The sequence below is a fragment of the Mus musculus genome, chromosome 17 (genome assembly GCF_000001635.26).
Source record: "Mus musculus strain C57BL/6J chromosome 17, GRCm38.p6 C57BL/6J".
NCBI classification, from domain to species: Eukaryota; Metazoa; Chordata; class Mammalia; order Rodentia; family Muridae; genus Mus; species Mus musculus.
In genome coordinates this window covers 20,983,969-21,056,057 of record NC_000083.6, presented here as the reverse complement: position 1 = coordinate 21,056,057, position 72,089 = coordinate 20,983,969, and the positions used below count along the sequence as shown (strand labels likewise).

At 41.7% G+C, this 72,089-nt stretch overlaps 2 protein-coding genes and 1 pseudogene across 2 annotated transcripts; 1 reads left to right on the top strand and 2 right to left on the bottom strand.

Annotated features, from left to right (window-relative positions):
* Window positions 13,648-24,210, bottom strand: Gm6809 (predicted gene 6809; annotated as a pseudogene).
* Zfp160 (zinc finger protein 160) lies at window positions 27,201-47,117 on the bottom strand. The gene is made up of 5 exons (NM_145483.2): window positions 47,072-47,117; window positions 44,286-44,382; window positions 35,860-35,986; window positions 35,224-35,352; window positions 27,201-30,597 (listed from the first exon to the last, which is right to left on the bottom strand). Exons 2-5 carry the CDS (start codon window positions 44,298-44,300, stop codon window positions 28,916-28,918), a joined length of 1,953 nt encoding a protein of 650 aa, NP_663458.2. The 5' UTR covers window positions 44,301-44,382; window positions 47,072-47,117; the 3' UTR covers window positions 27,201-28,915.
* A 14,254-nt stretch (window positions 47,118-61,371) lies between these two features.
* Window positions 61,372-62,331, top strand: Vmn1r233 (vomeronasal 1 receptor 233). Its single transcript, NM_134202.1, has one exon. It carries the CDS (start codon window positions 61,372-61,374, stop codon window positions 62,329-62,331), a length of 960 nt encoding a protein of 319 aa, NP_598963.1.
* Window positions 62,332-72,089: the final 9,758 nt, after the last annotated feature.

The following is a 72,089-nucleotide window of genomic DNA, read 5'->3' as shown; positions in this document are numbered from 1 at the left end:
TGCTGTATGCACCTATGCTCCGATGTATCTCAAGTATGGCAGGACACTGATCACCACTGGCTCCCGGAACACAGTGGTACTTCATGTTCCTCCAACACTAGCTCTTGTGCTGCTTTTCACACAGAGAAGAAGAGCTATCAGGAATCCTATATCAGTGACCTGCTGGAGCTAAACCTGGACCTGGAAGCAAGCAGCAGGAACTCCCTGGGTAATGAGGACAATAAGAGGAGCACACAGCTTCTCCTCTACTGCCTCTCATTGTGCTCCAAAAGCCATGGCAGCTCCCACATGGCAGGCATCAAGCCTAACTCCCAGCAGGGAGAATGTAAGATGTTTGTGGATGAGCCCACAGGGACCTCGAGGTTCTGTGGGAGGACATCTAGTGGTTCCTGGAGCAGCAGCAGCAGCCAGGACACATGGAACTACAGTGGAGGTGAGCTATAGGACTAGGTAGCAAGTAGCCTGACCTGTCCAAAGCTAATCTGAATCCCTAGGCTCAGGCTGGAATGACCACTCAGGGCTACACTGAAGGCCACTCAGGGGCAAGTAATGTGTCACTAACACTGTGGGTGGCCTCCTTCTCAGAGTCTTGTCCAGACAAAATCAGCTGGCCTTGGCCACTGAAGTTGAATCCAGACTCTATGGGTGACAGTATAGAATATCGGCCAGAGTATGAAATCACATGAGTGTGGCCACTGGATGCTTCCTGGACTCACTATAGATGGGCACAGAGAAGGCACCATTTCTGGGTCTGCAGGGGTAGGGAGAGCTCAGCTTTCAAGAGAATGCAAACTATGCCTCTCCTTACCTTGTCTCTGGGGAGGAAATGACCTCACTCTTGAGACAGGCTCATCTGGGACCCTGCACACTGGTGCATGTCACAGACAGCTCCTGTCTTTCTTGCTGACAGTTCAGATCCCCAGCTGGCCTCATCTCAGACAGTCCTATGAGGAGGGGTATTTGGTTCCTACTTCAGAGTTATGGCAGGAAAGGGACCAGGACAGGATGGGCCCAAAGCACTATGTATGGGCAGTGATCCTGTCTTGGCCCTGCTTACTTGTCTCCTCTTCATCCTCTATATTCCCCTCCCTTTATTTAGCAGCCACCCAGAGACCTTCGCAGAACTGTGGGTCATGCTAATCAGAATGAGGGTCCAGAGGTCACATCCCAGGTAAGGATTCCATTCAGTCCTTTTGGCTCCCACCCTGCACACCTAAGATTTCCAAATTGGGTCCTCAGGGTCCTGGAGAATCCTTTACAGGCAGTCCTGGAGGGACAGCCAGGTTCTTGGGAACACTGGGTTTAGCAATGCTTCTCTGCTTCAAGCTCAGAGCCTTAGTGAGTGGACTTGTTGAGTGGCTTACCAGGTACATAGCAGTGTTGCACTCTCCAGTGGTGGACATGCAAAACGGCAGGATATTATTTCCACCTTTCTTTACCTCTTACTATAAAGGGCTGCTACCAGACACCTCAGTACCTATGAAACTTGAGTTCCCACCACCATAGGTCACCAGAGAGACTACACTAGAGGCCCTGTGAAACATAGGGAGAGTACAGTGTGTGTGATTCTCCTACCTGTGGTATGTGTAGGGTCTTCAGAGCAGAACCTAAAGTCTTTCATGGGTAAGTCTGTCATGGCTGAAAAGCATAAGTTTGCCCATCAATGTGGAACAACTGTCACCTGATGGAACCCAGACTATCAGTGGAGAAGTTTGTTTAAGTGAAAGGTGGCCCTCCTTAAATTCTCATGATTATCAGGGACTCTAATGTAGGGTGGGATATGGAGTTGATGAATGGTGGGATGGTTGAAGGAAAAAGCATGAAGTAACCTTCAGGGAAGTGTGTTGTGAGAGCTAAGACGGGGCATACCAACAGGATGGCCTATCAGGCCCAGGATAGATAGCCTATGCCAGAATTAGAACTGTCTGGGTAGAGCTGGCTTCTGTGGCTGTAGGAGCATTGAAAGCACATATGCAGGAGGACTACCAGCACACTCTTATATCTCTCTGCAGGTTGGGGAGGCAGAGGACAACCACATAGGTGACTGGTTTGTCTGCCTAGTCATCTAGAAAGCTCATGACTAGGTCACACAGTGACACCTGAGGCTGCACACTTGTGGAGCTGCTGGTTTTCAAGAAGTTAACTCCTCTCAATGGAATGAAGTTCCTAAGCTTCCTCTCCCGGTATTGGCCAGGTGAAGTGAAGATCCACTCCTGCAGGACATTGTGGTATAGGCAAGAGCTGTACAGCAGCCCCATCTGTGCCAGCCAGCCTTGAAGGTGGCTTGCTAGCATTCCAGCACCACCAGCCTTTGTCCATGTCTGGGCAAGCAGTTGTTGGCCCTCAACCCTTCTTCCCACCATATCATTCTGTTTTGTCTACCCACTGGTAGGAGATGGGGAACCAGCTTTGACACTAGTCTGGGGCAAGGGGCAGGTCCTATTCTTCCTGTCCCAGGCTCTCAGTTCCTGGGATTCTCAGGAGCAAAAGTGTGAGAGAAACAAGAGTCAATGTTAGCCGTGAAGCTGCTTGGACTCCTGTCTTATTTCTAGAGAATGTGTCATGGTGGAACTTGGACATTGGAGGGAGCCCTATGACTGCAAAGCCAGCCTAGGCTCCACAGACCCAGAGCAGTCTACTGCAGGATCTCCAAATCACAAGTCTCTAGTTCCTCTTCCCATGTCTAGCTTAAAAGTACTGTAAACAACACAGAGGTCTCCCTAGCAGTACGGCTCAGTTCCACAGGAGATACTGCCACTGGCTATGCAAACAAGACCCCATTGGATGCAATGGGAAAGAACACTTAGCCCACTCCTCAGGCTGTGAAGGCTGCCTCCACCTGGCAGGACAGTGTTGCTGGTGCAGAGGATAGGGCTGTTTGGGGTCTCCTCTCCTCATTTAGTCAAGAAGGTCCTGGGTCCATTAAGCAGGTACACTTCATGAGCTCTGGGAAGTTATAGGATGGGTTATCTTTCCACGGAGCCCTCAGGATTCCTTACTGCCTAAGTTCCAAAGAAGTACTTTATGTCAGTTTACTTGGACAAGAGCGGGTTTGTATGCCACTGCTTGTCACAGATTCTTGGTAGTTGTGCCAAACTTGCACCTATTGGTATCTGGGCCACATCTAGACACCCATTAACATTTGTCAGAGTGGTGCTCAAGACTGGCTGGGTGGGTGTGGACGCACCTTCTCATCTAGGCCCTCTGTGTTATACTCATCTCAGTCAGAACAGGTGGACTTGGGATAGTCAGCTAGGATTTCAGCTAGTGTAAGGACTCACAAAAGGGGCGCTGGTTGAGTTGAGGGTTCTGTTCCCTGGACAGTGTAATACAGAACAGACTGTGAAATGTAGGAAGATGAAGGCCCCAACCCCCCATAACTGGCTCAAGCTGCAATCCCAAAAGATCAGTGTTCCTCATTGGTACAAAATGACGTGAACCTGCCCTGACTGAGAGGCATAATATATTCCATTAGAAAACATTTGACAAAAAAAAAAAAAAAAAAAAACCCTGGTGTTACGTCTGTACCAATTGTGGGGGCCCTGCATGTGACGGGAATGGTGTCAGGAAATTCCCCACCCACACAAGCACACATCCAGTTGCATATACAGACACCAAGCACACACACACACACACACAAACACAAACACACACCACATTCATACACAAATGTAGACATACACTGATTAATGATTAATATGTTAGAAGGCTACCATGGGCATGTGTCCAGCATGCCTACCCTCACCATAAATGTTCCTGAAGAGTGTGAGCCAGGGCTAGTCCCTCCCCTCGCTAGGGCCCCTATCCCACAAGCTCATGTAAGGTCACTCTGCTCCTCCTTATCCTTGCCTGGCCTCAAGCATGTCACCTGGCACTCGGGTGCACAAGTGATCGCAAGGAAGAAAGTCATCCATGTCCCCAGCTTTCCATGGCTGTACATAGTGCTGACACCCAGCAGGAGTCAAGTGTGGACAGGTACTTGGCAAGAGTCTAGGTCCTTGGCATTGTCAGTGTCTTCACCACCACAGAGCTCCTGTGGGACCAAAGCACTCCAAACAGGGCTGGGTAAGTGCTGGGTAGCATAGCTAAGTATGCCTGTGAGGAACAGATAGGCCCAACATGCCACAGTGCACCCTTCTCTGGGCCTGGATATGCCTGTCTGCCCTTGCCACCAGAGCATGGCTTGCTGTTACAGCTGCTCTTCATTTTCTTTGGGAATAGAGCACTAAGAACCCAGCTGGGGCTTCTGGTCCTCAGAGAGCAGGCAGGCTCAGTTGTCTACCTCTAGTCACTTTGGCCCAGTGATTGTGGTTTTCAATGTTTCCAAAGCAGCAGAGGCCAGCTCAGCTCATCTTTAGTGTGTGCGGCAGCTATGGGTACATGGAGGTCAAGACCTCTGCCCTGTGTCTGCACAGACAAGAGGGAGCCAAGACCATTGGCCGACCCTGAGAAACCACTTGGGTCCCATAATGATTCTATTTCTGTCCTTCCTCTGGGCCTGTGCAGACTTATAGGGAACGATGCCAAGTTTCTCTGGCTGCCAGGCTGTGCAGAGCTGCAGACTGTGGTCATAAACCTTAGAGAATGGAGAGGACAATTAAAGGCCAGGCTCTCCTCAGGCCTCTGCCCAAGATGGTGCAATTTGATCAAGGTGTGGCCCATAAGGAAGGGCACAGGGAGAATCCAAGAGTCTCCTTACTATATTTGTCTATGAGACTGGTGAGAGAAAGCCACCACTCACAGGCCCTCTGTTTCCTGAACAGAGGTTGGAACTCTGTTAATAGGTCTCTCATACTGACTGGCCTGCTGGTCCTATGATAGAATCAGACTGAAGGTACAGCTAGGTGTCCAGCAAAGAGACACACCCTGGGAGCACACTTAGCCATCTACAGCCATGGAGTATTTCTGCAAGGTTCACTGGGACTGAAGCCCAAAAGCCTGCTGTTAGGCCCTGGTATCCACTGAATAAAGGGGATGGGGATCGCTGGATGGGGTGTGCAGGCAATGGTGGCTGTTTGTTTGACAGGGCTATCAGAGAAGAGTGACTATACAGAATCTTGGACTCCCATCCTTATACAGTAGAAGCCAGAATACTGCTCCACATTCCACTTCTGATAGGAGTCCCTTTGCTTTATGAATATCATTTACTGAAGGTCTCATAGAGGTAGCCACCCTAAGAGGAGATGAAACTTCGGGGCTCCCATAATATATTGACATTGGTTGCAGTTTTGGAAACTTCCTGAGAAGGACATTAGCCATGTGTTCCTGTGATCTTCTCCCTTTTGACTTGGCACCATCACTAGTCTGGAGATCAGTGGCTCTACTGGGTAAAGGCAGATGAGAAGCACCCCAGGGCCTGTGATGGAGATGTCTTAGCTCTGGGATGTGAGAGATGGTTTCCAGTTGAATGTATTATTGCTCATTGTAGGTCAGCGCATTGAAACTTGGTAGCCCTGGCTCATTCCTTTCCAAAATGGATAACAAAGTATAGACATCTTGTTATGATGGCAGTGTGTCAACCCCCTCAGTCAGAGCATATGGTATTGGGGCCACACAGGGTCAAGACATAAAAGAACCAGTCTCCAAAACATACAGCTCCAGTTTCAAAAAAAAATTTTTTTTCGAGACAGGGTTTCTCTGTATAGCCCTGGCAGTCCTGGAACTCACTTTGTAGACCAGTCTGGCCTCGAACTCAGAAATCTGCCTGCCTCTGCCTCTCAAGTGCTGGGATTAAAGGCGTGTGCCACCATGCCCAGCTACCAGTTTCAAAATCTTCAAGGTCATTTGTGCCCTATTAACAATCTGTGGAGGAAAGGCACCTTTGAAGCATTCTAGAAACAAACCACATTGGACACACCAGGAAGATGCTGGGTATTCCAGTCACATGAGGGGGTGATGAACTAGAGCCAGCAGGCAACACAGAAAGGGACCATAAATTAAGACATTGCTTATGAGCTGCTGCCCATCTTAAGGGTTCTGTCAGGCTTGGAAAGTAGCTCAGTAGCACTACTTGCTCAGCACATGTATGGTCCTGCATTTGATCCCCAGCACCATGAAAGAGAAGACACTGGCACTTTGAGTCTGTTGCCGATTTGCCCACTTTTTAAGGCAGGACCTTGGTGGTGTATATATAATCTTGACTTCATTTATCCTCAGAAAGATATACGTACAGATCCTTGACCTCACTGTGTCTCCTGCAGTAACAAGCTTAACCTGGTGTCTCTCTGTCCTTGTGAGTGACAATCCAGCTCCTTTCCCAGCAGTGGAGCCAGCAAACCTTGGGACTCAGGAGGAGTCTCCCCACCATCCACCTTCCTCCCCTATCACTCTAGGTTCAGGGGATCTGGGTTAAGGCTGTGCTTGCACCCCATCAAGACTCATGACCAGCCTCAGGGAGCAAATAGTCTCCTCACAGGCAAGAGAAACCTGTTTAGTTCTGAAGTGTGCAAGAGCACTGTGCACATGCATACACACACACACACACACACACACACACACACACACACACACACACACACACATCCTAAAGCAATGACAAGAAGCACATCTCAAGGAAGAGCCAGTTCCCCCACCAGGCTTCTCTCTGGCTTCCCCATCAGAAAGCTGGGAGGCCTCTTTCTAGATGGCCTTTGCTCAACTTTCTGAGCTCAAACCCTGAATTTTAGGCCTCATAGAGTCTCAGCCATGTGTTTCAGCCTAGGGGATACACATAGAGTCATCAGTAACTTTGCATCACCTCCTTTTAAAAGAAAAAATTTAAATGGCATATGTAAAGCATGAAAATGGCATTTGTGAGTGCCAGACAGTTGTTGGCATGGGGAGAGTCTTTCCACACTCCAGCAGGGACTTCAGTCATGGAGAGTGTTTGCTTACATGTTGAGCAGAGATTACATGCTACCAAACAAGTGGTAAAAGCTATCATGCACAGGCCCTGGGTCCATAAGCCACTAAAAACCACTCACCTTGCAGTGGAGTCCTAACTCCAATAGCTTAGAGACTCATCCACAGACCAAGCCTGCCAGAATGAAGACAGCCATTATAGTCTCCCCCCCAAAAAAAAATTTTTACAAGCTGTCTGGAGAAGCAAGAGGAAAGTCTACCATCTGTACCAGTCTACAGCACAGTTAATACATAGTGTAAGCTCTATAGACTCACAAAGACACTGAGGACAGAACATGGCAGGGGCCTGACCAAGCTGTAACTTTGCCAGAGGTTGTATGGCTTAGGCAAAAGAACAAGCATGGCTGTAGTTGTTCCTGAAAGCCTGGCTCTCTGTCACCTCTATTTTGGGGTTTCTTAGGAAGACAAATTGATGGAATCCTGGAGCAGGTGAGTGAGCTAGGTGTTCCTATATGGGATGTGGTCACAGTGCTCTGACAAGGCCCCAAGGACATCTGGTAGGACATCCAGACTCCTGTTCATGATAGAGGTCTCCTTCACTGCCAATCCAGTGACCCTAGACACAGCTTGAAAGTATGGAGACCAACCATATGTGAGCATGCCATTGGGACAGGAGCCAGGCAGGCAGAGATGCCTCTTAGAAGGGACCATGTGACCCACACAGTTTCTGGAAAGGCACCATGGCCTGATAGTTAAGTCCCCTGGTTGGTTAATACATTCCTTTTAACTGTGGGTAGACACTCTGCTAGGCACAGACCACAAGCATGAAGGCCCATCAGAGGGTAACAGAAATCTAACATGGCCTTCCGTGCCAGTTCGCAATTTGCCTCTACTGTGTTGCCCTTTGCTGATGCTGGCATTCATGGGAGAGCAGATCTAGTCCAATCTCAGCTACCCACTCACTGCTGGCCAAGTCCATGAGTCCAAGGCCAGGAGCTGTCCAGCATTGTGAGTGCCCGACTCGCCAGCAAAGCAGACGCCACACAGGATCCTTCTGCAACACGTTTATTGGGAGAGCATTGACTGCGTAGGCAAAAAGACCCCGAGCCCAGAACTGGTGCTGCTTATATAGGCCTAGGAGAGGCGTGTCTCACACCTGGATTGGTTATGCATTCTACCTTATTTGCATGTCTCACATCTGATTGGTTATACTCTCTCAGTACCTCACAGAACCTCATTATCATACCTCATTTGCATGTCTCTCATCTGATTGGTTATACTCTCAGTATCTCACAGAACCTCATTATCATGCCCGGGCCAGACAGTGACTTGGCAAAAAACTTTACTGCATATGTACACATTGGTTGTTTACCCAAACTTATGCGTGGTAGCCAGCGGTAGCCAGCGCCACCTTGTAATGGCATATGTGGCTTCCCACACAGCATGGACTGCAGAGTCCACAGAATGGTTTGCAGACATGAAGCACAGGGTGGCATGATCCACTAATTACCAGACCCTGCTTTCTCATGTAGGGAAGCTTGGCTCCACTTTAGGCCTGGGGTCAGGAGAGTAGAAAACAGAGGGTCACAAAGGTCTCCCAAGACTCACACATAGCTGAAAATCTATATACTCTTGGGACCCCACCTCTCATTTTACTCAAAAATACAGAGAGATTAGGAGTAGAGTAACAGTCCTTGCCCCTCTGGGGGAAAACAAAATATGTTACATGGAAGAGGGTTGAGGCAGTGTCTGATCAGTACCCGCTAAGCAAAATGGTGCTGTTGGAAAGTACTTGTGCTGGTGTAAACTAAAACCTCACACAACAGTTGTCTGCCCTGATGCAAGCAAACCTGATGCCCTTGTTCAATAAGCTCTCCGAAACTCTGTATGGGCTCTTCTGCTCCAGGTAGCAATTTGTCCACCTTGCTGTGTGCTTTCCTCAAGTGAACCTCTTAGAAACACTTTTCAAAACTTAACCAATGTCCCCTCATTGTGCAAACAAAGCAAAACTCCCATGTCAAAGAAAGAAAGAAAGAAAGAAAGAAAGAAAGAAAGAAAGAAAGGAAGGAAGGAAGGAAGGAAGGAAGGAAGGAAGGAAGGAAGGAAAGGAAGGAAGGAAGGAAGGAAGGAAGGAAGGAAGGAAGGAAGAAAGAAAGAAAGAACCAGAACAGACAGGCAGTTTCACTACACAAAGGACAGGCTTCTGCACATAGTCTGGGAATCCCTTAGCATACAACTGGGGCTCCCTATGCACCATGAAGCAGTAGTTCCCCAAGCCCTGACTACAGTGAGCACATCCTGGAACAGGCTGTTGCTAGTTAATAAACTATGGTGCCTTTACCAGTCTCTTCCCTTGCAGAAGTGTCACTGTGGCAAGGCAGATCATACCCATCTATACTGCCTTTTCATGAGCATTAGAACAAGCTTGCATTGGGACCAGCTGTGTCCAGGATTCTGCACTCCTGCAGTAGGATATGGAGGCCCAGGGTAGTAGCTGTCCAGCATAGCATGTGAGGCCATGTAATGCCTGTGTTTAAGTCCTGGAGTGAGTCTCATATGGTCAAGTTCTGCATGACGTGGCTAACATCTAACCTCCTTCCCTGGATGTCACTGGCATTTCCAATGTGGGTGTTGGCTTCATGGATGTGTTATATACTGGACAACTGGCAACTAGAGCTTGTATTTCATTTAGGATGCATCTGTGTCCTATCAAAGTGTAAGTCCACCATCCTTTCTGGCTTCCTTCCCTCACTCTCCCCATCCAAAGCTGGGAGTCCTTTGTTCTCAGGAACTCTTACCAGGTTCTCAGGAAGTGACATTTTTTTTTTTCCTTAAGAACCAGCTGTTCTGTGAAGATCAAAATGTTTTCCTGATGGTTTTATTTTGTTTTATCTTTTCAAGACAGGTTTTCTCTGTGCAGCCCTGACTATACCTCTGCCTCCCAAGTGCTGGGATTAAAGGCATGCACCACCATTGATCAGCTGAAAACACTGAGAGACAGACAGAGAGGGAGGGAGGGGGAGGCCCATGGGGAGGGGGAGGGGAGAGAGAGGGAGAGGGAGGGAGAGGGGGAGGGGGGAGGGGGAGGCCCATGGGGAAGCAGGGGGAGAGGGAGGGAGAGGCGAGAGGGGAGGGGGGAGAGAGGAGGAGAGCGGGAGGGGGGGGAGGGGGAGGGGGGAGAGGGGGGAATAGGGAGAGGGAGAGGGAGAGAGGGAGAGGGAGGAGAAATTCCCTGAAATGCTTTAGTCAGTACTTATGCTTCGAGTACCCAGAAACTATCCCATCAGGTCAGTGTTCTGAGTATTGAAACAGGCGATGGATGAGGTGAAAAGCAGATGGTTCTCAGATGTGACTCAAGACCAGATGCAGACAAATTTCTGGGAAATTTGCTAGTAGGGTTCAGAGAAACTAGAAAAAGCACACCTATGGAAGCCATGTCTTTGAGAAGTGGGCTGGCCAAATGAACCCTAGACCTTAGGGTGACTGGAGACCTGAATTTGACCTTCTAGTCCTCCAAGGACCTTAGGTCTTATGCCTCTTGGGAGGGCAAGAGATCTTTGGAGCCTGCTCTGTGGTGGAGAAGCAACACAAGGATTTCAGGGAGGAAGCAAATCAAAAGGCCTCAGGGACCCTGAGCTTCTGCATGTATGAAACTTCTGGAGTTCTCATATCCTGAAAAAAATCACCCCTACTATCAGTCTTAGATGTCTTGATGTGATCACATTAACTATAGTGAACACAGCTATTGGTGCCTCTTAACCCCAGTACTGTGGCAACTCTCTTCCTCCCGATTGTGCATGCTGGTAGCGCAGAGTGGCCAGTGGCTTCCAGTGGTGAGTATGCTTGATCCTGACAGTTCATGGCTCAGCTCTGACATTCTCTGCCCTACTCAGACTGTGACTCCTGCCCCCAAGCATTCCTACAGGATTCTAACACTTTCACTCTCACACAGCTGTGGGCTCCCAATCATCCTTGGGTATATACTGAGCTGAGGGAGCACTGGGTTGAGGGAGCACTGAGCTGAGGGAGCACTGTAATGGCAATGCAGGGACTCACCACCAGGCTGTTATGGAGGGCTCTTCTCTTCTGCTGCTTGAGGTGTAGCATGAATCCAGGTCCTGCAAGCACTGATGTGAATATATAGCCTCTGACTGGCAAACTGCAGGGACAGTTCGCCGAGGTCATAGTCCAACCCTTGTGAGGAGACCCTGTAGTCCCCTATGCAAGTGAGACTTAAACCACAAGGAGTGTGATGGGGTAGGCTGTGGGCCACAGTGCATTCTCCAAGATTCCAGGTACTCCATGCTCATGGTAACTAATGACCCACAAGGAATCCTGGCTCTGTGACCACTCACTGTGGACTGAAATGTACCCATCCCTGAGCTGGCTTAAGTATCATATATTTCCATGTATTTCCATGATACCCCTCCTGTGTAGAATGAGACTGCATGGCAGAAGTTGGGGCTAACTTCCTGTAAATCTGGGACCCAACACTTTCTCTATCCCACCGGGAAGGGAAGATCCCCATCTTTTACAGGAAGAGTCACAATTCTTCAGATAGACTCCTGGTGCCTATTTCCAGACATAGTACTGGTGAAAGATCCTACTCAGGAATCTACACAGAGTCCCTCTAGTGTGGTGAACAGCTGACCTCACATCCTCTTGGCCTATAAAATGAACTGCTGCTGCCTGCTTTTCCATCAAGAGTTATCACATAGGCTGCTTGAGCAAAGCATGTTGGTTGATAACTGTCTCTTTGGAAGAACTGAAGTGGGACATGCTGTCTTAGGTGATTAGGACCTACTGAGAGTCACCCACCCCCCTCCGACACACACACACACACACACACAAAACCTAGGATCCAGAATGCCTTCCTGGCTTCTTTCCCTAGGTACATCATGTGTAGCACTGCTGTGGGTAGTGATTCACGGCTGCAAGCTTATCAGGCACATCAGCATTTTCCCAGAGAAATTCCACAGATCCTCTTCTCTCCATTCTCCCTTTTAGGTTGTTATCATTTTCCCTGATCCTCCTGGGAAAGATGACTTTTCTTATGGGGCATTCAAGTGAAGATCATACATTCGAATGAAGGCCATACACACACTTCACAAACAAGCGAAGACCATTCACAAGTGAAGACCATACATGCAAATGAAGACCATTCCTGCAAGTGAAACTGTACATATACCACACATACTCCCCATGCACACACCACAGATCCTCTACATAACTCATGCACAGCAGACACACGCACCACACAAACAAGCTTATATACACATGTAACTATATCACATATAACCATATCAAACATGTAAACACATTCATATGAATATACTATAAAACACACATATACACACACATTCACCACACACACACACACACATACACACACACACACATACACACACACACACACACACACACACACACACACACACACACATACACACCCACACTCACACTTGCATACGTATACCATACAAACATAACCATACTTGCTCACACCCACAAAAACTCAGGAACCACCAGGAACTTAATGAACTCCATCTTACTATGGAGATTACAGTCCTGGTCAACCATTATCTAAAATAAAATGTTAACCTAACCTCAAAACAGCTGCACTGGCTGGTTTTGTGTGTCAATTTGACCCAAGCTGGAATTATCACAGAGAAAGGAGCTTCATTCAGGTGAGGAAATGTCTCCATGAGATCCAGCTTTGGGGCATTTTCTCAGTTGGTGATCAAGGAGGGAGTGGTGGTGCTATCCCTGGGTTCTATGCAAAAAGCAAGCTGAGCAACCCAGTGGAAGCAAGCCAGTAAGTAACATCCCTCCGTGGCCTCTGCATCAGCTCCTGCTTCCTGACCTGCTTGAGTTCCAGTCCTGACTTCCTTGGTGATCAACAGCAGTATGGAAGTATAAGTTAAATAAACCCTTTCCTCCCCAACTTGCTTCTTGGTCATGTTTGTGCAGGAATAGAAACCCTGACTAAGACAATTATGTTGATAAAAAGTATCATTAAAACTCACTAACATGACAGACAGCAGCACAATCAGAAAGCTAATATCAGGTACCCATGTTGGTAACAATAAATGCCTCTGAACAATTATGCCTGATAAGTAGCAAGAATCCAATTTTAACCCCAAATTTGCTATTTTAAGAACTTATGTGCATTAGGCTAATTTAAATTTTTATTTGAAACAAAGATAATAAAAGTTATTTTTTAACATGGAGAGATTAAATTCTATCAAAATTTGTCAGAATCCTTATGCTACAACTACAATTAATAACTAATAAATATTTAAAGTAATAACAGTAAAATAGATACACAAGTCCTACTACTGGTAATGACCCTGCACTTTAAAATTGATGTCCTAAAGTCCTCTGCTCATCATGAGAATCAGGACCCAAAGCTTTCTGTGTGATGTCCTTGGTGAGTTATCCAGGGTTTGTAAACAACTCTGACTGTTCTGCTCACAGCAGAGCCATGTGACCATTACACTTGACATAGCCCACCAAATCTCAGGGATTTACCATCTGGCCCTGTGCCAACTGTTAGTGGTCATTACTAAGTACCTGTTTTTGCAACTTAAGTGTAGCAAGGATAACTATATGGCTGCTAATTAAAACACTGAAGCCCAAAGGGCCTGGCTCATTCCTGCAAGTTGTCAGCCAAGAGTGAGCAGAAGAAATCAGGGAGGGGTCTTTAAACTCCTCTTTGTGATTGTGAATATAGCTGTCTGCATAGAAACACCCAGAAGATAGCATAGGGAACACAGATACGCACAACCGAGGCCTTTCCCCTTTCCCCTGGCTCTCCGCTCGGCCTCCAGACGCTGCATGATCAGCATGGTATCCACATCATCATCTTCCTCTTCGTCATCATCCTCATCCTTCTGTTTGGACTCCTGTAGTCTCTTCTGGAACTGCCACTCCAGCATAAGCTTCCGCAAGCGGTCACTCTCCTCCGCAGTACGGTCCACCTTGTTTTGCAGCTCGTGGATCTCCTTGCTTAGCATGTCCACAATGTGCATTTGCTGTTGCTTCTCCAGCTTCTCCCTGGCATCTCGTTTCCAGGGGTCTGGAGACTATCACCAGAGGACAGCTCCTCTTTACTGATGGTTATATACTGCAGATCCCTGCGCTCAATCATGCGGGGCTGCTGCTGGGGCTGAAGCTCCCGAATGACTGTTTCTTGGGGCCTCTGCAGTGTGGAAGGCTTTTCTGGCTTGGCCTATGTGGCCAAAGGTGAGAAGGAAGCAGGGTTCAGGGTCTGAGTGTGCATCTGCTCCAACTCCCTCTCCTGCTCCCTGCGCTTCCTCTCTTGTACTTCCTCCAGGCCCTTCTCTTTCTCATACCACCTCTGGTGCTCCTCTCTCTTTTTCTGCTCTGCAGCAGCCACCTGAACAGACTGGGGTCCTGCCTGGTTGGCACGAGGAGGTGGGAGGGGCAAATCCACTGGAATACCATCAAACTCACTGGTGTAGTGGACTGATGGTGGAGGTGGTGGTGGAGGGCGGTCTGTTCAAATGGGCTGAGAGACAGCCACAGGGGTGGGTAGTACCTCTGCTGGTGTTTTCCAACGGCCACGGCCACTCTTGGTCAGAGTGGAAGCTGAGGTAACTGACTTGGAAGAATGGTTCAGGTGTTCCTGGCTGGATGTGCTGGATTCCACTGAGGAGCTCTGATTGATCCACATATCACTGTCACACTTTCGATCCATGCCTGCCTCTACTCGATACCGCTCAAGTTGGTAAACCTTTTCTTCCCGAAGCTCTTCCTGGGAATGGGTAACACGCTGAGAAAAGAAAAGAAGTTCTCATACTTCAGAGACTCACCAGACACATTACCTGAATATTACACATGCTTCATCCTCAAAGAGGAGACAACAAAACCTGTGGAATGGGTGTATAACCAGAAGCTGAAACTGCGTTACTGCTCACTGGCCAAGTAGTCAGCTGTAAATCTATCCACAAAAGAATAAAAAAGGTTTTCTATATACTGATGCATGCTATTTCTGGCACTGTCACTCCTGCCTAGCAGGTGAAGGTACATGCTCAGGCTCCAGGCACACATGACTCCCATAGGTAAGTGAGAACAGTGTGATCCAAGAAGAGCAACAAAACTTTCTGTTAAGTTAGTCTATTACAGAATACTCATTGCATGCATCTATGGCTTGATTCTGAGTGAGTTACAAAGATCAGGACTACCTTTGTTTTCTCTCAATAAGACAAGGCTATAAGGACAAGTTCCATTCATCAAAGATGTTTTAGCTCCACTGTTACCAGAGAAAGAAGGCAATAGCATACTTTAATGGAAATAAAGCCTTTTGCCTTTATGGGGAAGGAGATTCAAACAAGTATTCTTTTCCCCTGCAAGGCTGACAAACGGCATTTATAGAAACAGTTTGTCCTGATGAAGATGATGACTATAACATGTGAATCAATTATCCTTTTTTTTCCCATTTTTTATTAGGTATTTAGCTCATTTACATTTCCAATGCTATCCCAAAAGTCCCCCATACCCACCCACCCCCACTCCCCTGCCCACCCACTACCCCTTTTTGGCCCTGGCGTTCCCCTGTACTGGGGCATATAAAGATTGCAAGTCCAATGGGCCTCTCTTTCCAGTGATGGCCGACTAGGCCATCTTTTGATATATATGCAGCTAGAGTCAAGAGCTCCGGGGTACTGGTTAGTTCATAATGTTGTTTCACCTATAGGGTTGCAGATCCCTTTAGCTCCTTGGATACTTTCTCTAGCTCCTCCATTGGGAGCACTGTGATCCATCCATTAGCTGACTGTGAGCATCCACTTCTGTGTTTGCTAGGCCCCGGTATAGTCTCACAAGAGACAGCTACATCTGGGTCCTTTCAATAAAATCTTGCTAGTGTATGCAATGGTGTCAGCGTTTGGATGCTGATTAAGGGGTGGTTCCCTGGATATGGCAGTCTCTACATAGTCCATCCTTTCATCTCAGCTCCAAACTTTGTCTCTGTAACTCCTTCCAAGGGTGTTTTGTTCCCACTTCTAAGGAGGGGCATAGTGTCCACACTTCAGTCTTCATTCTTCTTGAGTTTCATGTGTTTAGCAAATTGTATCTTATATCTTGGGTATCCTAGGTTTGGGGCTAATATCCACTTATCAGTGAGTACATATTGTGTGAGTTTCTTTGTGAATGTGTTACCTCACTCAGGATGATGCCCTCCAGGTCCATCCATTTGGCTAGGAATTTCATAAATTCATTCTTTTTAATAGCTGAGTAGTACTCCATTGTGTAGATGTACCACATTTTCTGTATCCATTCCTCTGTTGAGGGGCATCTGGGTTCTTTCGAGCTTCTATTATAAATAAGGCTGCTATGAACATAGTGGAGCATGTGTCCTTCTTACCCATTGGGGCATCTTCTGGATATATGCCCAAGAGAGGTATTGCTGGATCCTCCGGTAGTACTATGTCCAATTTTCTGAGGAACCGCCAGACTGATTTCCAGAGTGGTTGTACAAGCCTGCAATCCCACCAACAATGGAGGAGTGTTCCTCTTTCTCCACATCCACGCCAGCATCTGCTGTCACCTGAATTTTTGATCTTAGCCATTCTGACTGGTGTGAGATGGAATCTCAGGGTTGTTTTGATTTGCATTTCCCTGATGATTAAGTATGTTGAACATTTTTTCAGGTGTTTCTCTGCCATTCGGTATTCCTCGGGTGAGAATTCTTTGTTCAGTTCTGAGCCCCATTTTTTAATGGGGTTATTTGATTTTCTGAAGTCCACCTTCTTGAGTTCTTTATATATGTTGGATATTAGTCCCCTATCTGATTTAGGATAGGTAATGATCCTTTCCCAATCTGTTGGTGGTCTTTTTGTCTTACTGATGGTGTCTTTTGCCTTGCAGAAACTTTGTAGTTTCATTACGTCCCATTTGTCAATTCTCGATCTTACAGTACAAGCCATTACTTTTCTGTTCAGGAATTTTTCCCCTGTGTCAATATCTTCAAGGCTTTTCCCCACTTTCTCCTCTATAAGTTTCAGTGTCCCTGGTTTTATGTGAAGTTCCTTGATCCACTTAGATTTGACCTTAGTACAAGGAGATAAGTATGGATCGATTCGCATTCTTCTACATGATAACAACCAGTTGTGCCAGCACCAATTGTTGAAAATGCTGTCTTTCTTCCACTGGATGGTTTTATCTCCCTTGTCGAAGATCAAGTGACCATAGGTGTGTGGGTTCATTTCTGGGTCTTCAATTCTATTCCATTGGTCTACTTGTCTGTCTCTATACCAGTACCATGCAGTTTTTATCACAATTGCTCTGTAGTAAAGCTTTAGGTCAGGCATGGTGATTCCACCAGAGGTTCTTTTATCCTTGAGAAGACTTTTTGCTATCCTAGGTTTTTTGTTATTCCAGATGAATTTGCAAATTGCTCCTTCTAATTCGTTGAAGAATTGAGTTGGAATTTTGATGGGGATTGCATTGAATCTGTAGATTGCTTTTGGCAAGATAGCCATTTTTACAATGTTGATCCTGCCAATCCATGAGCATGGGAGATCTTTCCATCTTCTGAGATCTTCTTTAATTTCTTTCTTCAGAGATTTGAAGTTTTTATCATACAGATCTTTCACTTCCTTAGTTAGAGTCACGCCAAGGTATTTTATATTATTTGTGACTATTGAGAAGGGTGTTGTTTCCCTAATTTATTTCTCAGCCTGTTTATTCTTTGTATAGAGAAAGGCCATTGACTTGTTTGAGTTTATTTTATATCCAGCTACTTCACCGAAGCTGTTTATCAGGTTTAGGAGTTCTCTGGTAGAATTTTTAGGGTCACTTATATATACTATCATATCATCTGCAAAAAGTGATATTTTGACTTCCTCTTTTCCAATTTGTATCCCCTTGATCTCCTTTTGTTGTCGAATTGCTCTGGCTAATACTTCAAGTACTATGTTGAAAAGGTAGGGAGAAAGTTGGCAGCCTTGTCTAGTCCCTGATTTTAGTGGGATTGCTTCCAGCTTCTCTCCATTTACTTTGATGTTGGCTCCTGGTTTGCTGTAGATTGCTTTTATCATGTTTAGGTATGGGCCTTGAATTCCTGATCTTTCCAAAACTTTTATCATGAATGGATGTTGGATCTTGTCAAATGCTTTTTCTGCATCTAACGATATGATCATGTGGTTTTTGTCTTTGAGTTTGTTTATATAATGGATTACATTGATGGATTTTCGTATATTAAACCATCCCTGCATCCCTGGAATAAAACCTACTTGGTCAGGATGGATGATTGCTTTAATATGTTCTTGGATTCGGTTAGTGAGAATTTTATTGAGGATTTTTGCATCGATATTCATAAGAGAAATTGGTCTGAAGTTCTCTATCTGTTGGGTCTTTCTGTGGTTTAGGTATCAGAGTAATAGTGGCTTCATAAAATGAGTTGGGTAGAGTACCTTCTACTTCTATTTTGTGAAATAGTTTGTGCAGAACTGGAATTAGATCTTCTTTGAAGGTCTGATAGAACTCTGCAGTAAACCCATCTGGTCCTGGGCTTTTTTTGGCTGGGAGACTATTAATAACTACTTCTATTTCTTTAGGTGATATGGGACTGTTTAGATGGTCAACTTGATCCTGATTTAACTTTGGTACCTGGTATCTGTCCAGAAATTTGTCCATTTCGTCCAGGTTTTCCAGTTTTGTTGAGTATAGCCTTTTGTAGAAGGATCTGATGGTGTTTTGGATTTCTTCAGGATCTGTTGTTATGTCTCCCTTTTCATTTCTGATTTTGTTAATTAGGATTTTGTCCCTGTGCCCTTTAGTGAGTCTAGCTAAGGGTTTATCTATCTTGTTGATTTTCTCAAAGAACCAACTCCTCGTTTGGTTAATTCTTTGAATATTTCTTCTTGATTCCACTTGGTTGATTTCACCCCTGAGTTTGATTATTTCCTGCCGTCTACTCCTCTTGGGTGAATTTGCTTCCTTTTTTTCTAGGGCTTTTAGATGTGTTGTCAAGCTGCTAGTATGTGCTCTCTCCCGTTTCTTCTTGGAGGCACTCAGAGCTATGAGTTTCCCTCTTAGAAATGCTTTCATTGTGTCCCATAGGTTTGGGTACGTTGTGGCTTCATTTTCATTAAACTCTAAAAAGTCTTTAATTTCTTTCTTTATTCCTTCCTTGACCAAGGTATCATTGAGAAGAGTGTTATTCAGTTTCCACGTGAATGTTGGCTTTCCATTATTTATGTTGTTATTGAAGATCAGTCTTAGGCCATGGTGGTCTGATAGGATACATGGGACAATTTCAATATTTTTGTATCTATTGAGGCCTGTTTTGTGACCAATTATATGGTCAATTTTGGAGAAGGTCCCGTGTGGTGCTGAGAAGAAGGTATATCCTTTTGTTTTAGGATAAAATGTTCTGTAGATATCTGTCAGGTCCATTTGTTTCATAACTTCTGTTAGTTTCACTGTGTCTCTGTTTAGTTTCTGTTTCCACGATCTGTCCATTGATGAAAGTGGTGTGTTGAAGTCTCCCACTATTATTGTGTGAGGTGCAACGTGTGCTTTGAGCTTTACTAAGGTGTCTTTAATGAATGTGGCTGCCCTTGCATTTGGAGCGTAGATATTCAGAATTGTGAGTTTCTCTTGGAGGATTTTACCTTTGATGAGTATGAAGTGTCCCTCCTTGTCTTTTTTGATAACTTTGGGTTGGAAGTCGATTTTATCCGATATTAAAATGGCTACTCCAGCTTGTTTCTTCAGACCATTTGCTTGGAAGGCAGATCCCTGTGCGCTCACCAGGAAGGTGGCCGGTTTTCTGGAGCCGAAGATGGCGCCGCCTCAGAAGCTCTGTGGCTCTCGCCAGGAAGGTGGCCGGTTGTCTGGAGCCGAAGATGGCGCCGCCTCAGAAGCTCTGTGGCTCTCGCCAGGAAGGTGGCCGGTTGTCTGGAGCCGAAGATGGCGCCGCCTCAGAAGCTCTCTGGTTCTCGCCTTTCCCAGAAACGGCTGGCCTCTGTATTCCACACCGTCACCCGTGCAGCCTGCCCTCCGCAGAGTCCTGGAGCCAAGGAGACTCCCGCCGCCAGGGCCTGAGGCACAAACCTCTCAGGCTGGCGGATCCCTGTGCACTCACCAGGAAGGTGGCCGGTTGTCTGGAGCCGAAGATGGCGCCGCCTCAGAAGCTCCCTGGCTCTCGCCTTTCCCAGAAACGGCTGGCCTCTGTATTCCACACCGTCACCCGTGCAGCCTGCCCTCCGCGGAGTCCTGGAGCCAAGGAGACTCCCGCCGCCAGGGCCTGAGGCACAAACCTCTCGGGCAGGCAGATCCCTGTGCGCTCACCAGGAAGGTGGCCGGTTTTCTGGAGCCGAAGATGGCGCCGCCTCAGAAGCTCTGTGGCTCTCGCCAGGAAGGTGGCCGGTTGTCTGGAGCCGAAGATGGCGCCGCCTCAGAAGCTCTGTGGCTCTCGCCAGGAAGGTGGCCGGTTGTCTGGAGCTGAAGATGGCGCCGCCTCAGGATCTCTGTGGCTCTCGCCAGAAAGGTGGCCGGTTGTCTGGAGCCGAAGATGGCGCCGCCTCAGAAGCTCCCTGGCTCTCGCCTTTCCCAGAAACGGCTGGCCTCTGTATTCCACACCGTCACCCGTGCAGCCTGCCCTCCGCAGAGTCCTGGAGCCAAGGAGACTCCCGCCACCAGGGCCTGAGGCACAAACCTCTCGGGCAGGCAGATCCCTGTGCGCTCATCAGGAAGGTGGCCGGTTTTCTGGAGCCGAAGATGGCGCCGCCTCAGAAGCTCTGTGGCTCTCGCCAGGAAGGTGGCCGGCTGTCTGGAGCCGAAGATGGCGCCACCTCAGAAGCTCTGTGGCTCTCGCCAGGAAGGTGGCCGGTTGTCTGGAGCCGAAGATGGCGCCACCTCAGAAGCTCCCTGGCTCTCGCCTTTCCCAGAAACAGCTGGCCTCTGTATTCCACACCATCACCCGTGCAGCCTGCCCTCCGCGGAGCCCTCGAATCAATTATCCTTATGGCACTTTGATAGTGAACATCAATTGAAGATGGAAACCTAAAAATAAACTATTTTTTCCTTTAAAAAGCAAAAACAAGAATTGCCACTTTAAAAAACTGACCATAAAAGAAAGTTTAACATTAACTCTCAATATTTAGTTATAGCTTAACTTTGAGCAGGTTCCTCATCATGGTGGCAAACAATCTACAAACCACACAAGAACATCATGAATTTATGTGGAACAGAGACCTGGCCCTGCTCTAAACCCAATTCTGCAACTTCTGTCTAGTGTGTTACTGGTTATTCCTAGAAAAGACATGGTATGGGCAGAGGAGGAAAACATCTAAGGCTTAGAAAACTCAGCTGATACTGGTCATGAAGTCCACTCACAAGAAGGGAGTAAGGCAGGGCACACAGCAGAGGATTATTTTTTGCCTAAACAAAGTTTCCTCTTACCTTGGTGCACAGTCTCCTGTTGAGAACACCCCCTTCTGCTATTTGCATGTCTATTTTTCTCATCCTCAATTCCCATGTCTTTGGTGACCACTATAGTGATCTAGTCCCATGTCTTCTGTGACTGCTCTAAGGAGGAATGACTGTTCAGGACCCCATATCACTTTCTTTCCAGGACATGTATCTGTTTTATGTGTCCTAGATGGGTTTTCTCTTTAAAGCACACTGCTGGTTTCTTCTTCCAGTCACATCTGATAGTGCTTTCTAGTTTAAAGCCCTAGACTGACATCTCTATCTTTAGTGATTTGGACAGAAGTCCAAACTCCTTAGCTAGCAACCACAACTCTTCTAATGAACCTGCTTGTCTTCAGACTCCAGTCTTGCCCTTTGAAGTCCAGATCTTTTCTTTCAGCCAGAAAGCCAAAGCCAGAGGGAGACACTACACAAGCACCAGGGATGGAATCCAAAGAGGCTAGATTCTTTCCCAGTTGATATGTCTGGTAATATCCACCTTTTCAGCAACTCTAAGTACACTGTATGTTTTCTGTATGTCTCACATGTCAGCCCTACCTCAAGATCCACGGGCAGAGACAGACTCAGTGCAAGCTATGCCAGTCACAAACTTCATCTTTCATGCCTATAATCAGTATGCTTTTCTTCAATGCTATAACTATGCCTTACATTACCAACATTTCATTACACAAATATTGCCCACAACTTGTTTAAGGTGTTCTGTATTTTAGCATAGTTCTTTTTACCTCAGACTTTAAAACACGCATACAAAAATAAGGTGATAACCTAGCAATCTGATGTTTAAAATTGTGTCTCAAAACTCAAACACTCTTGGACTACCAAGAGGATGGATGCTGTCAAAGCCTGATGATCTAGTCTGATCCCAGGAACCCATATCATTGAAAGTGACAGTCGATTATTGCAAACTGTCCTCTGACCTCTGTTAGTGTGCCACATACACTCACACACTAAATAAATACAAGTAAATATTTTTAAAGAAAAAGACAACCACCAATCTTTATCCTGCCAAACTATTTTACCACACTCCTCTGAGGCATGAGAAATATTTGTGAGTTCCTTATTCCTAACCTGGATTGCAAAACTGGAATGGTTACTTTCTGTGTGCACATGTGGCTTTTCCTCATGTTTTGGATACTGGTTCTGAGATGGAGCCAATCTGATCCTGTGACTCTGAACTGGAAAGGTAAAATCTCTGTGGTATGTGTCTGAGTAGTGATAGGTTAGGCTTCAGGTCTAGGTGGACAGGTCTGGTCTTGTCAAATGCAAAGAAAGAGATGCTTAAAATTGCATAACTTAATTCTCAGTGATCTGTTTTACAATCCTTTTTAAAAGCATATATGGGAAGGTGACACCAAAAGGGAATCTTCCCTGTCTCAAGAAGGGGGTGGTGGGAGGGACTTGCATGAGGAGGTACTGGGAGGAGAGGATGGCCTAACATTGGATTATAAAGGGAATAAATAAGTAAGTGTTGTTTTTAAGAAGCATATCAAATAAATGCTATGCTAAAAATTGAAAAATTGACACTATGCTTTGAATAATGAGAAACAATTTAATTTTACAGGTTTGCTCATTTAAAGTAATTTGCATTTCCCTAGCCTAACATTGGATTATAAAGGGAATATATAAGTAAGTATTGTTTTTAAGAAGCATATCAAATAAATGCTATGCTAAAAATTGAAAATCTGACACTATCCTTTGAATGATGAGAAACAATTTAATTTTACAGGTTTGCTTATTTAAAGTAATTTGCATTTCCCTAGATTTATTAATTTAATGTTAATTTATTTGAATAATATGATAAAAATTTAAAAAGTAAAAGAACAAAATTCAGGAATAAGGTAAGTTAAGGTAATTTGTTGAGAAGTGTATCAGACAACTCAGATATTTCACAAGTAAGAAAGTGTTCCAGCTTATCTCACACCTCAGTCCAGAGGTTTCCAGTGGAGACAGATGTTATCTTAGCTGCTGTTTCAGATGTATATAGACCCTTCCCTCCAAGGCTAGGAGGCTGATCTGCTGAAAACTGTAAAAAAAAAAAAACAAAAACAAAACAAACAAACAAAAAAAAACCCAAACCAAACCAAAAACAAAACAACAAACAAGTTTCCCATTAAATAACAAGTAAAATACACTTAACAACATCCCTTTATAGGCAGGAGCCACACCATATGCATCATTACACTGCTGGCAGTATGTCTACCACAGAGCCAGAGACAAAGATGGACAAGAAGCCAGCTTCCCGCACTGGGAACTCTAAGCTGTCAGATACTGTTATGGTTGTGGATAATGTAGCTACAAAGGTCAGGTGCTAGGGTGTACATGATTCAAAGCTGACTCAGGGGAGAAGAGGGCTCACAAGACTACACTTAACAGACTTTTAATATATCTAGCAAGCTGCCCCATTAGGGATGATCTGAATAGAAACCGAGTAGTATTTCTCAGCATTCTTCACTCATTCTCAACTAACTTTTCACTGGTAGAGCTGGAAAACAGCTGTAGTAGCAACTTCTACATGGGATTTTGATGACCCTCTTTTTAAAAATAATTTATTTTGTGTGTATGAGTGTTTTTACAGTGTGTGTACAAGTGCATGCCTTACTGGTGCTCAAAGAAGTTAGAAGAGAGTATTGAATCCCCTGAAATGGGAATTACAGACAGTTGTCAGCTAACATAAGTGCTGTGAAGTACTGAACCATCTTTCCAGCCCCAGCTTTTGATAACTTCCAAGAGGAGTCACATCCCAGTATAGAATCAGTATAGGATAGCTATCCTGGCCTGAGTCTCTAGTTCTTACTTCTCTGCATCACGGGGACAGTTGGTTAAGGAGGTTGGCCAGGCTGTGATAGATGGTGCCTTGCTTAGCAACTTCCAGTGTAACCCTGAAACTGGTTCTTGTCATGAGTTCTCCCCCACTTCGAAGAAAATATAGTGCACAAAAAAGCTGAGCACTCGGTGTCACAGAACTGTCTGTGTTCAGCACTCTTGTGCTTATGTTCCTCAATCTGATAATAAACCTGGCTTTCAGAAAGATTATGTCATGTTCACTTCACTTTTGAAAATTAATTATAAAAACATGTTAATATATCCTATGCTATGACATTAATATTAGGATATATTTAATTTTATTTTTACTCTTTCACAACAGATTTTATTGGTCCAGGAGCAGAGTACAGACATTCCAATTCTTATTACATGTACCCAAAAAGAGCCATATACTGTGTTCACATACCCAAACTCTGAAGTCACATTGTGTTCATGTACACAAATGAAGAGCTACGTATTGTTTTTCTTTGAACTTATTCCAGTGATGTTCCAGCCTCAAACTCGGCAAGTCCCCCTAAGACCTCTCATAACAACCAAATGCCTGTAAGCCTCAGCTCCACCAACTCACAGGTTTACACCAACTAGACTACATATGTCAGAAAGTGGGGGATCATCGCCAATTCTAATGGCTACTGCCCACCCAGTGTCAACTGACACTAAGGTACCTGAGGGTGGACCAGTGGCCCATTTTGGAACCTAAGCTTTTTGCACTCAAGAAACTGGTCCTGGAACAATTAGCTCTGGGTTACCCATTACCCAACCTTTGGAATCTTAAGTATGTACATGTTGTAGTGGGTACTTGCTCGGCCTTAGTATATGTGGTATCCATGACAGGTGAAAAGGCCTCTCATGACATTAAGGCCATGAAATCAGCAAGGTTGGTAATGGAAGTGCTTTGGGCACTCAAGACTAACAATGTACTGGCTTATTCTTCTTAGTAGTTCAAAGCCTTCCTATCCTCATGGAGGATCAGTCACTCCTTTGGGATACCCTATAATCCTCTAGGTCAAGCAATGGTAGTAAGCAAATCGCTCCTTTATAAGAGCACTTGCTCTGGTCACCTCTCCAGAATCCAAAATAGATCCACACCTAGTCTTGGTGGAGGCCCTGTTCCATGTGAACTTTTTCTCCTTAGATAGAAAGGGCTGAGCCCTGCTTACAGACATTGGACATTTTTGCTGATATGGATTAATGTACATAGTTTATTAATTTTTCTTCAGCCAGGGAGGTCCGATGAGCTCTGGGCTTTGACACCTCCACCCCCATTTTCTTGCCTGTGGCAGTTAACTCCCTGGCCTACCCTGATCTTTTCTCTTCCAATGCTAGTTTGGGTTTGCCCTTCATAGACTAAGTCACTACTACAGAATGGTTAGAGACACCTGGCCCATGGAGGAAAAACTCTGCTTTACCACCAATATCCACTCCAACAGCCCTTGTAGTGTGGTTACACAGTATGACCATGGGGGACTTTCATGGTAATCTAACTTATGGGTACCATGTTAGGCATAGAAGAACATCATGTTCCCCTTACTGATTATAAATCCCCAAAGGATCCCCCAAGCATATCATGTCCACTCCTGCCTTGATGTACAAAAGTCCCTCAAATGCCCACTTCTGTGAGACTTCCTGTCCCTTCGGAGCACTGCCAGCTACCCTGTACTAGGGGTAAAATTAACTAGGGACTACCTGATATTATCATCTAACCTCATACTTGGTATGGGGAGATTTACCTCTCATGATGCTTCCAATATTACTCCCTATGTTAACAAGGATCCCATTAGATTCTAATATTAACCCATTATGAACAATTGGGATTTATGTGGCCGTTCGAACTGTCTTGATTTATACCCCCTTACTCTCCTAAAGTGTGGCCCTCTCTTTAATGGGACAATATTAAGAGGCTCTTTCACCCCTTGTGGATAGCCACTTATGCTCTGATGGGAGAAATTGTCATACTAATAATAATTAAAGTGTTCCCCAGAGTATATCTCCAGGTAGCATTCCATAAATAAGAACCTTCCAGGTGCTGTTAGCTTTCAAAAATCCCAATAGCACCCCCTCCCAAGGAAGTGATCAAAGCATGGATGGCAGAGATCAGTGAGACCACCATGTAGAGTGTTCCTCATCTCCCCTTGTGTGACATCCCCCTGGAGTGATATCTCTTTGTGGGCTGGTAGTCAATGACAGGTAAGATTCTAGAAGACAGGACAACCTAAGATAGGCACAATCCAGTAAACTGGGAATCCCCTGAGGGGTGGGTCAACAATGTTGAGGCAATGGCACCCGAGTTCCCACTAGGCGGTCAAAAATCTAAAAACAAAAGGGTGGATATGTAGCAGGATTGGGGTGGGGGTGGGGGTGTGGGCGACTGCCTCTATGTAAACACTGGGGGCTGCACAGCCACAAAAGCATCACCTACAGGAGGACCTAATTAAGAACTGCATGAGAGAATAAGGATTTTTAGTGCAAATAATGCTAGCCAAACAGGAACTACTGTTTAGAAGAGATGCTTTCTTGGGACCAATGGGGACATGGGTAGAGAGTATTAAAGTAGCTTGTAGCAGTGCATAGTTGAGCTTGGTGCAGCATTTCTCACCTACTCCTGGAGTCTGTGTCGGTGACTCTGAGCCATCTCAACCCAACCCCCAAGGGCAGGTAGGGTCAGGTGGAGAGCTGTCCAGGGCACAGGCAACATGCTTCAAGTTAGTTTTTGTTTTTTCACAAAAGTCAAGAAGAATGAGCACTGCACAGTTCATACCTATCAGTGGAATGTCTGAAGTGTTACACAGCTATGAAAAGAATACCCAAGTATATATATGAATAGAGAAACCCTGGAACCTTTACTTTGATAGTCTGCTCCATGTGTCTTTGTTGATGTACACTATACCTATGAAAGTATCCTAGAGACATAGACCAAGTTCACTGAAAAACAATTATAAGGTCCTAAAACTTTATGGTCTTTGAAATCATTCAAAGAGCAGAAAACCTTCAGCCAGAAGAGCTTCACTCCATTTTCTCATTTCCCATGTGTACGCATATGCAAAAAGTATACAAACAAAAGAAAAACAAATTCATTTATAGGAAAATAAAAGCTTTACTTTCATTAGTTACAAGTTCAATTAATGATATATTTTGAATAAGACAGTGGACAAACTTAACAACAATAGTTAAATGATGTCACTCTTAAGAAACGTTTTGTGTATTTTTTTTTACTTTTGGTGCTGCTGAACATTGAACTTAGGGCCTCACATGCATGACACAAGTGTTTCTTTTCTAGCTACATACACAGCCCCTAAAATTTCTTTGAGATAAGTTCCATTCTAATAATGTTTTTCACTTTAATTTTAAAAGTAAGAAAAATTATTATTTCCTAATATGAAACCTGTTGTTACTCAAAGAAGTTCACTAAGTCTTCTGCAGTTTATTTGACAAACACCACATCCCTAATAGCCTACTGTTCTTATTTCACAAAAAGTGCAGTATCCTAATTTTGTGGCAGTTTCTGTATCCAATGATCAGATGGTAGATCATTTCTTTCCAACTTAATTGCTTTTACCCCACAGAATGCTCCATCATATACAATAAACGATAAATTTATGCTGTAATTTTACAATATCTTGTCCCTTTCAGATGACAAATGATATGGATAGATCTTTTAACTTGACACAAACTAGAGTTTCCTGAGAAGAGAGACCCTTCACATTCATCAGGTTGGACTCTGGCCATTTCTGTCAAGTATTTTCTTTATTAATTACTGATATATGAGGACATAGACCACTTTGGGCAGTGCCACCCCTTGGAACATGGTCCTAGGTTGTATGAAGGAAGCTAAGCCAAGAAAAGCAATTCACCAGGTATCATTTCTCCATTTTCTTCCTTAGTCCCTGCTTCCAGGTTCCTAGTCTAGCCTTTATCCTGGCTTCTCTTGATCAATTATAACCTATAAGATGAAATAAACCACTTTCTCACCAAGTTAGCTTTAGTCATGGCATTTAATACAGAATCTAAACACAAATTAGGAACATATCTTAGCCAATACTTAATTCAAAAGGTGGAATGGAGTCATTCTCAAAAACCAGACATACATGACCCTTTTCTATTAATGTGACTTTTTACCCTATTTTTCCCAAAGGCTGCAATAAAAGGCCCCTGAGGCAGGTATTGTATCATCAGAAAGTTTCAGATAACAATTACAAATGGCAAAGCAGATTTTTCAAGGAACCATAAATAAATGAGTACACGAATATTAAAGGCAAGTATCAACCATCTTCAACCTTTCAAATATATCACGTTTTAGCTATTTTGACTTTTAATTGTTCAGTAATTATCAATTATTCTGTGGAATGTAACATTGAAGATTAGCCATGAAAAACAAGAGGCTGAATAACTCCTTCTATTCACCTTCCACTGTAAATAGTCATTAAGTAACATCCTCAATAAGTGCCAATTGGATTATTTCATCAACAATGTGCATTTTTGGGTTTATAGAGGTGGAAATCATATCCTGAAGCATCTTCTCTACATGTATGAAATGTCTTCTTAATATGTTATATGTCTACAAAAGCTTGATATATTTTTAAATTTAGGTCAAGTTCTTCCTACATATGCCAAGCAGACAATGCTCCCACAACACCCTGAAAAGGGTGGTTGTACATGCATACCACTACATCTAGTGACATATTTGAACTCATGATGGGTGTTTATCGTCAACACAATACTAACATTTTATTAGGATTGTATTCCTGGATATTATGCAAGAAGTGAATTATGCCCAAAGACCTTGCTATATTCACATATGCTTCTGTCCAACATGAAGTCTCTGATGACTTGTAAGGTTGGAACTTCGACTAAAGACTTTGCCACACTCACTACATGTGTAAGGTTTTTCTCCAGTATGGATTGCCTGATGGGTAGTCAAGCTTGAACGCACACTAAAGGCTTTATCACACTTATTACACTGGTAAGGTTTTTCTCCAGTATGAGTCCTCCGGTGACTAGCTAGGTGTGAATTTTGCGTGAAGACTTTACCACATTCATTACACTTATAAGGTTTTTCTCCAGTATGGATTGCCTGATGAGTAGTCAAACTTGAGTACACACTGAAGGCTTTGCCACACTCATTACATTTGTAAGGTTTCTCTCCTGTATGGGTTCTTTGATGATTTGCAAGATGTGAATTTTGAGTAAAGACCTTGCCACATTGCATACATTTATAGGGTTTTTGTCCAGTATGGATTACTTGATGGGTATTTAGGTTGGAATGTGAATTAAAGGCTTTTCCACACTCATTGCATCTGTAAGGTTTCTCTCCAGTGTGAATTCTTTGATGGATTGAAAGGCTTGAAGTCTGACTGAAGACCTTGCCACATTCAGTACATTTATAAGGCTTTTCTCCAGTATGGATTACTTGATGGGCAATCAGGCTAGAACGCACACTAAAAGCTTTGCCACATTCACTGCATTTGTAAGGCTTCTCTCCAGTGTGAACTCTCCAATGTCTTGCAAGATTTGAAGTTTGGCTGAAGAGTTTGCCACATTCTTCACACTTGTAAGGCTTTTCCCCACTGTGAACTCCACGGTGACTAGCTAGGTGTGAATTTTGAGTGAAGACCTTGCCACATTCATTACACTTGTAAGGTTTTTCTCCTGTATGGATTGCCTGATGGGTAGTGAGGCTAGAGTATACACTAAAGGCTTTGCCACACTCATTACACTTGTAAGGTTTCTCTCCAGTATGTATTCTCCAATGATTTGCAAGGTGTGAATTCTGAGTAAAGACCTTGCCACACTCTGAACATTTGTAGGGTTTTTCTCCAGTATGGATTGCCTGATGGGTATTTAGGTTTGAATGTGAACTGAATACTTTCCCACACTCATTGCACCTGTAAGGTTTCTCTCCAGTGTGAGTTCTACGATGAATTGTGAGGCTTGAGGTTTGACTGAAGACCTTGCCACACTCATTACATTTATAAGGTTTATCTCCAGTATGGATTACCTGATGGTGAGTTAGGTTTGAACGAACACTAAAGGCTTTGCCACAATGATTGCACTTGAATGGTTTCTCACCAGTATGGATTCTTCGATGACTCTTAAGGTGTGAATTCTGACTGAACACCTTGCCACATTCATTACATTTGTAAGGTTTCGCTCCAGTATGATGCCTCTCATGTACCAAAAGATAAGAACGTCGAAAAAAAGCCTTACCACACTCAAGACACTTGTAAAGTTTTTCTCCAGTATGAATCTGCCGATGATATGCTAAAGAAGAAGTATAACTGAAGACTTTGTCACACTCTTTACATTGATAAGGTTTCCCCTTAATGGTGGCTTTCTGTCCTTTTATACGTAGTGAAGAATAAACATCATATTCATGAACAACAGGTGCTTTGTCACCACTAGCAAGAATTTTGTCAGATGACAAAATTGAAGAACCACTGCTGATGGACTTAGCTTCATTACCATTAATATTTTCTGCAGATGGAAAGGGGTGCAGTTCAGACAGATGTAAAGTAAAGCCTAACAGATGCTGATTTTTCCTAAGGTTTCTTCCTGTCTCCTTTCCACTATCTTGATCTCTTCTACAAATGGGTTTATAATTCCTTTCATGCTCTTTCCACTGAAACTCAAAATTCTGAATGTTCTGCTGGATTTCTCTGAAGGAAAACTCTTCAATGCCATTGCTTTTATATCTTTCTGCCACCTTTGTCTGGACTATTTCCCCTGAATCTCTACTCCCTTTAATTATATATTCAGGAGAGTTAACTAGAAGATATAACAGTTTTCTGATTAAGTATAGACAAGATATTGTACAATAAAAATATTTACAGCAAAAATAAATTTTACTGAGTTCATTTATTAAAATTTTGAAACCTAAAAGCCAATTTAATTATCACAAAACAGTGATTTCATAATTATGTACGGGTAATTGTATATAATTTTAATCACTAGAAGAAAGGACTCATTTCAAATAACTTATGACCAAATTATTCATATTAAGATATATAATCCAAGAAAAGATCATTTTTCCATCACATCATAAATGTATATATTATTGACCAAAAGTATATGGCTGCATCACAAGTGAATGGAAAAAAAGTGATATTAACAGTATATTCTGCATAAATGTATATAAAATACCATAGAATATGATAATAGAATTTAATAATAGATACTTTATATAATCAGTTAAATTGCAATTTTGAAATACAAAACAATAGCAAAAAGACATGAAAAAACTCACAAAAACTGTATTAGCAAAAACAAGAACCTCTTAAAAACTTACCTAGACCAACTCATGAAAGGCATTTTTAACATGAACCAACAGTACAAATCTGTTATACTGCACAGAACACACAAAAATCAGGCACCTGTAGGTCCTAATAAATATTACAAAACAACTCTAGAATTCCATGATAAAGCAATCAGGCAAATAATACATACATACATACATATATATATATATATATATATATATCATAAATTGCTAAATGTAGGAGCTAGAGAGATGGCTGAGGCATTAAGAACATGTACCACCCTTGCAGAACAGCTGAGTTCTGTTCCCAGCACCCACACTGGACAACTCACAATTGCCTGTACATCACCTACTCCAGGTTTCCAAAACTTTTATCTGGACTCTGAGAGCATCTGCTCTCACATGTATACACACATATATACAAATTATTAAACAATAAGATACATTGAAAATAAAATTCTGTATGTTGTAAAATGACACACTTTCTTACTAAGGAGAAAACAGGGTTTTCTAAGCAGAAACAGCAAACAATAAAAGGAACATGGCATTCAGCCATTCCACTACTGTGTTTGCATTTGTATGAAATGAAGTCACTCTTAGGAGGACACGACTGACTGCATAACCATAATTATGACAGTAAGGCTCACAGGAGCCTAGATATGGAATCAGTTTCATGTATGCCGGCAAATGAATAAAGAAAATAATGTGATGTCAGTAGAGGCAGCACCAGGTGCATCTCTCAATTTGAGACCAGCCTGGTGTACAGAATGAGTTCCCAGACAGCCGTAGCTGCAGAGAAACCATGTCATGAAAAGCAAAAAACAAATAAAGTGACCAAACAAAACATACAAACAAAAATGGGAAAAAAAAACCCAAGAAAATTATGCATGCACCTACATTTTATGTTATTATTCAGTCACAAAGAATACATGGGATTCTGTCATTCATTAGAGAAACTGACAGAAATATACGGCATTGTGCTAAGCAAATAAACAAAAGAGAAAGGAAAATATAGCATATTTTCTCTTACATGTGGAAACTCTTTTTTAAGTTTGAACAAAGAATTATAAAGAACCAAGTCTATAAGGGAAGGGGAAGGAGAATAAGAGGATATAGTAAAACAAAAATTGGAGAGTGAACATGATCAAGGCAATAAAATACACATGTATGGAATGATGTATCTCACTAATTTAAACAAGTAATATGTTAATGATTATATTAAAGTCATTCTATATATACATATATATGTACATGTATATAACAAAATGATTTAAGACAGAAACATGATATTTCAGTGTGTGTATGTGTGTGTGTAACAAAGTGATAACAAGATGGAAACATATGATCATACCCACCATTTAAAAATGCACTTATTGACCCTGTTGTTTCATTAAAACTCTGGTCTCACTGACCACTAACTGATTAATATCCTCTATACCTGCTGACTATCTTTCTGTTCCCCTGCTTCTAGGTGAATTGAGTTAAATTTTATATATATAAAACTCATATATATGGGTAGAGAGATACACAAATGGCGTTTACCTATATGTATGTTAACAGATAAATAATGGATACGGAAAATATGTAGATAATATATAATGAAGACTATGATCCCCGAATGAATTCCTCTTATCCACAGAAAAATTGTCAGAACTGGAGTGGGTGTCCAATAAAACAAAACGTGACAGTTAACTGCGGATTTATTTTGTGTATAGATTGTCCAGGCTGATAGACATTGTAATAAGTAGAATGTTTTTTGCAGGACAAAATTCATATAAAACACATACACACACACATACACACACACAAGAGAGGGAGGGAGGAAGGGAGGAAGGGAGGAAGGGAGGGAGGGGGAGAGAGAGAGAGAGAGAGAGAGAGAGAGAGAGACTGCTGGTGATGGACACATGGTCTATTACATAACTTGGTTACTTGTGAATAATGTCACAAGAACAATACAGACATCCCACAGAAACATCATCTTGAGGTTTCAAGATCTACACTCAAAAGCTCAGTTGCTTGATTATACAATAACTCTTATTTTTTTTTTTGATGTCTCTGTAAAAAGGTCTCAATGAATCCTAATCTATATTTTAACCAACACATAATAAGATTCTCCTTTCCCTCACATCCAAACCAAGGCTCAGCTTTTCCAAAGTAGCAATTTTTGCAAGTGAAGGTAATGGCTCATTTGGGTGAAAATTGGTATTTCTGCAATAATAGTATTTTTGTATGCCATTGCTGTTCAGTAAATTTCTATTACGCTGGCCATGGCAATGTACACTTATAATCCATCTACAGAGGAGGCTGAGTGGCCTCTGCAGTGCTCAAAAAAGAATAAATAAAAAGAAGGGAAATACCAACATTTCTAATGGTGAGTGGAAGATGGTAGAATACTATCTCAGCTAGGCCCTGAGCTTAACCTCTTCTACACTGTGCGTGCACATGTTAAGTCCATCCCCATCTTTAAGTGTGCTGTTTTCAAACTGACTTGTTTCAGGCTTCCTGCTTTGGCTTTCTCTGTTGGATATATGATATGCAAATTCTTTCTCCAAACCCAGAGGGAAATACCTGATGGTAAATTAAAAACAAACAAACAAACAAAAAAAAAAAACCAAAAAACCCAAAACCTGGTCATTTAGCACACAGTACCAAAGTTCTTCTCAGTCACTCATGTGAAGTTTTGCAGTAATGAAAATAAGTATGGACGAGGTGTTGTACTGAGACAGATGATCCAGAAAGGATGCTGGTATTGTATCATCCAGCAACTCAGCTTCTGTAGATCTAGAAGACTGATGTGTCTATGGGATGTTTATACAATTCTCAGTGTTGTTCCTAGTAGTTAATTATTTAATTAGCCTTCCTATGCAACCAGTTGACTCTATATGTATTATATTTGTTTTACTTGTTTTTCAGACAAAGAAAGTTCTAATTGCAACAATGTCTATCAGTCTGAAAAGTATGTTATTGAGCAAAATGAACCAAGTAAAGAACTATTATGTGCTGTTTTGCTTGTTAGGCTATTCATTTTTAATTTTGATTTCCTTTGGGACAGGGTCTCACTACATAGCCCTGATTTGTCTGGAATTTAATATGTGCATCAGGCTTTTCTCAAACTTATAAATACCCACCTGCCTCAGATTCTCAAGTCCACAGATTAAGATATGCACTACCATGCCTGGTTTAGCCTGATTATTTCATAACTGATCTCTATTACTAATATAGCATTATATTCAGTATTATTCCTTTTGAGGGTGGCATATCCAGTTAGTATTTTCAACTAGACTCACCTTTTCAAAGTTCTATGTCAGGCAAGCATGGAAGTAATATGTAATGTCATATGTAATATCATCATTTGCCAGACTGAGGCAAAAGAACTGAGATTTTTCATGCCAGCCTGGTTTGAACAGCAATATCTTATAACCCATTCTCCTGCCTACAGTTCTGGAACATATTACACTGGCACAGAGAGTCAAATATTTCATCATGAAGTTTTTAGTAAACACACATAGCACCTTTGTCAAAACTTAATTATCTGTACATAAATGGATATGGTAGCTTACGCACACAATCCTAGCACTTGGAAGGCTGAGGCAGGAGGCTTACTCAGATGTTATGGTCACTCTGGGCTACACAGTGAGTTTCAGATCAGACTGAACAAAAAAGTGAGACACTACCTCAAATACACAAACAAGATTAAAACCAGACAAAATTACCTGGCACCACATGAGGGTGAATGGCTAAATTTTTGTACCTGTAAAGAATAGTGGCAGACTTATTTCTCACTGAGCCCTTGCACTTGCCATTACACAGTGAGGTAGCATCTACTCTGCCCTTTTAGAGCTTACCTGCACTCATAGCTCTGATATATTCCTTTCCATTTGATTTTCTGGTTCTTATTGCCTCACTCTCCACAGTCCAGGGCCCTTTGTATTGTTCCAACTTAGACATAGCATTCAAATTTGGAAGTGTGACTCCTGTTTATAAAAAGATGGTAACATCAGGTACTGAGGATTTTAGAGAAATTCCATACTGTGCTAATGTGAGGAGAGAACATGTTACATACAAATCTGGAAAACTACTTCACAAAATCATCACTGAATGCCTCCTTCTGGGAGCTTAATGGACAGATAACTAGTTACCTACCAAGGACTACTGACTGAAAAGCGTAGGGAAAGAAAGCAAGGATTGAGATACTTTGAACACGTGCCTAGGGGCCATAGCCATGCGTGGTGGCAAATGCTTATAACTCCAGTACTAGGCTCAAAGAAAGTAAATAAATAAAAAATAAAGAACAACCAAAGTTTATAATAAGGGCCTGGGACACAGCCCAGTGGTAGAATGCTTAAGTCTTGGGTTCTATTCCCAGTGTACAACGGGAGGGAAGAAAGAAGGGAGAGAGGAAAGGAGAAAGGTAGAAAAGTTAAATGGCTCCCCAAAGGCACAGAAGGAAAATGTAAAATTACAAAGGAAGCCATCCTTACCCAGGGAGAGCAGGTTGCTGTAATTCTCCAACATGACATCCCTGTGCAAAGCTCTCTGTGCATGGTCTAGGCATTCCCATTCCTCTTGAGAGAACTCTATGGCTACATCACTGAATGACAACTGTCCCTAAAAGGGAACAAACACATTTTACCATGTGGACATTTAGGATCTTTACAAAGAGGTGAGGCAAGGGAAAAACCAAAACCAAAAAGATAAACTAATTTAAAGAGAAAAAAAAAAAAAAACCACCTCCATGCTGTAACATTACAAAATACATGTCTTTGTTTAGTTCTCAGATGTGTAATTCACTTGTCATCTCTGGACTGATAAGAATGGATTCATCTCCTATGATGATGTTGACAGTTGAAATAAGGTTTTGAGGGTCCTGTGTTTTAGGAAGGTTGCTGGGAACCAAGATGGCCAAGGCAGGAATAGGTCTGAACTTTAGGCCTTACTCCCCATCCTCTAGGGAGAGTAGAGGGGCTGAAGTCTTAAGTGAACAGCAATGATGAATGGTATTAAGTAATCATGTGATTGATGGAACCTCTGTAAATCCTCAAAGGACAGAGTTTAAAGTTCTTTCCTTACATTCTGCCATGGTCAAAAGTCCTACAGAGTGGCTTACCCAAGAAGGGGGTAAAAGCCACAGCCTATCTCCTGTACCTCACATTTTGTGTCTTGTCTAACCATTCATCTATAGTCTTTGGAATGTCCTTCACAATAAATGGCGAAAGGTTGGGGTTTTGCTGAGTACTGTGAGCTGCCTTAGAAAATGAAACATAAAACTGAAGAGAGGGAGAGCAGTCTACGGAACTGATGCTTCTAGCTGTCTAGTGTCAGAATGCAACAGAATTAGTTGACACTGTGCTGGGGTTCACTGGAGAATTACTTGCCTGGGATGTGGGGAAAACTTCATATGTGGACTAGCCTAGGCTTTCTGATGAATGAGAGCATACAGGGAGTAACAGACCTTGTTTCTCCTATGTTCCCAAATTAAGATGTAACAGAGGAATATAGCTTCTCTCTAAAATTATTTTCCTTTTCTGTGAGATATTATGGTATGTCACAGTGCATTTCTCATGTTTGTGAATAATAGAAATAGCAAACAAATGAAAGCCAACAGGGTGTGCCCCTTTCATTTACCTCCTGTTCCCATACATTCACTCTGTTCACCCAGGCATTTTTCTATGCCCTTTTGCCCAGTAACTGTAACTAATAATTATCACTTATTTCTTATCCCATTAAAGAAAAAAAGAAAATCCCATAGGCTTATCTCAATTGTACTGGTAGATAAGATGACTGACACACCCTGTTCAGTTTCTAGCTGAGCTATTCCATGGGCAGTGTCTTCAGAGATAAAGTCATGAGGCTTTAAGAAAAACAAAAACAAGAGCAGGTGAGTAGCCTGCCCACCAGTTAACTCTTACTCCCTCGACTTGGTTTCTAAAGGCATATTCTATTATTTCTGCCCTCCTACCTCACTGCTCCCCTTACAGGCCCCTACTGCCATTTCCAGCACATTTCCACAATTCCACACAATCCCACCATGCAGGTTCAGGACACATCAGTCAGAAGAACAGGGGAGTGTCTTGGCTGCCAGATAAACTGTCCTACTCTCTAGATTTGGCTTAGAATACACATTTCAATGCCTGCCTGTTACAGGTTATTTCATTACACTGTGAAGTCCAAGATTATCTTTTTTACTGGCAAAAAAATTCTTTTTTCTAGTTGTGAGGTGGTTCTGCCTTAGCACACACCTTTAATCCCTCTGGCTGGAATACAGACACACCCTTACTACACATTTTTAATTCAAAAAAGTAAAGTTAGCTTTTAGAAGGAATCACCTATGTTTTGAAACTGGTATCTAATTGAGTGGCAGAAAAAGTGACAAATCATCTCCCATGAAAAAAAGAATCAAAAGAAAATTGACTTATGAGAGAGCAATGCAGAGGGGGGAGGGCAGTTTTACCAAAATAGAACAAGCCAGACACAAGTTAAAAGAAGACAAGACAGAGAATTAGGAGACAGAAGATTAGAACATATTGCCAAAGTTTGTATGAGGACAAGCAGAATAAATAAGGAGAAGTAGATAGAAGGTAAATCAAATCACTAAGCTTGAAGAGGAGTTTGAGTCAGAACAGCCAGAGTTCAGAAAGAAGTAGGAAGGGCTGAGCTGATTCAGCAGTAATTGTGAGATGCTAAAAACAATCTAGAAAGTAAGCCTCAGTTGACAATTACATCAGGTGAATAGAAGGTACTATTACACCTCCCCCTTCCCACTTCATCACCTTCCCTCCTGAACCAAAGGCCAAGCTAGTCATTCAAAGTCTAGCCACTAACCTAGTCAAAGGCTCTTTAGTTGATCAAAGGCCAAGTTGGGCAGACAGAAATTCAGGCCATAAGGAACATAAGACCAAACAGAAAACAGAAACCAAAGAATACCACATCCAACAAATACAACCTCAAAAATAAGCATCTAGACCTATAATCAAATCCAGATGCATAAATTCCAGTGTAAAAATATAAGCAATAACAGCCAGGGAGATACAGTATCTCTGGAGCCCAGCTACCCTATGAAAGCAAGACTGAATATATTTCAATGCAGCTGAACCTCAAGAAACCAACCTTAAAACTAACATTATAGAGATAGTAGATGTCCTTAAACAAGAAATCTCTTAAAGAAACTGAGGAAGAGACAAACAAAACATTGGAGGAAATCAATAAATTCCTTAAAGACTGCCAAGGAAACAAACAAGCAGATGAAGAAAACTGGTCATGACCTAAAAATTGAAATAGAAGCAATAAAGACAACAAAAATGGAGGGAATTCTAGAAATATGGTGTAGAAACATTTACTCTCAATTCAGCGTTTCTACCCTGCCTTTGACCTTCCCAGATAAAAGATATACACAACCTTTATATTTGTAATCAGCCTTAGTCAGCACAAGAGCTGAGCAGATATCTATATTCTATGCTATTTTGTCTATTTTCCACCCAATAATCCCATTATATAATTTGCCATGCCAATGCACATGGCCATTATTTTAAGATTCTTACCCCAACAAGGGCTTCTCCTCTCTTCATTGTCTTTCTTTCTTTTCTTTTCTTCTTCTTTTTTTTTTTTCTCCTTTTTTCACCTTGTGGTTCTCCTCCAACCCTAAGCCTAAGCATCCTAAATCCCACCTATGTCTACTGGCTATCAGCCTATTTATTCACCAATAAAGGATAACTTGGGGAACAAGGTCACATAGCATCACTTGGTCTTTTTGTAGTTTCTAGAAGTGACTAGAAGTTAGCATAGCAAAGGTCAAACCTCAAGAGAAATGCTCGAAAATCTAGGTAAGTGAACAGGAACTGCAGATACAAACATCAGCAATAGACTACTGGAGATGGAAGAAAGACTCTCAGGGGTTGAAGCTACTGAGAAGTAATAGATTCATTGATCAAAGAAAATGTTAAATCTACTAAATTTGTGATACAAAACATGCAGGAAATTTGGAACACTATGAAAAAAACCAAACCAGCCGGGTGGTGGTGGTGCAAGCCTTTAATCCCAGCACTTAGGAGGCAGAGGCAGGCAGATTTCTGAGTTCAAGGCCAGCCTGGTCTACAGAGTGAGTTCCAGGACAACCAGGGCTATATAGAGAAACCCTGTCTCGAAAAAAAAAAACAAAAAAGAAAAAGAAAAAAAAAAGAAAAAAAAAAAAAAGTAGGGGAGTGCCTGGGCCAGGAAGCAGGAGTCAGTGGGTTAGAAAGCAGGGGATTTGGGGAGGGGAAGCTAGGAAAGAGTAACATTTGAAATGGAAATAAAGAAAATATCTAACTTAAAAAAAAGAAACCTTACTAAAACATAAATCACACACTGAACCTCAGCTATTAATAGTGGGAGACTTCAGTATCCGACTCACCAATGGATAGGTAATCCAGACAAAAATTAAACAGAAAGCAGACATTATGAATTTAATGAACCTTATATATATATACAGAAAATTTCACCAAAATACAAAAGAATATAGCTTCTCAGCAACTCATGGAATATTCTCAAAAACTGGCCACATACTGGGTCACAAAGCAACCTGGCCCAACTGAGTAAAACGAAAATAACCCCTTCTAGCTTCCTTGACCACCGTGGAGTAAAGCTGCATTTAAACACAACAGCAAGCCTACAAACTCATGGACACTGAACAACTCCCTACTGAACGAATTCAGTGTCAGGAGAAATAAAGACAGTAAAGACTTCCTAGAATCCAATGAAAATGAATGAACAACACACTGAAGCCTTTGTTATAGAAGGAAGTGGTGATAAGAGTTACATTCACAGCACTATATGCCTTCATTAAGAAAGTAGAAATATACTACACTTGATCTTAGCCAGAAGGCATGAAGGCTCGATGCCCGGGTGTAGGGGAATTCGAGGGCGGGGAGGCGGGAGTGGGTGGGTGCGTGGAGGCACACCCTCATAGAAGCAGGAGGAGGGGGGATGGGATAGGGGGGGTTCTGGAGGGCAAATCGGGAAAGGGGATAACATGTGAACTGTAAATAAATAAAATATCCAATTAAAAAAATGAAAGAAAGAAAGAAGGAAGGAAGGAAGGAAGGAAGGAAGGAAGGAAGGAAGGAAGGAGAGAGAGAGAGAGAGAGAGAGAGAGAAGAAAGAGCACACTAGTGACTTATCAGGACACCTAAAAGCTCTAGAATAAAAAGGAGTACATGGCAGGAAATAATCAAACTCAGGACTGAAATCAATAAAATAGAACTAAAAAGAAAAATGGAAAGGATAAATGAACAAACAGTTGGTTCTTTGATAAAATCAGCAAAATTGACAGACCATGATCCAAACTCACTAAAGGACAGAGATAATATCCAAATTCACAAAACCAGAAATAAAAAGCAGGGCATAACAATACTAAGGAAATGCAAAGAATAATTAGATCATAGTGAAAAACATGTACTCCACAAAATTGGAAAAATCTAAAAGCAAGGGACTATTTTCTCAACAGAATCTACATATAAAACTTCAACTCAAACAAACAATTTAAATAGAGGTATAAACACTAAGCAAATAGAAGCAGTCCTTAAAAGTCTCCCAACCAAGAAAAGCACAGGGCCAGAGAGGTTCAGGACAAAATTTAAATCAGATATTCAAAGAAGACCTAATACCAATTGTCTTAGTCAGGATTTCTATTCCTGCACAAACATCATGACCAAGAAGCAGTTGGGGAGGAAAGGGTTTATTCAGCTTACACTTCCACACTGCTGTTCATCACTGAAGGAAGTCAAGACTGGAACTTAAGCAGGTCAGAAAGCAGGGGCTGATGCAGAGGCCATGGAGAGATGTTCTTTACTGGCTTGCTTCCTCTGGCTTGCTCAGCCTGCTCTCTTATAGAACCAAGACTACCAGCCCAGAGATGGCCCCACCCACAAGGGGCCCTCCCCCTTGATCACTAATTGAGAAAATGACTTACAGATGGATCTCAAAATAATAATAATAATAATAATAATAATAATAATAATAGGCGTGGTGGCGCACGCCTTTAATCCCAGCACTTGTGAGGCAGAGGCAGGCGGATTTCTGAGTTCGAGGCCAGTCTGGGCTACAGAGAAACCCTGTCTCAACGAGGAGGAGGAGAAGGAGGAGGAGGAGGAGGAAGAAGAAAGAAGAAAGAAGAAGTAGCCCTCCTATATACAAATAAAAAACTGAGAAAAATATCATGTGAAAAAAAAACATTCAAAATAAAATATCTTGGAGTAACTCTAACTAAGCAAATAAAAGACCTGTATGATAAAAACTTCAATTCTTTGGAGGATAAAATAGAAGAAGCTATCAGAAGATGAAACAATCTTTCATGTTATAATCTGTAGCAATCTAGTGGTGCTATGTGAGTAACTACTCATCAGAACCCATATTCTACCACAAGATGAGTTCATAGTGATGAAAGCCTCACTCACTGAAGACTGTGGAAGAGCGATGTATATTAATTTATAGAATATTTCTACAAACAGTGAAGAGATGGGGATAGTAACTCACAGACCTCTTGAAATTGAGGCAAAAGCTTTTACTATGAAGTCAAGGACAGCCTGAACTATACAGGGGTCCATGGAACAGAGTTAAAGGCTGTCGTAAAGGAAATAAGGAAGCTAGTCCTTTTTTTCTCTAAAAGAAAAACAGGCAAAATAAATTTTTAAAAAATAAATTTTTAATAAAATCTTTAATATTTTAATATTTTTTTTAAATTTTAATAAAATTTTTAAAATTAAAATTTTAATAAAATTTTTAAAAATTGCATGACCGCTTGCCAGAACTGCAGCTATGGTTTATTGCTATGTGAGAAACTGGAAGTCTAAGCAACAAAGAAAATGATGAGTTTCACTGCCTAGAACTCAGGACCGCTTCCAGATTTACGATGGAAGAGTCATGTTAGAACACACACTCAAATTTTTATTCCTTCTTCTTCTTTTTAAATAATATTTCCTGTGTTTTTTTAAAAGATTTATTTATTTTATGTATTCATCATTTCTCTCTTCAGACACACCAGAAGAGGGCATCAGACCCCACTGCAGATGGCTGTGAGCCACCATGTGGTTGCTGGGAATTGAACTCAGGACCTCTGGAAGAGCAATCAGTGCTTTTAACCACTGAACCATCTCTCCAGCCCTCAAAATTTTATTCCTGAATATTCAATATTAATCAAATGAAGGGAAATGTTACTGTATTTTTTTTAATTACAAGGACATGTTCATAGATAGCTGAAAAATATAACTGCTTTTACCCCAAATGCCAGCTTCACAAGCGTCCCATGGGAACAGCAGGGTCTGCAGGATGAGTTGTTTACAGAAGCCCCTACTGTTGAGCACTCAGCTATAATTCCTATTGACAACTCATTTCCTATTGACAGCATAGGAAGTAAAGTACTTGCCTGGAAAGCATGAGGACTGAAATTTTCATCCCCAGCATTAGGTAAAACTTGAGTGCATCTCATTATGTAAACTCAGTGCTACATGGATGGATACACACAGATCCATGGAGCTTAGCCAATTAAGGAACTCCAGATTCCATGAGAGATACTGTATCAAAATAAAAGTGGTAAGTCACTAAGGAAAACGCTTGTTTTAATCTCTGACCTCCAAATATACCTACAGTAGAGACTCGCATGAACATGTACATACTTTACATATACACAGAGATGAAAGCCTCATGTGCATCACTATATCAGCACTCAGGAAGATAGCCTGAGTGCAACAGGAAAACAGTCTCTCTAAAAACAAGGACAAAACAAAACTGAATCTAACTAACCAAACAAGCAAAATACTCTGATATGCTTGCAGACAGGAACATAGCATAACTGTCTCCTGAGAAGCTTCATTCAGCAGTGGAATGGAAACAGAGGCAGAGACCCACAGCCAAACATCAGATGCAGCTGGCAGAGTCTTGGGAAAGAGTGGAAGATAGAACTGAGTGAGCCCAAGGGGACAAGGTCATCACAAGGAGACCTACAAAGACATCTAACCTAGGCCCATGGGGACTCAAAGAGACTGAATCACCAACCAAAGACCATGCAGGGGCTGGCCCTAGGCCCCCTACACATTTGTAGCAGATGTACAGCTTAGTTTTTGTTTGGGTCCCCTAATAATTGGAGCAGGGGCTGTCTCTGACTCTATTGCCTGCCATCAGATTCCTTTCCCGGAGCTGGACTGCCTGGCTGTGCTTCAGTGGGACAGGAGGTGCTTAGCCCTGCTGGGACTTGATGTCCCAGGCCTGAGTGGTACCCAAGTGCAAGAAGAATCCATTTCTCTGAGAAGGGGAGGTGATAATGAGGAAAGGGGATTTGTAAGGGTGGGACAGGGCAGGGGAACCTGGGATTAGGATATAAACTGAATAAATAAGTGTAAATAAATAAATAAATAAATAGGAGAAACAAATATACAAAAGACCCCAAAACTATAGTATCTTGATGATAAAATACAGCACCCTCTATCCCTCATTCCATTTTCTTGTTGTTGAGATGTTCTCTTGGAAATACTGACCATCAACTTTACTATCCGTAACGTACTGAATTAGGCAGAATATGATTTCCCATGAAGGTCTCATTTCCCTTCATAACTCAAAAGAGATCTGTGCTCATTAACATATGACTTCCATGTGTAGTTTCTTTAACCTACATCTAGAGTGCTAACAGTTCACTTGGATATGAACCTAGACAAACCTTCCTGCCCAACGGCATAATGGCTGCTCCTTGGACACTCAAGGGAAGCTTCTCCCATGTTCTATATGACAGGATCATTGCATTATAAAATTTAGTGGGTAAAGGAAATATGAGCAAGAGCAAGTGAACAAGTCTAGCCTATACCCAGTGAAGGTCAGCAGTTTCCATGCCTAACACTTCAGAGAGCAGAGAATCAATGGGGAAGGGGCGTACTTACTGTACCTGAGTGACAGCCATCCCTGGCTTTTTTTTTTATTTCCTCTTTCTTCTCCTTCTCCCAGGTTCTTCCTTGTGCAACATTAATGTTTAGAAGTCAATCCTGAATACCAAAAGCATACAATTAAGTATATCACATGCTTGCAAGGTGATATAGTAAAAACTCTTATTCTGGGAATGAATGAATAAATAATAAAGCCTGGATATTGTGGGATATACATACAATCACATCGTTCAAAGCAGAGGATTGTCAACTGAAAGTCTAGACAACATAGTGATTTTCAGGCCATATGGAACTAACGGAACCGTCTCTCAAAATAGCAAAAGTATAATATCCAGGATACATGCATTCACTTATCATCCCCTTTTGAGACAAGAATCTACTATATAGCCTGGGCAGGCCTTGAATGCATGATCCTGCTGCTTCAGTCTCTGAGAGCTGGGATTACAGGTGCATGGGAACCAGCCCAGCAAGACACCCACTTCCTGTGTCCAGAGCCACAGCCACAGCCACAGCCACAGGCAGGACTTCATTCACCATGTAGAAATAAGGGCATCTGTAGCCCACTATATCAAGAGGATATAGCAACAACAAACTACTGCAGGAGGGACAACAGGTGACTTGGCACTTTTCTCTAAAACTTGATCCCTTCTCAGAAAGATCAGGAATACAAGGAATGCCACTGCACACACTCAGAATGCACACATGTGTACATACAAACACATATAACCAAATAGACAAAATCAATATAAGCAGAACCTTCAGCCAACACTTCAGAAGTGGACAGCTTCCCTACATGACATGTTGAAACGTACAGGAGATTCTTCTGAAAAGGTCACCTGTTCCCTTTGTCTTGTTTCTCATAATGAGCAAACCTAACCAAAGGATTTCCCTGACAATCTGTTGCTGAGTGAGTAGATTAACAGCACTTGTGATAGCAAGTTATATTCAGGACATGGGACTTGGAAGTGAAAGGGTACAGTGGTGAGAAACGGTGGCGTTTGAAGTGAGCAAGATATGAGTTAAATAAATAGCTAGAGCCATGAGTCCCACCATGTGTGAAGAAGAGGCCCTTGGTCCTGGGAAGCTTCTATGCCACAGTATAGGGGAATGCCAGGGACAGGAAGCAGGAGTAGGTGGGTTGGGGAGCAAGGGAAGGGGAGAGGAGATAGGGGATTTTCGGAGGGGAAACTAAGAAAGGGGATAACATTTGAAATGTAAATAAAGAAAATATCTCATAAAAATGTCTATAAAATAATAATAATAAAAAAGATATGAGTTAAAGTACTTAAGTTGGTGCCTGAAGGAGAAAAAACATCACACATTTACTGTGACCGGAGGCAACACATTCTATGCTAAAAGTTAAGTGTTAGGGGGTTAGAAGAATCCCACAGCTCCTCCACACATTACCCCTGTCAAAGAAGGGTGACACTGTCTAAAAAATCTCACATTAGTTCTGGCTGTATAAGGACTATAAAGGATCAGTAAACACCAACAGTATTTATTCATTGAGAAAGTGTCTTAGTTATTTGTCTTAGTATTCCACGCCACCTTTAAAGTCTCCATTTTCCTACCCCAGCTTTCTTCCCACATGCTGGCATTACTGATCTGTGCCACCATGCCTAACACAATACCAGTTAATGCCCATCAGATCAAGTTTTGCAACTCTCTTCCATACCACTAAAATTCAAACAAAAATTAAGGGTTTTTTTATTTCAACAACAAAGACAAGCTCAGTAATAATAACCTTACTATTCCATCAACTTCTGCTTTATCCAGCCTGCCCCTCCCTCATTCTGCACTATCTTATTCACACTTTCTGAAGGGACTTTGCCAGCTCCAGCATGGTGACCATGACTCTGGTAGGCCTTGCCCCTTTCCTCTCTCTGCCTTGCTAAAAACTCTCAGATTACATTCCTAAAGCTACACCCAAAGTCTATTCCTTTATTTGGCCAATTCCTCCTCCTGACACTTACTATGAAGGCCCAGCTATCAAAGCATTGAAGTCTGGCAACCGAAAGGCACCTCTGGCTCACCTAATTAATGTGCCAGCTAAACACCTCGTCCTAATAAGGGGATTCTCATTTTACCTCTATAAGCCGCCATTTGCCTATGGGTCACATCTGTCTCCTCTCTATCTAGAAACAGTCATTTGTCCCACTTCTGGACAAATACTCCTAACCCCTCTCTCTTGCCCCTTTCTGCCCTCTTCTTTGTTCCCTTCCCCTTCTTCCTCTATCTCCTGTCTCTGACCTTTATCCGGGCCTTCTGTACCTCTAAGACAAATAAATCTTTGTGCTGAGAACTTGGTCTGAGAACTTGGTCTTGGAAGTTCTCCCCAGATACTTTCCCTTTCGCTTCCATCGCCTGCTTTTCTTTCTGTCACACATTATGGCAGTTTAGCTGTTCTCTCACCCTCCTCTCCACTCTTGCCAGCATCTCCAGACCCTGCTTTCTTTTTCCTTTCCACCAGGCGCCGCGGCAAGCTGCTCCTCTGCTATTCTGTCACCCGCGGCACTCTCTAGTACCGCATCACCTGGCACTGCCCGCACAAACGATAGTCATGTCTCCTCCCCGACCGCTGAAGCTTTTGAATCCGTGCCCCCGCTCCTTCCTGGCTCCATCCCCTCCCCTGGCTCCGCTGCCATCTCTCTCTCCCACGTTCCTACTTCCTCAGTCTCGCAGCTCTCCGCGTCACCGAGTGGAGCTTTGCACACAAGATGGGGACTCCAGGGCAGAGGTCCGGGTTCTGAGTGCCAGCAACCGGCCTAAAGAATCTGGGAAAACTCACCCAGCTACAAAATTTATGCAGAGCAAAACCGCTTCCGGGTCGCTGCGCAGGAGTGCATTCAGCATTCGCGGTCAGATCCGGGGTAAAATAAGGCGGGACCAGAGAACAAGTGATTGACGCTAACAAGGGGCGGTACCTAGAAAGGAAGCTGCTCTGAGAAGGAAATTTTAGGGCATGCTGGCCACTGCGTGCTAGTGGGACTTGGAACAGGAAACTGTTGCTTGGAGGGGACAGTATTTAAAGAAATGTTTATGGGCTAGAGAGGACCTGAATGCTGAGAATGGCGTGGTGAGGGCTTAGAACTGTTTCGGAAAACAGCGGGGTGGGGGTGGAGGGTCAAACCAAATAATGGACTAGAAGGGAGTGTGGGGATGCATTGGAGAGTAGGATAGTGCTCAAGTACAAGTGGGCATGGGTCTGGCTCTACAAGGGGATTCAGAGTAGGTTGTGTTCTTGGTGCACAGTTCTCAGTCCCTCCTTATTCTCCCACAGGTTCCTAGCTCTAAGGAGCAGGGCTCCTGAGCATTGTCAATCAGTAACCATGCATAGGTAGGAGAGTCGGGGACGATGGTGAATATAAGCAAGCATTGATTTTATTTTTAATTCGAAGAGTTTTATATATAAAAACAATTACCTATTTTAAAAGTTATATTTTCTGTTACAAAAGAGAATTGCATTCACAAAGGTCATGAACGATTGGCATTGAAGATCGATTCTTTTTTTAAGTGCCAACTTTTCTCTTTGTAATAAAAATAACAATTTAAAAATATTTTAAGTGCTTTTTGGCTTGAAAGTTTGAAACAGCATATAAGCTATTTTGGCATTCTCATTGAAAGTTCTTACTGTATCTACTTTAAATAGAAACAAACTCTTGCATACAAGTACATGTGTTCTAAAGGATGTTTGTGACAGCAGTCTGCAGATGTAACTGTCAAAGGTCAGCGGGAATAATTTGAGGAATGGCTAATGAAAAATATTTCTTCTCATTTCCACCATGTAGCATATCTACAGTTCATCAAACATTTCCAAAGGAAGTACACATAGAATTCAACAAACTATCACCAGTATAGAATAATGAGATGCACTGAGTTTCCCTGGTACTTCACCATTGCAAAGTACTTTCAGATACATACTTTTAAATATATAATGAATAGTAATCATTTCACCCTACACTACTGTCTCATGATCCCTACTACTTCCTGCTGAACATTTTAATATATGCATTATGTTAGTAGAAAGTCATTTGCTATTCATCCTATTGAAAGCAGTTGCTCAGAGTCTGGACATCCTCTCTGCAAATGTCCTTCAAAATGCCATGTCCTTGGGCAGGTTGCCCCCCTAAATCTGAAGCAGAGGTAAGAAAAAGAGAAGAGGAAACAAAGATATTTAAAATATGGTATTGCTCTTGAGAACCACTAGAAGGTGAACCATTTCCATAAGGATTCTTTTATCTCATGAATATGTGCCTAGGGTCCTGTACTGGCTGGTTTTGTGTGTCAACTTGACACAAGCTGAAGGTATCACAGAGAAAGGAAACTCCCTTGAGGAAATGCCTCCATGAGATCCTGCTATAAGGCATTTTCTCAATTAGTGAACAAGGGAGGGAGGGCCTATTCTGAGTGGTGCCATCCTTGGACTGGTAGTCTTGGGTTCTATAAGAAAGCAAGCTGAACAATCCAGGAGAAGCAAGCCAATAAGTAACATTCATCCATGGCCTCTGCATTAGCTCCTGCTTCGTGACCTGCATGAGTTCCAGTCCTGACTTCCTTTGGTGATCAACAGCAATGTGGAAATGTAAGCTGAATAAACTCCTTCCTCCCCAACTTGCTTCTTGGTCATGATGTTTGTGCAGGAATAGAAGCCCTGACTAAGACAGGTGGTCAGAACCAGAAGCTGGGAGCTCATCCATGGAGCCGAGACTGTGCTCAACTTGGAACCTACTCACTTGGGAAGGGCTTTACAGTCCCTTTTGGCTACATGTTATAAGCACCCGATTTGATATTATGCCACGGACTGGGCTCAGTGGGCCCCCCTCAATCCATGGGAATCAGACTCTCAGACAGATGGGTATAGAGTCAGCGAGAATTGACAGACACAGACACAAGAGAGTGTGTTAGATCTGAATGTAATGCCACAAAGTGAACACCAGTCTTATATACTACAGAAAACGAAGGAGTAGGATGTCACAGCAGGCAAAGTACATTGAAGTTATCTGACACAAAACAGAGGAATGACTTCAAAAGGACTTACAGGCACCAGGTAATGTTTACGGCAACGATAAAACAGCCCTGCCTAGGGTCAGCTAATGACAGATAAGAATTTCACATCCTAGACACAATTTGTGCTACTCCTTTGAGCCTTGTGAAAGTTAACACCAGGGGGTTCAGCTCTAGCAGACCTTGTTATGAATAATGCAATACCACAAACCCCCTATTTCCTAGGCCTTGGTAAATTCTTGCATATGAGTGTAAGTTGGCTTTACTTTTAAGTATCTGTGGGGAATCTCCATTTGTCAGAAGAATTCACCAATTTGCTTCTAATATGCAATGTAGTCTGCTATACCTGGCTGTAATGAAGATTCTAAGTATACTTTGCTAAGCTTGCCCTGAGATTTCTAACTCATATTCAGTAAAGTACTGTAAGAAAGCATGCAAGACCCACAATATTGCAGGGACAAATCTGGGGCATTCTAGCTATGGGAATGCCAAGGCTCCAGGAGGCTAAGTTTCCTTGAAACTCTTTGCTTCTCGAGTGCTTCCAGGCCTTTCCACCTGTCAAGCAGACTTCACTGGAGTGGGCATAGCAATATTACTTTTGTATGTTTTCTCCAATATAGTACTTTATATCTACCTGCTCCTTCTTTCAATTTGTTGTGTGTTGCCCAAACATAAGCTCACAAGCACAAGTATGTTTGCTATGAAAAGCATGGATTCCATACTGTAGAGCAGAGCAGGTCTTAACCTCAATGAGGACATGGCAGGCTTTTCCCCAAAGAGATGCAATTATTTCACAGTGGGTGCACCTTGATTTGTAGATCAGTATTATACCTTTCAGAGTTCTCAGCTAGATATGATTTTACCCCCCAAAAGTCTGCAGAACACCTTTTGTTGTGTGCAAGCTACCCAGAAGTGAGAGATACCATCTCGATTACAGTTGTGTCTGGCAGCAAAAGTATGAGCGGTCTTTCATGAATAACATCTTTCCATATAAATGCGGTGGACAGCAAAGAACTATGAATATATATATAAGTTTATATATAAGCCTCCTGAGAGCCTCTGCCAGAGCCTGACAAATACAGAGGCAGATACTAGCAGCCAACCATTGAACTGACCACAGGGTTCCCAATGAAGGTGTTAGAGAAAGTCCTGAAGGAGCTGAAGGGGTTTGCAATTCACAGGAAGAACAACAATATCAACCAAACAGACACCCCCTACCCCCACCACCAGAACCTCCAGGAACTAAACCACTAACAAAGGAGTACACATGGATAGACCCATGGCTCCAGCTGCATATGTAGCAGAGAGGATGGCCTTTCCAGACATCAGTGGGAGGAGAGGCCTTTAGTCCTGTGAAGGCTCAATGCCTCAGTGTAGGGGAACCCCAGAGTGGGAAGGTGGGACTGGGTAGGTTGGTGAGGGAACACTTCATACCCTGAAGGGGGCAACATTTGAAATGTAAATAAATAAAGTATCCAACAAAGTAAAAGATTTATGTTGAGGTCATTGAGCCACTTGGACTTGAGTTTTGCAGCATGATAAATATGTATATATTTTCATTATTCTACACATGTAGACATCCAGATAGACCAGAATCATTTGTTCCAGTAACTTTCTTTTTTCTATTGTATGGTTTTGCCTTCTTTCATAGCATCTAGGTGTTTAGAATTAGATAGATTACAGTCCTTTGTGATATTTGGGTTTTTGTTTGTTTGTTTTCATTTTTTTTTTGTTTCTTATTGGTGCTTTTTTTCTTGTGTTTCTCTGGATTTTACAGAACATGATGGATGTGTGTTCCTTGGGGGTGGGGGCAAATTATGTTGGGCTTATAGGTATAGACACCAAGGTTTCCAGTAAAAATGTGTTTCTAGACATTAGAACATGACATTAAGGAAAGGAGACAGGCTAGGTGTCTGGATATGTTCAAATGAAGGACAGCAAAGTGTTCTACCAGGATTTTCTCATTTAGTCTCCTTGGAATGAGGGTAGAAAAGGAATATAGATCTTATCTAGCACTGGGAATAAAACTGGCACTTTTGATATGGAGGAACTGAAGGTGAGATAAATATCTGTATTCGACTTACCTTTTTCTCTGGGATGAGTGGACTTTTGGATAGCAGGGAGTGCCTTCTGGATTGGAGGTAAGAGATAAAGCAATGTGTGGGGGTGGAGTAGGGAGTGTTAGGTTGGAAGATCTGTGATATCCATGGGATTTAGAAGAGAGATGCAGGGAAAGCTGCAGCTGATGGTCACTTGCAGAGCTGGAGGTGAGTCTGGAGGAACAAGTGAAAGGTGAAGATCTACAGACAACATCATTTCATGGCAAAAATGACCTGTGGTTCATCCTCTTATGTTCATTTTAGAACATGCATGTCTACTGGTAAATTGTACTGATGAGTGTACAGCTAGAACCTCATTAGGTAACATGTGCTACATATGTTTTGGGACAGATACAAGCCAATACTTTTTGTGCAAAGTGTATTGTATGTTCTTATATAATTGAGATGACACTTAATAATCTATGTGTAATATATGCATAATCTCTAATTCTGTGATTAGCTGCTCTGGCTGATCCAAGATATGCATATATATGGACACAACAACAGAAATCTTTCATAGGATGATAGGAAATTTTATCTTTAGTGATTTCAAGGTTTCCAGTGATCTAGGGTGTTCATGTAACATGGTATTAATGGTTTGTTTCTCACAATTATGATGTCTTTCTTCAGTAATACACAGTTCAATGGGTGTCATTATAGCATTTTCATATAATGTAACAATGTGCTTGGCTGGTTATTAATTCTCTATCACCCTTATTTTTAGGTCAAATGTAATTAATTACTCTCCTCATTCTAAGTCATTCTTTCTTCATGAAAGATGTGTATATTCTATAGATGAGAGAAAATTTGGTATTTTTCTACTGTACTTTTTATACCATAATCTGATTATTTCCCTAGTCTATACATTAGAATTGCTTAACTAAGAAAAAAAATACTTTTCTGCTTTCTTCATGTGCACTTAAATACACACAGACACACACACACACAGACACACACACACACACACACACAGAGAGAGAGAGAGAGAGAGAGAGAGAGAGAGATGAAAACACACACACATGGAAACACACATACTATAAATATCCAACATACCTTAACACAAACATCTGGGAACATCTTTAAGACAGAGAACAAAGGAATATTTGAAAATCTAAGAATGTGTTTTATGAGTCTATCATACAGTATGCACACATGAATTAAAATCAGAAGTTTTAGTTGATACTTTCTTTATTTGTCCGTTGGGAGATAAGTACCCTGCTCCTGTATTGTGAATATATTCTGAATATTCCTTTGCTTAACATGCATGAGCAAGTATCTCTGCCATGTTGACTTAAGAATGTTCCAGAAGAGGCATAGATGGATCTTATGACATTTATACTTTCAGTGATTGAAGCAATCATAGTATAATCGCCATGTTAATTACATTAGTTTATATTCACACAAGAAATACTTATGGGATCACTTTTCCCACTCTACTTTTTTTATTATCATTATTTCATCTTTTTTTTTTTTACAGGCCAGTCATTATCCCCCTCCCCATCAGCCCTCCAACAGTTCCTCAACCCATTCCCCCATCTCCAAGAGCATGTTTCCACACCCCAACCCACCTTACCAGACCCAACCACTCCCTGGGGCCTCAAGTCTCTCCATGGTTAGGTGCTTCTTTTCTCACTAAGTCCTCTGCTGTATATGAGTCAGGGACCTTATATCAGCTAGCATATGCTACCTGGTTGATGTCTCAGTGTCTGAGAGATTTCAGGGTTTAGGTTAGTTGATAATGCTGGTCTTCCCATGGGGTCACCCTCATCATCAATTTCTTTCAGCCCTTCCCTAATTCAGCCACGGGGGTCCTTTGATTGAGTGTAATTATCTGCATCTGACACTTTCAGCTGCTTATTGGGCCTCTTAGAAAGCCACCATGCCAGGCTCCTACCTGTAAGCACATTATAGAATCTAAATGGTGTCAGGTCTTGAAGCCTTCCCTTGAGATGGATCCCAATTTGGGCCAATCCCTGAAATTCCTTTCCCTTAGTCTTTTCTCCATTTTTGTCCCTGCAGTTCTTTTAAACAGAGACAATTCTGGGTCAGAGTTTTTGACTGTGGAATGGCAACCCAACCCTCCATTTGATGCCCTGTCTTTCTACTGGAGGTGGACTCTACAAGTTCGTTTCCCCCACTGTTGGGCATTTCAGCTAAGGTCTCTGCTTTTGGGTCATGAAAGACTATCAACTCTCAGGTCTCTGGTGAATTTTAGAGGGTCCCTTCCACCTCCTACCTCCTGAGGTTGCCTGTTTCCATTCCTTCTGCTGGTCCTCAGGGCTTCACACATGTCGCACCCAATACGACCATGTTCCCCCACTTGCCTCCCTGTCCACTCTCCCATCTAAGTTCCACCCTCACTCTGCTCCCTGTGACAGCTTTTTTCTCCCTCTCAAGTGGGATTGAGGCATACTCACTTGGGTCCTTAGGCTTGTTAACCTTCTTGAGTCCTGTGGGTTGTGTCCTGGTTATTCTGTACATTTTTGGCTAATATTCACTTATTAGTGAGTACATACCATGCATGTCCTTTTGGCTTTGAGTTACCCTACTCGAGATGAAATTTTCTAGTTCCATCCATTTGCCTGCAAAACTCATGATGTCCTTGTTCTTAATAGCTGAGTAGTAATTCCATTGTGTAAATGAGGCACATTTTCTGCATCCATTATTTCACTATGAGACATATGGGTAGTTTCCAGCTTCTGGCTATCAGAAAAAAAAAAATGCCTCTATTCACATAGTGGAACATGTGCCACTGTGGCATGGTGGGGCATCTTTGGGTATATGCCCATGAATGGTATATCTGGGTCTTCCTGTAGATCTATTTTCAATTTTCTGAGGAACCTCCAGATTGATTTCCATAGTGGTTGTAACAACTTGCAATCTTACCAGCAATGGAGGAGTGTTACTCTTTCTCCTCTTTCTTGCCAACATGTGCTGTCACCTGAGTTTTTGATCTTAGCCATTCTGATTGGTATAAGATGGAATGTCAGGGTTGTTTTAACTTGCATTTCCCTAATGACTAAGGATTTTGAACATTTCTTTAAGGGCTTCTCTGCCATTTGAAACTCTTCTGCTGCAAATTCACTATTTAGCTCTGTACCCATTTTTTGATTGAGTTGTTTGATTTTTTTAGAGGTTAGCTTCTTGAATTCCTCATATATTTTGGATATTAGCCCTCTATCAGATATGGGGTTAGTCAAGATTTTTTTCCCCATCTGTAAGTTGTCCATTTGCATATTGACTATGTCCTTTGCTTTACAGAAACTTTTCAGTTTCATGAGGTCTTATTTATCAATTCATCTTAGAGTCCGAGCCATTGGAGTTCTGCCATATTTAATCAAAATGAAGAGCTTTGGAACCCAGCCCCATCTGATGCCTCTATAATACAACTTCTACTCCTAAGACCCTGTTTTCATTAAGGTAGATGAGACAGAAAGATTGTAAGAGCCATGCCCGGGCGTGGTGGCCCACGCCTTTAGTCCCAGCACTTGGGAGGCAGAGACAGGCAGATTTCTGAGTTCGAGGCCAGCCTGGTCTACAAAGTGAGTTCCAGGACAGCCAAGACTATACAGAGAAACCCTGTCTCGAAAAACCAAAAAAAAAAAAAAGAAAAAAAAAAAGATTGTAAGAGCCTGGGGATCAAGGGAGTTTGCTCTGAGATTGCATCTCCTAGGAATGTCTTTGTTATCCCTAATTATACTTAAAGTCTCACAAATCTGACTGCTAAAATAGTTGCTGAACAAGGATAACAACAATAGACATGTTAGTGTGAGTGGAGAAATCTCCTGAGACTTCAGTCATACAAGAAGAACTACACAGAATTAGGAAATGCTGACAGAAAAAGAAAATATTTTTCCTGGGGTAATGCAAAGTAAATAATTATCAAAGGCAAAATTGCCACCACTGAAAACAAATGAAAAGTAACATAAAAAATGAGTAGGTTTTATCTATATGTAATTTAAGAATATATGTATATATAAGTATATTCATTTATATATGAATTATAGTATTATATATGAATATATATGAAATATAAATGATATATCACATAAAATTATATATATACATATAATTCCTAAATTATATGCACACATACATATATGTTTATATGTAACAAAAATTAATTTAGAATGGCCATGATCTTGTAAAAGGAGGGAAGTTTTTAACATTTAGTGGGAACAAAGTGAAGAGAAAAAAATGATGTAATTTTATTATAAGCACAATAATAACAATATTTTTAATTGGCATTAGAAAGTTAATATATGTTCTCTTGTTCTGAATGTTGATTTTATGCCTTTTTAATTAAGTAGTTAAGTATATTCTGAAATTCACAGTCATCCTATTCTTAAAGAATTGTCTTCAAATAAGTACCACAGACTAAGTGAATGACCATAAATGCATAGAGATATTTCTTCTTACACTCAGGGTTAATATAGTAATAAATATTGAGAATAAATTTTTCTTAATAAAACATTTTTGTGTTAGAAACATTTTGAGAATAATTGAATATTTTACTATATGGAAATTTTTGTTAACTTTCTACCAATATCCTAGTGTTTTTTCTTAATAAAATCATTTTTGTTTTAGAAACATTTTGAGAATAATTGAATATTTTACTATATGGAAATTTTTGTTAACTTTCTACTAATATCCTAGTGCTTTCTACCAGGAACTTCTATAAAGAAAGTTCTTCAGTTTACCATTGACATTTTTTATTATTCACTTTACATCCTGACCACAGCTACCCTCCCCCTTCTCTTCCTAGTCTCACCTTTACAAATGCCTCACCCCATTGGCTATACCTTTTCTCCTCAACGAAGAGGAGCCTAGCTTGTGTATCAGTCCACACTGGACAATCTAGTCCCAGCAGGACTAGGCAATCCTCTCCCACTGAGGCTGAAACAGGCATTCCAGGTAAGGGGAAACACTGATGGAGACAGCCACAGCTCCACTTCTTAGGGGGTCTCACATGAAGACCAAACTGCACATTTGCAAAAAAGGTATAGGGGATTGACGTCCAGCTCCTGATACTCCCTGGTTAGAGGCCAAGGTTCTGTGAACCCCTGTGATTTCAGCTTACTTGGCTCTGTAGGTCTTTGTGTGGTGTCCTTGACCCCTCCAACTTTTCTCTTCTATCCCCAACTCTTCCACAAGTCTCTCTAGTCTGAAATTCTCTTTGTTGAGTCTTTGGTTTAGGTATCAATATGGCTATGGTCTCATAAAATTAGTTTGGTAGTGTTCCTTCTGTTTCTATTTTCTGGAATAATTTGAGTAATATTGGTTTTACTCTTCTTTGAAAGTCTGGTAGAATTCTGTACTAAAACCTCCTTGTCCTGGATTTTTTTTTAAGGGGGAGGGGACTTTTAACACCTACTTCTATTTCCTCATGGGTCATAGGACTATTTAGACAGTTTATCTGATCTTTAACTGTAGTAAATGGTATCTCTTTAGGAAATCATCGACTTAATTTAAGTTTTCCAATTTTATATTGTACATACAGTGTTTGAAGTAAGACCTAATGATTCTTTGTATTTCCTTTTTGTCTATTGTTGCATCTCCATTTTCTTTCTTTTCTTTTCTTTTTTTTTTTAAATTTGGATATTGTCTCTATGTGTTTTAGTTTGGCTAAGAATTTGTTATTATGTATTATCATTTTCTCAAAGCAACAACTCCTGTTTTTATAGATTTTTTTTGTTTTGTTTTTAGTTTTTCCTTTTTTTCTAATCAGCCCCAGGTTTAATTGTTTCATACAATCTTCTACTCTTGGGTGGGTTTTTTTTTCTCTCAAGCTTTCCCATGTACCTTCAAATTGCTGGTATTAAAAAATCTCTAATTTCTTTATGGAGGCATTTAGTACTATGAACTTGCCGCTTAACACTGCTTTCATTATGTCCTATGCATTTGGGTATGCTGTGCCTTCATTTTCATTGAATTTGAGGACATCTTTAATTTTTTTCTTTATTTCTTTCCTGAGTCAGAGATCATTGAGTAGAGAGTTGTTCACTTTCCATGACTATGTAGGTTTTCTAGTGTTTCTGTCATTAAAGGCAGGCTTTAAGCCATGGTCATCAGATAAGATACAAGGCATTATTTAAATTTGCTTGTATGTGTTTCATTTTGCTTTGTGAGTGATTATATTAAATTATTAGTATTATGAAATTTGGAGAAGGTTCCATGAGCTGCTGAGAAATGTGTTTTTGTGGGTGCTTCTTGTTTTGTTTTGCTGGTGTTGAATGACTTGATTTCCTGTGGTTTTATTTATTTATTTTTTTGGTTGTCACTATTCTTTGTAGGTAGGGTTTTCCTTGCTATTTTCTGTATGGCAGAATTTTCAACAGATATTGTTTAGATTTAATTTTTACTTGAAATATCTTGTTTTCTCCATCTAGGGGGATTGAGAGTTTTGCTGGGTATCCTAGGATAGGTTGGCAGGTTGTTTTTTAGTGGCTGCAAGGCATCTGTCCTGGTCTTTGTTTTTTTTAGAGTCTCCATTGGAAAGTCTGATGTCTGTCAAACAGGACTGTCTTGGTATGTTACCTGGCCTTTTACCCTTGTATCCTCTAATATTCTTTTTTACTGTAGATTTAGTGTTTTGATTAGTATGTGGTAGGAGGATTTTCTTTTATAGTCCTATCTAATTGGTACTCTGTAAGCTTCATGTTCTCAAAAACAATTAATCCCTAGACAATTCAAAGTATTATTTTGTTACTAACATTCACTCAGGGGATAGCTAAAAGCTACATCTATTCCTTCTTCTAAGGTCTCGGAATGAGAGACTTCATTCTACTAAACTTCATTCTACGGAACCAATATTTCTTCACACAGTTGTGGTAACTTCCACCCCAACTCACTACACCTTGAAAGCCTAAAGCAGCAGGGATTTAAGCTTTTCCTTTGTCCATATAGTTGAGTTCTCCTCTCTATTCTTCCATAGTCTCACTCTGTCTGAACCTGTGTCTGTATCTGTGTCTCTGCCTGTGCCTGCCTCATTCATTCTCTCTCTCTCTCTCTCTCTCTCTCTCTCTCTCTCTCTCTCTCTCTCTCTCTGTCTGTCTGTCTCTCTCTCTGTCACTTCCTGTGTCTCTCTGTCTCACCAATCCCATTTTATATTTTGCAAGGGAACTCAGATAAAATTCCCAAGAAGATATTGGAGGCATTGTATCCCTCTTGTTGATGTTGTTCTTGGGCCAACTAGAGAACTATTTATTATTGCCAAGATATTTATGAGACCACAGAATACATAGGGTTATCATGCCATGTGGATCATTAATAGAATCCTCAATCCTACACAAAGAACTACAGGAAAACCAGCAAAACTGGTATCAGAAGAGAACTCTTTCACAGGAAAAAGCATAAAAATTGTTTGTTCCATGCCAAATGCTTAATCCTGAAAACATGCATACTTGTACCATTATATAGACTCCACAGGGTATATGTAGAAATATATATGCATGTGCAAATACATGTATGCATGAAGTAATAATTAATGAAAAGAACACCATGAATTTGAAGGAGATGTGGTAGTGGTTTTTTGGAGATTTGAAAAAAGGGGAGGGTGAAATAATTTAATTAAAATAATTTCTCATTTAAAAATTCATCATGCTTACAGCAAAATTGATCAGACACACATATTAGCTCTCTTTAAAAATCTATTTTACTTCATTTAGTAATGCCAAACAAAGATGATAAATGGTATTTTCTCATAAAATATCAATTGAACATTTGTTACAGTTATAAAAGCAAATAATAATAAATTATTTTGGACAACTTGAATTTATTCAGTAAATGCTATTATGAATTTATAGCAGCTGGTTTATTTTGTGGTTCACTTTCAAAATATCAAAGAATATATGTCATTGAACTTCCAATCTATATATGATGATGACACCCCCTGAGATGAGGAAGGCATAATGAAATTTGTATACAAAACATCTCAAATAATCAAGATATACACTACACATGCATATCTCAATTGTAGACCTCAAACAGTCCACATTATTTATCCAAGTTTAAAGGTGATATTTGGTGACCTCTGGAGAACTGAGAAAGTAGCAACCCCTCTGAAATCTACAATATTCTCTTAAGAACTGACAGCTGGAACTTGTAATTGTACTTTGCTAATAGTCACTAGGGGAGGAAACTTCAGAGCAACATCTTTACCTGCTCAACCCTACATGCAATGTCCATTGCTACTGCATGTGAAATAATAATTGCAGGCCTGAAGGGAAGGAAGTCACAGAATCATAAATATATATCTGAGACAAAGGGTGCTTCTTTCCATATGACCTTTCTGGGGCCATCATGCTGAGATCAGCATCCTAAAAAGAAAGAGTGAAGAGAGTGTAATAGACTGCAATTTGAAAGCAGAGGAAAAAAAGGTAAAATGTGTGAGTATTGGTAGGTGATCATAGGAGAGATTAGGACATTGGACTCGATGTGGATTTTAGCAAGGCCACAGAAGACACACAGAAACTCCTAAAGAATGGATCAAGGAGAAATGAAATCTGGGTTGATAGAAACACTGCATTCCAATTCTAATTTATCCCTTTCTTTACTGTTAGTAATTTCTAACTTCTGTACTATTGGAAGGGAATTCTAGTGCTTATGGGGGTCACATAATGTTTCTTTAAAAGGAAACAGAGTTTCACTCATGAGGAAGTTTCACAAGGGCCCCTGATAAAAGAAGCACTTTATGTTTGGTGACACTGTTTGGGCTTGTGGGAAATTTATATCGATGAGGTTTAGCTTTATTGAGCTCTTCTACACAGTGGGGATTGTAGACAATGATGGACTTGATCATAAGCTCTTAATGGATGATTCATTAGTACATTGTTTGTGTCACAGATTGTAAAATTGTACACTGATTTATACAAAGTTTTCCATGAAATATTTGGAAATAACTTTCATAAATAAAATCAGATGTAGAAGTTCTCAAAGCAACAAATTGACAGTAGTAATAACTTGTGCTTTTATCTAATAAACATAACATATATTCAGAACTTCTAGGCTTACAACTATTATAATGTTATGCTTGTAATAAGGAGTAAAATGTGCTTCATAAAGCAATGAAGTCTTGACTGGAATTTCTTATAAATACAGATCTCATTTGACCAAAACTTGGTTGAGGAAGTTCCAGATTGAGGAAGCAACTAATGGAAACAAAATTCTCACAAACTTGAAAATACACAAATTGATTAGAATGCCAGGAATTTTTTCTTAGGGCATTAGAAGGGGTATTTAAATGAAGTTATTTATAAATATAATTTCTTCCTGCCTTCAACCATTAGGACTAAATTGTTTGTTCACATGTTAGAAAACATTCTCAAGGAAACTAAATATGGGAAGACTGACCACAAAATTGGGTTCTTTGGAATATCCTTTCCTCTCTCTCCTACATTTTGCTCTGAACTTAAATATTCTAATCAGTGCTATCTATTATTATAGGAATCACATCTCCACCAGTGTGACTGTTTGAAGCTGTCATGTATCACATTGCACGTTGTAAATATACCCTTAATTTACAAAACTCAATATTTATTTCATTAGTTAGAAAACCCCATTATTTGGGTATCAATAAAGAGATTATCTGGGATATTTACTGATTTGGTTGGCATCTAACCATATTTTGTATGGGTTTATGCTTATTTTCCAAAGTTACATGTATGCCATTTGATTATTGTCCAACTGCTTCAATGATTGTTTCAATTGATATGTTTCAGATATTAGATGAACATGCATAGATATTTTATGCCTGTAGTGTTAAGGGGACATTTGCACTTTTTCATATATTCAAGAGAGTATGTATATACAAATATTTGAGTGCTTTTGTCACATTTAGTAGCTTTCATTTGTACAATTGATGTCAAATTTGAAGATGCCCTACAGGTTAAATATGTCTTATGAACTCATTTAGGATAAAGAATGTTGTGTATTCTGTGATACACTACAGGTGTCCACAGCCTTATCTTTTGGCTTAGTATCCTCAATGAGAGGAGGAACTGACTGCATGGATGCCAGTGAACTGTCTGTAGGAGTGATCATCTTGTTTCAGACTATGATTGGTGTTTTGGCTAATTCTTCTCTCCTCTACCACTATATGTTTCTTTACTTAACAAGGGACAGGTTGAGGTCTATAGACTGGATTCTGGTGCACTTAATTGCAGCCAACATCTTAACAGTACTGTTCAAAGGCATACCCCAGACAATAGCAGCTTTTGGCTTGAAAGACTTTCTCAATGATATTGGATGCAAATTGATTTTCTCCTTTCGCAGAATAGGTAGAGGTGTTTGTATTGGCAGCACTTCTTTCCTCAGTGTCTACCAGGCCATCATGATCAGTCCCAGCGACTCCAGACATTCAGAGCTTAAATTAAAAATGCACAAATGCATTGGTTATTCTGTGTACCTGAACTGGGTAATTCATTTCATTATAAGCAGTGTTAATCTTGTGCATATGAGGGCAAAATATAGCAATGAAAGCACAACAAACCTAAAATCTTTTATATACTGCTATGCTGTGCGTCATGATCCAACCAGTGACATCCTGTATGCAGCATTAGTGTCAAGTCCTGATATACTTTTGCTAGGACTCATGCTATATGCCAGTGGCTTCATGGTTCTAACCCTGTATAGGCACAAGCAAAGGATGCAACAAATGCCCAGGATGAATGTTTCTTCCAAATCCACCCCTGCATCCAGAGCCACTAAAACCATCCTCCTACTCGTTAGCATATTTGTCTCCTGTTACACAATCTCTACTATATGTCAACTCTTAGCAACTCTCATGCATAATCCCAGCTGGTCTCTGGCAAATGTAGCTGCAATGTCCTCTTTGGTTTTCCCCACTGTTTGTCCCTTTCTCCTCATGAGTCATGACTCTCGGGCATCCAGCTTCTGCCTGCCCTTGAAAAGGAATATTTCCCCAAAGCCTCTAGCCAAGAGCTAACCTGAAAGCTTCTGGTCACTTCTAACATGGTTATTGAATTATTCTGAAAGAATTGTATGCATAGTAATAGTCATGACAAGTGACTGTGGAGTCTTTGCATGAAAGGATGCATATCCCTGTGATGCAAATGAGTGTGTTCACTAAAATATGTGTGTGTTTGTATATGTATGTATATTGTGAAATTATGTGTGTCATTTTGTACACAAGCTAGTAAAATGATATATCTAAATTATTTTCATTATACAGCATGCTATATATTTGCATGATCATGTGACATAGTTAAAATATAAACATTAGTGAAAATTAGGTAAACTTGCAAACTTTAGGTCTCAGGTAAAAGTAATTAAATAAAAAACACTAAATCCCTTTGTCTTGTGCTTTCTGAATTTGGGATGTTTTACCATGAAGTAAATACTATACCTGTTTGATGGGAGTCAATGTTTATATCTTTTTTTTTTTTTTTTTGGTTTTTGGAGACAGAGTTTCTCTGTGTAGTCCTGGAACTCACTTTGTAGACCAGGCTGGCCTCGAACTCAGAAATCCGCCTGCCTCTGCCTCCCGGGTGCTGGGATTAAAGGTATGCGCCACCACCGCCCGGCTGTTTATATCTTATATATTTCTTTGTTCTGCTGCATTCTATTCTGCAACCTGTTATTTTAAAATAGAAGGCACAGTTATGCCATGCAATTACTGTTACCCTTGTGAGTATATGACAGTGTTATGTTATTTCCCTAATCATACCCACAGTTTGAATTCAGACATATATATATATATATATATATATATATCTTTAACATCTTTCAATGTGCAAGTGGTGCACTCATAGCTCAAAGGAATTTTCTACTTTGGATATAGCTCTGCATACATTTTCAAAATGGAAACTAATGAAATGTGACTCAAGCCTGCCACCTGAGTTTCCTCATGAATCAATGCAAAACAGGCAATATGAACTCATTGAACAGATCATCTTAAACCAATTTCAGTTCACATAGAGAATGTATTTCTGTATGTATGATTTATATTTGACTATTACAATTTTGTGCTTTATATTATCTCTCTATTTCTACATGTTGCTGATGAAATTCACTTCTTAAAATATTAAATAATCAACATGGACAGTAATCTCTTCAGTGCTGAAGAGATAGTTCAGCAGTTAAAATTTTGTTCTCTCCTCACAAAGCCTAAAGTTAAAGTCCAAGTATTAGCTAACCTCTGACTGTAACTCCAAATCCAGGAATGCCATGTCCTCTTCCTGAAACCCCAGGCACTCAAACATGAGTACAAAACTTAAAAACAATGAAACTAAGTCTCAAGACTACTTTGCTTTCTTGATCCCCATACTCTGTGTATTGGAGACATTCTCAGTGTCTTCACAAATACCGTGGATTGGAAGCTTGGTGCCATTTAGTGTGATATTATGCAGGAAGAAATATTTTATGTTCCAGCTCCATCTCACTCCTTGTCTTTCTATGTGAGCTCTTCTGATCCATGTTCCTGAAAACTTTAATCACATCTGCTTTGCTGTGCTCAACCTGTGCAAATTAATCAACATACACTACACTTTCAGACATTTGATATAAATAAGTTTCTTCTCATCTGGAATTAGCCATACGTATGTACTTTGTTCTGAAGAGAAAGGTTAGTAAAATCAAAGTGTGTATTGTTCAGCATGATATAACGGAGATGGGAACAGGCATTTGGGGTTTGTAACATGTTCTCATGGTAGATAGATAAAAAATTCTGTGTATAAATGAATGTGCATACTTTTTGGTTCAAAACAATTTTTTGTCTGAGCTTCAGAATGTATAATAAAAGTTTCTCCAGATGGTTTTTTAAATCCCTACTCAACAGATGTTCTTTTTTTAAAAAAAGGTTACCAATCATAAATTTATGCTTTTTATAACACTTATGCCTTGTTTTTTTTTTATAGTTTCTTTTAACTCTCAAGAGAAGGGGAGAATTAGGACTTCCCAGGGCAGAACCCCTTAATTGGTTTTATAGTACCAATTTATAATCATTAAAATTACATACAATAAAGGAACATAAAATGTTCTCTGATAATTTTATTTTTATATTTATGTAAGTATAGGTGGATGGATATAATAATAAATAATTGAGGTCCTGAATTTCAGGGATCGAGACAGTGGGATATTTAGTGGATTAAAGAAAGAAGGAGGAGGATAAATGTTATTATTACATATTAATTAAAATAAAAACAAACTTAAATACAAAAATGGCAGAATAATGTTCACAGCCAGTATAGTGCATATGTCAGTAAAAATCTAATCCTTCCTTTAAACTACATTATCGAGTACAATATAATAGGAAAGTGTAATGATCTGGCTACTGAAACCTGTTATTGTCTCTCTCACATTGCCATTCCTCACACTCTAAGCTGAGTTTCAACACCCCTAATTATATTATCCCTTAACTGTTCTTATTTCCATGTTATAGCACCTCACAAATCAAATTAGGCATAGGGTCAAAAGTCTTGATTAATAGAAGGTCTTGATAAGAGTATGTCATTAAAAGCAGCAGTAATAAATATTTCCCTGTATAAGAGCATTCTCAAAGTCTAATGCAGTGGATCTTGAAATAAAGACTGCAGTTGGTACCTGAGAACTCTCATTAAAACCGAGGGTTTCTAGTCACCTGAATTTCAGTCTGTACTACTTAACACAAGAGTCAATCTATTGTCCATCCACCACTTTTTTTTGATGCACACATTTTCTATTTTATTAGATATTTTCTTCATTTGCATTTCAAATGCTATCCCCAAAGCCCCCTATACCCTCCCCCGCCCTGATCTCCAACTCACCCACTCCCACTTCCTGGCCCTGGCATTCCCCTGTACTGGGAAGGCCAGTACACTATGCAATAGTGTCTGGGTTCAGTGGTTATGGTCACTTGATCTTTGACAAGGGAGCTAAAATCATCCAGTGGAAAAAGGATAGCAGTTTCAACAAATGGTGCTAGCACAACTGGCGGTTATCATGTAGAAGAATGCAAATTGATCCATTCTTATCTCCTTGTACAAAGCTCAAGTCTGAGAGGATCAAGAAACTCAACATAAAACTAGAGACACTGAAACGTATAGAGGAGAAAGTGGGGAAAAGCCTCAAAGATATGGGCACAGGGGAAAAATTCCTGAACAGGATAGCAATGGCTTGTGCTGTAAGATCAAGAATCTACAAATGGGACCTCATAAAATTGCAAAGCTTCTGTAAAGCAAAAGATACTGTCAATAAGATAAAAAGGCCACCAACACTTTGGGAAAGGATCTTTACTAATCCTAAATCAGATAAGAGACTAATATCCAATATATATAAAGAACTCAAGAAGATAGACTCCAGAAAGTCAAATAACCCTATTAAAAAATGGTGTACAGAGCTAAACAAAGGATTCTCAATTGAGGAATACAAAATGGCTGAGAAGCACCTGAAAAAATATTCAACATCCTTAATCATCAGGGAAATGCAAATCAAAACAATCCTGAGATTCAACCTACACCAGTCAGAATGCCTAAGATCAAAAATTCAGGTGACAGCAGATGCTGACGAGGATGTGGAGAAAGAGGAACACTCCTCCATTGTTGGTGGGATTGCAAGCTGGTACAACCACTCTGGAAATCAGTCTGGTGGCTCCTCAGAAAATTGAACACAGTACTACTGGAAGATCCAGCAATACCTCTCCTGGGCATATACCCAGAAGATGTTCCAACTTATAATAAGGACACATGCTCCACTGTGTTCATAGTAGGCTTATTTATAATAGCCAGAAGCTAGAAAGAACCCAGATGTCCCTCAACAGAGGAATGGATACAGAAAATGTGGTACATTTACACAATGGAGTACTACTCAGCTATTAAAAACTATAAACTCATGAAATACTTAGGCAAATGGATGCATCTGGAGGATACTGAAAGACTCCGAGAGGAGCCCCTCTCTCAGGCCTCAGGACAATAGTGGACACCCAAGAACTCACAACAGACCGAGCTTGTTGCAAACCACATGAGGCTTTATTCGGGGAAAGCCAGAGCTCTGGGGACGACTCATATCCCACGCAGGGGTAGAGGAGTCGTCCTCGAGGGGAAAGAGTTCCCAGTTTTTATAGGCCCTCAGGGGGGAAAGGAGAAGGGGGAGATTAGGGGATTTCCAGATCTAAACAATGTCTATTCTCAAGAAATGGGTATGGGAGGGGTACAAGGAAAGAGTCTAATGAAGGTGCAGCAATGGGCACACACCTGGTCAGAACATTGGCAGACACACAGGTTCAAGGAGTGGCCAGAGCATTGTGCACCTCTATTTTTCTAAATCAGTGAAGCTAGTTCTGCTAACACTGATGTCTATCTTGCCAATTTCAGGGCTTCTGTGTCCTTTTACATTCTGCCAGGATCTTTCATTCCCCACTTCTTCTAGTTACTAGTTCTAATCTTAGAACTAAACTGCAACCTCTTTTTCAAGGTTCTGCAGAGACTGGTATTGTTATCTTAATACTAACAGCTGGACAGCACCAACCCTCTCTCTAACAAAGGTCATTAGATTATTAAAAATTAGTGGGCCACACGTCAGCAGTAAGAGCAAAATTATTAGAGGGTCTATCAGAGTAGAAATGAGAGTGGTCAACAAAGGGGGTTTATTCTTTAGGAGCTCGCTTTACGTGAAAGGCATGAATAGATGCCTTCTTCTTTGACAGCAGTGGGGGTGGTCAGTAGCACGATGCAAGGGCCTTTTTAACAAGGTTTCAGATTCTCAGCTCGATGTCGTCAGACGAGAACTGCATCTCCCACCTGGAACTGGTGTGGTATCATCAAGTCTCCTGGTTCGTAGGCCTCTTTGAGCTGCTCTCAGGCGGTGTTTCTGACCACTTCTAGGGCTTTTATGCATGTAAACAATGAAGGACCAGGGTTAAATTTTAAAGGATCTAACACTCTCTTTACTTCAGTGATCGGGGGAGCCCCCCCCCATACAGGATTTCATATGGAGTAAGCTTAAATTTTCCTGGTGTGTTCCTAACACGGAACAAAGCAAAGGGAAGGAGGGCTGTCCAGTCATTCCCGCCGGTCTCTAAGATTAATTTAGTCAAGTTTTTTTTTTCTTTCTACCTAGCCTGAACTCTGGGGTCTATAAACACAATGTAATTTCTAATCAATCCCCAGTTGGATGGCCAGTCCCTGACTTACCTGGGCAACAAAGGTGGGTTCATTGTCAGACCCTATTACCTTAGGTATTTCCAAACCGAGGAAAAATTTCTTCTAGGATTTTCTTAACCACAACATTGGCAGTTTCTTTTTTGTTGGGTAGGCCTCCACCCATCCCGAAAAGGTATCTACAAAAACTTCCACTAGGAAACTGCTTCCGTCTGTGTACGAGTTTGGAACACCTGGCCACGGCTGGTCACGTAGATCACTTTGCAGGCAGTGTTGAGAATAGCAGGAGGAGCAAACATGACCCGTTCAGTCAGCAGCAGCCTCTGGTAGTGAGTCATCCAGGCATTTGTCATCCATCGGTCTGGGGGCTGACGGATATTGCTTTCAAGAGAGTGGGGGGGGGGGCTACCACAGTTATTTGCTGTCCCAGAGTTAATTTGTCAGCATCCTTAACGAGTAGGGCTACTGTAGCAATGGCCTTTAAACATGTGGGCCATCCACTGGCCACTGGGTCCAGCTTCTTAGACAAATATGCCACCGGCCTCTCCCACGGCCCTAGAGCCTGAGTAAGAACTCTTCTGGCCACCCCCGCCCTCTCATCAACATAGAGGATGAAGGGCTTGGTTAGATCTGGCAGTAGACTGGCTGGCGCAGTCAGCAGGGCCTCCTTAATATTTTCAAAGGCTTTCTGATGTTCTGATGTCCATCTAAATTCTCCACTTTCCTTGGTCAGGGGGTACAGGGGGGCGGCCAGTGTTGCAAACCCAGGTATCCAAAGTCTGCAGAACCCAGCGGTGCCAAGAATTCTCTCACCTGTCTTGGAGTAGCCGGAGTTGGTATTTGAGTCACAGTCCTTTTTCTAGCCTCTGTCAGCCACCGTTTTCCATCCCGGAGGGTATATCTCAAGTAGACCACTTCCATCTGACATAGCTGGGCTTTTTTAGCAGAGGCCCGGTAACCCAACTCACCCAGTTCTGCTAGCAATCTCTTGGTCCCCTGGCAACATTCTCTTCCGTGGTTGCAGCAAGGAGCAACATATTGAAGCAGAGTTACCTGGGAGTTTTCAGCTCAGAAGGAGGCTAAATCTCGATGTAGAGCCTCATCAAAAAGGGTGGGGGAGTTTTTGAACTCCTGGGGTAACCAGATCCAGGTCAATTGTCCTGTTTGTCCAGTGTCAGGATCTCTCCACTCAAAGACGAATATGGGCTGCCTGGAGGGATGTAACTTCAGGCAAAAGAAAGCATCTTTTAAATCAAGTACTGTATACCATTTTCGCTCTGGAGGGAGTGAGCTGAGGAGGTTATAGGGATTAGGAACAGTTGGGTGAATATCTTGGACCCTCTTATTGACATCTCTCAGGTCTTGGACTGGTCGGTAGTCACTCGTGCCAGGTTTCTTTATCGACAGTAAAGGAGTATTCCAGGGTGACTGGCAAGGTACCAAAATACCTAATTGTAATAGTTTCTGAATATGTGGCCTGATTCCATCTCTTGCTTTATGGCTCATTGGGTATTGGCGCACTCCTATAGGGGTTGCATCCGTCTTCAGTCCCACAACCACAGGGGGAACTCTGACAGCCATTCCCATGCCTCCAGTCTCTGCCCATGCTCTAGGGAAAGCAGTCAACCAGTCTTTTAGGTCTGGCACCTCTGTTTGCTTTATGCCTTCCTCAAGCTGCAGGGCTAAGACTACGGAGGTGGGAGATTCCCAAGTTACTCTCGGCCCTTCTTAGGTAAATCTGATCTGGGCCTTTAATTTAGTCAGAAGATCTCTTCCTAGAGGCAGTGTGGGACACTCAGGAATGACCAAGAAGGAATGACTCACTTGGCCTTTCCCCAGATCTACAGTGCATGCAGTGGTCCAGGGGTATTGTTTCTGACCAGTGGCTCCAATCACTATGGTTCTTTTATTTTTTAATTTTCTCAGTGGATGTTTCAACACAGAATGTTCTGCCCCTGTGTCAATTAAAAAGTCCATGGGAGTCTCTTTCACCATCAGGGTTACCCTAGGCTCGGGGAGGGGGCCTGAGCCCCGTCTCCCCTATTTATCATCTTTCAGAGTCAGGACCCTAGGGGCCCTTCCCTTTTTTCTTTGGGCATTCTTGTGCCCAATGTCCTTTTTCCTTGCAATAGGCACATTGGTCCTTTTCTAAATTCTTCTGGACAGATCTTCTTCCTTCAGGTCTGGGTTCCTTGTTGCCCAGGTACCCTGTCTATCTATTCTCTGGCCTGTTCCTTTCTTTACATTCCCCTACTACTGAGGCCAAAATCCTGCTTAAATTCCTCTCCTGTCTTCTTTCCCTCTTATTCTCCCTTGGGATACACCTTCTCTGCCTCCTTAACTAAATCTTGTAAAGCCATGGCATGTAATCTTTAAAAGCCATAGCAACCGCGGCTTGTTAACCCTCAGAGGTCAGGTTAAAAGGAGTATAGTATCTATAAGCTTCTATCAATCTTTCTAGAAAAACAGATGGGGGCTCTGTAAGGCCCTGCATCAGTTCTCTTACCTTAGCCAAATTGGTGGGGCGTCTCATCGCTCCCTTTAGACTAGAGCCCGGCCAGTAAACTGTCAACCTCTCCTTACCTTGCGCCGTGTTGTAGTTCTAATCTGGCTGGCCCAGAGGGAACCCAGCGTTTCAATTGTACAGGTCAGCTGATGAAAAAGGCCAATATTGGAGTGTCTGCAGAGACTGCCTGTATGTGGGCAGGTTGCCCACAGCTCACAAAGGAAAAGGCAGAAGTGGTGTCAGGAGCTTCATCTGCTGGGTGACTCTGGGCTTGTCGGCCCCGGGTCCCAGCTGTAGGTCCTCGGTCCTCAGACTGTGCCTTTAGCAATCTCAGAGCCGGGTGCAGGGACTGCTTCTTAGGGCACAAGGCGAGGGCACTGTGCTGACCCACTCGAGTGCATGGGAGCAGCCGGGGGAGGGCTCTGAGAGGCATGGGGCAACCAATGGTTTGATTTATGGCGGTGAATTCTGAATGAGGTAAGGCTGTTGATCCAGGTGGGACCCAGGTCCACTCTGAAAAACAACGGCTTTAACTTCAAAGATAAGAGTAAACCAAAAGTCCCTTCCAGTGACCATTTTACATTAAAAGTCGGCCACTCGGAGGCGCAGAAAGTCTGCCAAGGTCCCTTCTTAATTTCTACTGAAAGATTATGGGCCCTTGATCTAACTTCAGTCCAGTGGTCTAAAGTCAAACTTAGGGGGGTCGTTACAGTCTGTCCAGTACCACGGAAAACACAAAACAAACACAGAAAACACACATACACACACTGACAAATACCTGAAAACAGACACAAAAAACAAATACACACTGACAAATGCCTGAAAACAGACACAAAAAACAAACACACACTGACAGATGCCTGTTTTCCATCAAACAGACAAAACCAACTCAGAAATGCAGACGGTCGAGGGAGTACACTCCCCACCTCAGACGGACTCCTAGAGTCCTTCCCCTCGCTCAGGGCTTCAGAAATACAGATGGTCGAGGGAGTACACTCCCCGCCTCAGACGGACTCCTAGAGTCCTTCCCCTTGCTCAGGGCATCCCCCAGAGTGAGCAGCAGCCGGTGATTCCAGCACGTCTGCTGTTCACACTCAGTGCCTCATCCCGAGGCAAAGGTCTCCGTTTCTCACGAAACGTCTCGGCTGCAAATTTCAGCACAGAACCTAGCCGGCTTACAGAAATATTTTTGGACAAAAAATTTCACCTCCAAGTGGGTCTTCGGAGACGTGGGTGGTCATGCCAATCCCAGACGAGCCCCCAAATGAAAGACTCCGAGAGGAGCCCCTCTCTCAGGCCTCAGGACAATAGCGGACACCCAAGAACTCACAACAGACCGAGCTTGTTGCAAACCACATGAGGCTTTATTCGGGGAAAGCCAGAGCTCTGGGGACGACTCATATCCCACGCAGGGGTAGAGGAGTCGTCCTCAAGGGAAAAGAGTTTCCAGTTTTTATAGGCCCTCAGGGGGGAAAGGAGAAGGGGGAGATTAGGGGATTTCCAGATCTAAACAATGTCTATTCTCAAGAAATGGGTATGGGAGGGGTACAAGGAAAGAATCTAATGAAGGTGCAGCAATGGGCACACACCTGGTCAGAACATTGGCAGACACACAGGTTCAAGGAGTGGCCAGAGCATTGTGCACCTCTATTTTTCTAAATCAGTGAAGCTAGTTCTGCTAACACTGATGTCTATCTTGCCAATTTCAGGGCTTCTGTGTCCTTTTACATTCTGCCAGGATCTTTCAATACCATCCTGAGTGAGGTAACCCAATCAGAAAAGAACACACATGGTATGCACCCATGGATCAGTGGATATTAGCCCAGAAACTTAGAATACCCAAGATACAATTTGCAAAACACATGAAACTCAAAAAGAAGGAAGACAAAAGTGTGGATACTTTGCTCCTTATTAGAATGGGGAACAAAATACCCATGGAAGGAGTTACAGAGACAAAGTTTGGATCTAAGATGGAAGGAAAAACCATCCAGAGACTGCCCCAACCGGGGATCCATCCCGTATACAACCACCAAACTCAGACACTATTGTATATGCCAGAAAGAGTTTGCTGATAGGACCCTGACTGTAGTCTCCCCTCCCCTA

Excerpts from the sequence above, each read along its gene's own strand:
- Zfp160 (NM_145483.2), bottom strand. Across the intron at positions 35,353-35,859 it reads CAGCAACCTGCTCTCCCTGG|GAGTCACACTTCCAAATTTG; the intron begins GTAAGGATGGCT and ends TTTTATAAACAG. Across the intron at positions 30,598-35,223 it reads TATCAGAGCTATGAGTGCAG|AAAATATTAATGGTAATGAA; the intron begins GTAAGCTCTAAA and ends TTCCATCTGCAG.
- Vmn1r233 (NM_134202.1), top strand. The coding sequence starts at position 61,372 with ATGAGAGGAGGAACTGACTGCATGGATGCCAGTGAACTGTCTGTAGGA.